Source organism: Mytilus edulis, chromosome 2 (genome assembly GCF_963676685.1).
Source record: "Mytilus edulis chromosome 2, xbMytEdul2.2, whole genome shotgun sequence".
NCBI lineage: Eukaryota > Metazoa > Mollusca > Bivalvia > Mytilida > Mytilidae > Mytilus > Mytilus edulis.
Window position 1 is genome coordinate 91,157,803 of NC_092345.1, and position 55,946 is coordinate 91,213,748.

General features: G+C 31.3%; 1 protein-coding gene across 1 annotated transcript; it reads right to left on the reverse strand.

Annotated features, from left to right (window-relative positions):
• Positions 1 to 6,063: 6,063 nt before the first annotated feature.
• LOC139513402 (calcitonin receptor-like) lies at positions 6,064 to 42,009 on the reverse strand. Its single transcript, XM_071301828.1, has 13 exons — positions 41,815 to 42,009; positions 28,969 to 29,082; positions 26,203 to 26,291; positions 24,161 to 24,264; positions 22,788 to 22,914; positions 18,775 to 18,928; positions 16,341 to 16,407; positions 14,334 to 14,397; positions 13,668 to 13,747; positions 13,159 to 13,294; positions 10,438 to 10,479; positions 8,097 to 8,219; positions 6,064 to 6,678 (listed from the first exon to the last, which is right to left on the reverse strand). The coding sequence occupies exons 1-13, from the start codon at positions 41,903 to 41,905 to the stop codon at positions 6,631 to 6,633; spliced, it is 1,239 nt and encodes a 412-aa protein (XP_071157929.1). The 5' UTR covers positions 41,906 to 42,009; the 3' UTR covers positions 6,064 to 6,630.
• Positions 42,010 to 55,946: the final 13,937 nt, after the last annotated feature.

Below are 55,946 nucleotides of genomic sequence, written 5' to 3' on the forward strand. Positions count from 1 at the left end.
CCTTTATCAGGTACCCTTGAGACATAGAGATTTGACAGTCTGATATAAAAACCTTCGATATGTACCAATTGAGACCGAGAGTTTGAAAAATCAAACATAAAAACCTTTGTCAGATACCCATTTGACCGCGAATTGGTGGAGTCCAACATAAAATCTTTATCAGGTACCCTTGAGACATACAGATTTGAGAGTCTGATATAAAAACCTTTGTTATGTACCAATTGAGACCGAGAGTTTGAAGAATCAAACATAAAAACCTTTGTCAGATACCCATTTGACCGCGAATTGGTGGAGTCCAACATAAAATCTTTATCAGGAACCCTTGAGACATACAGATTTGAGAGTCTGATATAAAAACCTTCGTTATGTACCAATTGAGACCGAGAGTTTGAAGAATCAAACATAAAAACCTTTGTCAGATACCCATTTGACCGCGAATTGGTGGAGTCCAACATAAAAACTTTATCAGGTACCCTTGAGACATACAGATTTGAGAGTCTGATATAAAAACCTTCGTTATGTACCAATTGAGACCGAGAGTTTGAAGAATCAAACATAAAAACCTTTGTCAGATACCCATTTGACCGCGAATTGGTGGAGTCCAACATAAAATCTTTATCAGGTACCCTTGAGACATACAGATTTGAGAGTCTGATATAAAAACCTTCGTTACGTACCAATTGAGACCGAGAGTTTGAAGAATCAAACATAAAAACCTTTGTCAGATACCCATTTGACCGCGAATTGGTGGAGTCCAACATAAAAACCTTTATCAGTTACCCTTGAGACATAGGGTTTTGAGAGTCTGATATAAAAACCTTCGTAATGTACCAATTGAGACCGAGAGTTTGAAGAATCAAACATAAAAACCTTTGTCAGATACCCATTTGACCGCGAATTGGTGGAGTCCAACATAAAATCTTTATCAGGTACCCTTGTGACCGAAATTTTGGTGAGTCAAACATAAAAACTTTTATCAGTTACCCTTGAGACATAGGGTTTTGAGAGTCTGATATAAAAACCTTCGTAATGTACCAATTGAGACCGAGAGTTTGAAGAATCAAACATGAAAACCTTTGTCAGATACCCATTTGACCGAGAATTGGTGGAGTCCAACATAAAAACCATTATCAGGTACCCTTGCTACCTAGGGTTTGGTGAGTCCTATATAAAAACCTTTATTAGATACCCATGTGACTGAGAGTTTGGTGAGTCCAACATGAAAACCTTATCAGGTTTCCTTGATACCGAGTGTTTGAAGAGTTTAAAATAAAAAAAAACTTCATCAGGTACCCTTTATACCGACAGTTTTGAGAATCCAACATAAAAACCTTTATCAGATATCCTTGAGACCGAGAGTTTATAGAGTGAAAACAATTCTTAATCAGGTACATTTGAGACCGTGAGTTTCGAAGGTCAAACAAAGAAACATTCATCTATTAGCAATCGCCCTTTAATGTCAGACTTATTCGTGTATTGTTATGAATCACTGTTTATGTTCAAATTAAGTAGAGACCCGTCTAAATTCCAATTAATAAATTGATGAATTTAACAAAACTTTATACAATTTTAATGATATTTTTTGTTTATATATTTCACAGAAACTGACCCAAATGATATTACTCTATATAAATCAGATTTGAACAGCAATAACAGTCATTTCCAAGTTTAAGATATTAGATTTGGTTTGGAAGTCTAACTATTCATGAACTATTGATAGAAAAGTTATTTCATACGATTATAGCACATCTCAATTTTAAGGTGCTGTTCTTTACCGAGCTAGTAGATTTAGATACTATATGTGTAAACTTATATATTCTTAAAGTAAACTTATTCTACAAGATTAATAATTCAACAATGTAATAAGATCATTGAATAATGCTTTGGTATAAATATTGCTTTTGTTATAAAATTTACTTAATCAAACTAAATGTTCTTGGTATACACATATGAAAATCAACATTCCCATTTTCTGTCAAATCCTATATTTTTGCATTACACAAGATCATGTTTACTAATTACTATCATACAGGTTTTCCCTAAACCTATTTGATGTAGGAAGTGTACTAATTGATAATAAAGTTAAAATATTAACTGCGAGTATTAGCAGATCTGTACTTTGTGTCTTTCGTTGGTTCTTTATAGTTTGTTTATGATTTATATTGATCAGGTGAGTCAAACCTTTACAACTATTTTTTTTTATAGTTTTTCCTTATGTTTAACTGATATACAACTGTCCAAGATAAGGGGAGGGTTCGACTCCCGCAAACACGTTCAAAAACGACACATTCTGTTTATACCATTACCATTTCAAGTGCTTGTAATTCATTAGTTTTCGGTGTTACTGTTCATCATGATTGTTTTTCGTTTATCTTTATGTGCTGTAATCCTGACATTACGGGCCATATTACAGCTTGCTACGTGAATTGATTATGCTTATTGTTGAGAGCCTTACCCCGGCCTATAATTCCTAACTTCTATGTCATTTTGGCTGTGCTGGTGAGGTGTCTCATCGGCAATTATACCACATCTTTTTATATTAAAAGCGTGAGACAAAAAATATGAAAAGCTTTGAAAGTATTAAAACCAAACAACCAAAAAAGAACTCTATAACCTGCTAAAAATCAATTCTCCAAGAGGGAATTTTCAATGTAACCAAATGATGTCTAAAACTAGGATAATATTGCCGCTTACAGACACGTTAAGAAGATCTTTGTCTTAAAAGAAGCCAGGGATTTTCATCAGGCTGATGTAAGGCATCTTCTATGTGTTATATAAGGCAATTTATAATATTAAGCCTTACCATTCTTCTATTTAATTGATAACATTTCGCATCTTTTATAATTGCTGCAATGAACTTTGATGATTATATAAATATTGGCATTATTATTTTCCAGATATGTCTTCGCGTATGCCATAGGAAATCATTACACTCGTTGTAGTTTAGATATAACGTTCAATCCGAACTAATGTTCATAAAATCTTATACAAATTTCCTTTTTATTTGCGTAGAGGCTTATCTTCCAACTTTTATTGGCTTGTTTCTTTTTGTTAAGTTCCATTATTACAGCCTTTTTTTGGTATATTTTGTTAACATTAGGATCACCGTAGATTCACACGATTCGAAATGTTCTTACAAAGTCTTTGCATTTACCTGAATACATGAAATCATTTAATCTACATGTATCTGTCATACAACTTTAAATGTATCTGTTTATTTTTTAAATACGACTAGGAGGCATTCTCACACTAGTAATGAACACAAAATCTGAAAATATGTGTCTTTGGTAAGTTGTGAATACGGATATTATGAATTAAATGACACATTTTGTATGATTTTTGTCGTATTTTTCATTGACAGAATATCTTATTGGTTGAAATAGTGAAATAGCAGTTGACGTAAAAACCTTTATAGTTTCAGATGCATGATTTTTCGTATAAATTGTAAATGGATTTTAACTAACTGTCATTCTCAGATCTGTACTTTTTGATGTTCGAATGTACAAGTACCCGTTTACGTCCACTCTGTGTTTTTGTTAGATATGTTTTTATTTGCATCCATCTTATGCTTATGAGTAAACCTTTTTCAACTGATTTTTGTAGTTTGTCCTTAAATTTGAATGTTTCAACATTGTCTCAGGTTAAGGGAATGGTTGTACGTTTTGTATATGCCTGGTCCAAGTCAGGAACCTGTATTTCAGTGTTGCCTTTAGTTTTCTCGTCACCTTTGCAATTTTGGGGCCTTTTATAACTGAATATGTGGTATGTTGTTCATTGTTGAAGACCGTACGGTGACCAAAAGTTGTTAATTTCTGTGTCATTTTGTCTCTTGTAGAGAGTTTTTACATTAGCAATCTTACCACATCTTCTTTTTTTTTATATTTACGTCAAAACATTAGGTTGTCCGATTAAATTTCAATTTTTGCAAAAACTTTTGCATTTTAAAAAATAAACTGATATTGTATCGACATTACCATCTAGAAATAAACCAATCCGCTATCGGTTTGTAATTTATATTCTTTGATAGTTCATATTGGATAAGTAAATTGAACAGGTGATCTAGTCTCAAGTCAGAGCTATATATTCTAAGATTGTTCTCAGACTACAACCCAATAATTTATAAGGTTCCTTCTCTGTGTCTATTGAAATATTGTTTAGCAACTTGTTTTATTCGGTTGTCATCAAATTATTTCTCTTTAAGCTGATTGATTGTCCATTCACGTCTCATCATTGTAGTAATTTTGTATCTTACAACTGAATTTGTAATCCGGAAATTGGTTCCTGTCCATCCCGTCCTATTTACCGATCTTTTTTCTTATTCATTCAAATCTTACATCATTAGAGCAGTGGTCATGACAACTAAATTGTTAAAGAGAAGAAGTAAAGGATGCGACTTCACGATAGTGGAAGTCTTGTAGACGCCTGTAGAATTTTTATGTTTCTTCGATGTAAAAGAAAATACTTACTAATAATGAGAAAATAGATTTTCCCGCTTGAGGAAAAGCAATGGGAAGAAAAATTAAGTGCATCATGATAAAACTGTTAACAAATGAAAAAATATCAATCATAACCATAGTAAGTGCAAACACATTCTTACCGATAAATGATATTGATAACAAATATAACTATTAATACAATACATATTTTGAGCTCTTTTTCAGATGGAAAAGAGCATACATATATTATATAAAAGGGAAATTCTATTGTGTATCATGTTTATTTGACAATCTTTTCATCAATGCATATATTTGACTAACAATTTTATATCGTTTAAATATGTATTTATAAAATAAAGGCAATAGTAGTATAAAGTAAAATCACAAAAATACTACATGTTCTCTAAGGAAAATTCAAAACGGAAAGTCCCTAATCAAATGGCAAAATCAAATGATAATACACATCAAACGAATGGACAACAACTGTCATATTCCTGACTTGGTACAGGCATTTTCATATGTAGAAAATGGTGGATTGAACCTGTTTTAATAGTTTTACGGCTTGGCTTTCAAGCTTCGTAAGCTTGATCATTCCTGTAAACAGTTAGCCCAGAAAAACACTAAAGTTGTAATGTGTTATTTGCATTTCAATTAAAATATTTAAGACATAATATGTTAAATCATTAGAAAGAAAGGCAGAAATATAGTAGTGCAAGATATAACTGTTAGTAATTATATTTTCTGGTTTTTTTTTCATTGGCTGTACATTTTATGAAGCTCTATTTACCACGTCATGTTGATTAGTCTTGATAGTCCAAAGGTTTTAAGAATTGAACGATATTTCAGGAAATAATTTTCATTGTTATCAAATCTTTGTATCAATGATAAATTTTTCATGATACTTTATTCTAGTATTCATCGTTGCATGTTGTTTGTGATAAACAATTATTGTGCTATGTCGTTTGCACGACTGCCTTCATTATAATTGCAAGTCCAAGGTACCAATTATATTATGCCCATATCCATGTGTTCATTTTCATGTTTATATCCATAGCAAATTTTATGAAATCGAGGTACACACGGTCATCATGAGTCAGGATAATTTTAAAATAACATCTAATAAAAGTCCTGAACTATTTCGGTATTTCAAAGTGTTTAACAATTTTAATTAAACTTGCATGAGCTGAACCCAAAACGGAAATGTAAAATTGCTTGAATTTGATGGAATATCATTAATTAGTCAGCAGCACATATAAACTTTGACACACTTTGTTTTTTTACATCCAACTTGATTTGCTACAGTAAGTTGTTTTCAATATTATGCAAATAATTGTTTTATTTTTCAGTGTAAATCGTTTATTCCAAACGGTAATGGTAAGAACATGTGTATCCACGAAGATAACATTGTTCATACACAATGAAAATATTGTTCTATGCTTCAGTTGTTTCGAACTGTATCAATCTATGTTGCTCCAAGCAATTTTACCCACATCCTCCTACAATATTTTTTTAAAAATTAAAATATAAAGCACATGACGTCAGTAAAGTATTTGACAATATTTCGTAGTGAACAACTTTCAAATGTTCATGTGTAAGGCGATATATTCTAAAGTAAACGACAAAAATAATAACGTAAGTCTTTTATTCACCATGTAACATCTATTTATGATTGCATTGACGTAACCTAGACGGTATCCTTCTTGTCAATTCTAAATAAAACAAACCAATGAAATTGACGTTAGTTTTTAGCAGAAGTTTTTATAACAATTTCTCTGCTAGTTATCCTGCACACCAGTTAAGAAAAACGCCGAACACGTATATAAAAACTTGTCAATATAATTTGATACGCTTGTTTCGTCTACATAAGACTCATTAGTAGTGTTCAATTCATAAAAATTAGATGATATTAAGCCAGTGATTATCAGGTGGTGAACGTTGGAATTTTAGTGAATTAAGGAAATACGACAAAGGCAAAAACTGATATCAGGTAACTTAAATAGAAATACAGCTTCTGCAATTCCCAGATACATTCCTTCTTATATAACCTGTAAATGTAAATTATATCATTTCAGAAGAATCTAAGAACTCATTACTAATTTGAGTGACCAAAGAAACATGTCGTCTGCCGAGGAACTGTCCAAAAAAAACCACAGAATTTAATACCGTTGCAAAGAAAATACCATCTGATCAGTTTCTACTGATTTGCCTCGGTGAGCGCCATCAATTCAGGACTTTCTTCTCTCTGAAAAGATAGAAGATTATGTTAACTTATACAATCAAATTGGTAATGTAGTGTTCATAATGATTTAAAAACGTAAACAAATAATTTTCGTAAGCACAACCCATTTTTATTCATAAGGTTATAACGTACTATCCACGAACTGCTAGCTTGACTTATTATTCTGTTGAATGGCAAAATTATTATATAATAACATTTAATTACATGATGGTCCTCTCGTGCATTTAGTTTGATTATAAGACTTGATGCTTCCTGTATCCAACATTTAGTGATACATTGGGATTTGTTAAAAGGAGATGCAATCAACAGATTCCACAAATACAATTTATCCAAAATTAAAATAAAAAATGCTATAATTTTCGGTCAAACAAATGCTTATGTCAAATTAGATATAATGAATTAATATTTTAAAAGCTTCGTTTTTGAGTGTTTGTACTTTATATGTTTACATCCATCTTGCTTGAACTTTAATTTCATGTAGCCAATATATCATCTGAAAAATATATCTCAAAAACATGATTCTGTATGATAAACTTTATCGTTCCAAATGTTTTTGTGAATCATATATTTATCCTTAATCTAAAGTTATATCCGTTTATGTGTAAATACTACTGATCAATGAAAAAGACACCAGAATAGTCGTCCGATCTGAAATATAACCGATTTAGTCCGATTCCCCATGAATGAAAAAATGCCGACTAAACATCTCACGTCTCATATTTCACCGAGTCTTGGTTCGCATAGAGGATAATGCGTGCGTAGCAGGAGACGCATATCCCTACGTCACACCCTGTCTGACCCTGTCTGGGTTTTTGTGATTACATCAGGTTTATCTTGGGTCTCATTATATAATAGATCAATGTGTTTACTGCGGTTAATATCTGTCGCCTCTTGTTTGATAGTTTTTGTGGTTACATCAGGTTTATCTTGGGTCTCATTATATAATAGATCAATGTGTTTACTCCGCTTAATATCTGTCGCCTCTTGTTTGATTGTTTTTGTGGTTACATCAGGTTTATCTTGGGTCTCATTATATAATACTATTTTAGTAGATCAATTTGTTTAATCCGGTTAATATCTGTCGCCTCTTGTTTGATAGTTTTTATGATTACATCAGGTTTATCTTTGGTCTCATTATATAATAGATCAATTTGTTTAATCCGGTTAATATCTGTCGCCTCTTGTTTGATAGTTTTTGTGATTACATCAGGTTTATCTGGGTCTCCTTATATAATAGATCAAGGTGTTTCCTCCGGTTAATATCTGTTGCCTCTTCTTTGATATCGAAAATGCCTAAATACTAGATCAATCCATTTGAATTGTCAATAGATATTGAGCATCAGCTCAAAGTTCAGGACCACTTAATCATTATTATCATACCAAATATTAGTGCGTTCTTCGCGTCAATATGAATTACGTACCACTGATTCCAAGCACATTTGTTCTGTATCATTGGATTTCATCGACGGAAATCTTTGTTCTGCACTTCCAGTGCAATGCATAAGTCTGTATTGTTTCCATTTTCGACTCAACAGCGAAACTACCTGTTTTAAATAAAGAAAAACAACAATTACGTCTTTAGAAATGCGGACAAGCAACAATACAATTTCATTAACCTTAATCATTTCATTAATCATTAACCTTTAATTACAAATAATTTCAAATAAATGTATATAATGAATCTTAATTGAAGGCATAACGTTCTTAATGTATCAACATTCAGGTAGCTTGACATTATGTTTTTTCCATTCTTATGATATGTAAATAATGAAGGTTTATTTGGTCACATTTTAATTCCAACTTCCAGGCAATTGTTTTTCGTTTTTAAAGTTTATTCGATCTTGTCTTTAATTTGCATTTGATAGTCTACATTGTTTACTTTAAATTTCTTAAAATATCATCCCTTGTTACTAAAAAATTAATAAATTACAAACGCATCAAGTTATAAAACAAAATATTAAGCACCTTATATATTTTTTTTTTAAATATTTTTATACCAAATTACAGCAAGGAGCTTCGAGGTATTTGTAAACATTTACATTAAAAAACAGAAAACAGTCGAGGACGATTTGTTCATATACATGAGGATCTTTTATTGCATAAGCACAAATTCCGCCGAAAGATCAATGATTGAACTTTTTTAAGCACAAGGTCATTTTTTTACCTGTAACATTTTTGTGTGGGTGTCAATATCCTAGAAATAAGCAATAGTATAATCGAATAAATAAGGTCAGGTACACCAGTTTATCAGGTTGACTGTTTTGTTTTGAAAACGTATAACGCAAAATTAATTAATACAGAATCTCGCTTCAGATTATACATGATTTTCATATATTTATTCTACGTGTTGATATAATAACATTAAAAATGAACAGTACTAAGAAATTAATATATTGGTCAAGTAATGGGTCATAAAAGCAGAAACTCATCATAGATATCAGGGTTGTGTTTGATTATTACCGAATGTCTCGGTATTTTGCGCATCCAACATTCATTTATTCATTTTTTATGTTTTTGTTATAGTTTGCGTTGAATAATCTGTTATGTCTTATCGTTGTACTCCAAATAACTATAAAATTGCCTTTCCATAACATCATTGTCATGAACATTCTTTCGACGAATATAGTGAAAATAATTGTATAAAGTTCGAGTTTGCATGTTAGTTACGTAAGCGCGTCACTGTTTTTATATTCTGTGGTGTTTGTCATTGATAGAATATGTTCGTCGTTGTTCTGCAGTTTGCTTAAAGTGACGATTATTGTATTATTTGTTTATGCGTTTTGCTGTGATGAATGTTATTGGGTGTGTGTGTGCTGTATTTCTATCACGTTGTGTTGTCATTTCAACGAAAAATTTTAACATTGTCATAAAGCGGCAGATTTAGCAATCCATTAGAACAGGTTCAATCTACCATTTTTCTTCTTTCGTCCTGTACAAAGTCAGGAATATGGAAGTTGCTATCAACTAGTTCGTTTCTATGTATAGTGGCGTTTGTTTGTATATTCACTGCCTGTTGTTCCTTTACTGTTCGTTTATAGTTGATGCGTTTCCTCGGTTTTAGTATGTAACCCGCATTTGTTTTCTCTCAATGGATTTATGATTTTTGAACACCATTGTACAAAGTTGCATTTATTTGAAAAACATTTTTTTCTTCTAGGAGCCCTTTACTTGTGGATCTGTTTTACGTTTAACTTAAAAGCATTTCGTTTTTGTGGTTTTTATCTAAAGTAGCTAGTCTTCAACTTCCGCATTTTTAGTATGTCATTAAAAAGTATCTAATTAAAATGTTATTACTGTTTTTAACCTTTCGAAAATAACATCTTGAGGTCCACCAGAAATATATGTAAGTTGATAAAAGGCTTTAAAGTACATCAAATGATGTTTTAAAGCTAGTAAATACATTTGTGTTTGAAATGCAATTGTTATGTAAGAATCTTAATGATGTTATGCGGATATATCTGTCGGTTTTCAAGAATTTAATTGACAACGTGTCACCATTACGCCCGCTTCCATTTTAACGATTGAGCACAATTAGGTGGCATAATGGAAAGATTATTTTAACGATGAAGATCATGACTGTTTGATTATATTTGAGTACTAGTATTTACTCGAAAAATGCAAAGGGTCGACGTTCCTTACCAAAATGTATATTCTGATAGAGGCATATTTTGGTGCAAACGTTTTGCTTAGACAACTGACCAAATTGTTATCAATGTACTTCTAATACCTTAAATCGGCAGATATGAAAAACCTTATACATACCTCACCATTGCAGAAGCAATATATTATGGAAACAAAGGCCCCCTAAAAAATAATATTTTAAGAGTGTAAATATATACCTTAGTACAATGTATTTTAAATGATGGAAACGATTGCCACAATGATGTACAATTTAAGAAGATATGTAATGGGGCAATACACATTCATAATTACAAGAATAACGTCCGGTAAATGATTGACCCATAAAAGGCTAAACAAAATCTCCCAAACACTACACTGGAAATTAAACAATGTAAAATGCAAACGCCACCAAAGTTAACAGAGAGCACATGTGTTTCGGCAGAAATAAACATATGGATCATGACAGCATGCAGGAAGATACTTAGATGCCAATGACCAATTATAGGATACAGGCTATATATAAAAAAGAAGATGTGGTATGATTGCCAATGAGACAACTATCCACAAAAGACCAAAATGACACAGACATTAACAACTATAGGTCACCGTACGGCCTTCAATAATGAGCAAAGCCCATACCGCATAGTCAGCTATGATAGGCCCCGATAAGACAATGTAAAACAATTCAAACGAGAAAACAAACGGCCTTATTTATATGCTTATTTGATAAAATTTAAATATATGCTTATTTAAATACGCTACAAAACAGAATAAATTTAAGGTAAGCACCGTTTTTTTTTCTTCTAAAGCTCGTTTTATATTAAATAACTAGTAATATGTTCGTGTTGATTTACAACTAAAGGAAATAGTTTTTTGAATGAGACAAACATTTTGTCAGCCAGTTTGATATCAAAACGTTTACATTTACCCATATTGACTATAAAATAACATTAAAATTAATTGTAAAAGACTGAAAGTCCATTATGCGGGGGAATAGTTTTTGAAAACTGAAAATGAGATGCTAATGATGATAATGAAAAAACACCATACACGGTACCGTGCTTCTATGCTTTATATTTTCACCCTTCTATCTTGATGCAAAACTGATAGCATTATTTCATAAAAATTCGATCCTAATCAAAAGTACCAGGATTATAATTTAGTACGCCAGACGCGTGTTCTGTCTATATAAGACTTATCAGTGACGCTCATATCAAAATAGTTATAAAGCCAAACAAGTACAAAGTTGAAGAGCATTGATGATCCAAAATTTCAAAAAGTTTTGCCAAATACGGCTAAGGTAATCTATTCCTGGGACATGAAAATCCTTAGATTTCCTAAACTAGATTGCCGTACTGGCAAAACAAGAAAGTATAAACATTTAATTCTTACAGTAGTACAAACCGATGTTCAAATCGATTAGGAAGAGACAAGTCATGGTAAACTATAAACAAACTGAGGGAATACAAAGGTAGCCAGACTTGGTGCGTCCACAAAATAAGCGACTCCGGTATGAATGGCTCACCTGCCTTGCGAATAATTCACACTAAGTCAAAATGTCAGAATCGGGAATTATAAAACAATTGATAAAATTACAAACATACGACTATTTTGGTATCTAAGGATCTAATACAGCGAAAACCTGTGACTAGTTAGTTGATACACCGACAAATCGTATCAAGTCAACCAATTCGTGATGACAATCGTTGAGTGTATCTACTGTCAACTTTAGCCATCCTCCTTTTTAACAAACCTCCTGCTTGTACGGAAATGTTAAAAGCCATACAAGGTATACTTTTATGAATCAGCTTCCAAACGACAACAAACCCAAGATGCGCCAAGAAGTATACAAAATTAGACTCGTCATCAATAGCTACATGTTTATACTCTTTTGGTAACTTTTATATTCGAACGGCTATAGTGAGTCCTCCGCAGACGAAACGAGCGTCTGGCGTTACAAATTGGACGCCTTGTATCTTTGCTAAAGTTTAATAGATAGCTTCCCATATATGCTTTAAAAATAAGCATTAAAGTGTCATATTGGTTTTATGTTTGTATACATTTCTCTTAATTATTTTCATATAATTCTTATATGATTTGCATATCTATGAATACTTGAATTGGATTGGTCAATTAGAATTTTTCTCTAAGTTTACACTTCGATAAACCATGTTTACGAAACTACTTTTGTAATCTATTCATGCGCGATACACAAGCTTGCAGTGATCCCGGGATTTTCAGCAAATTGAGATTTAAAAACAATTGCATAGCAGTTGTGACTATTCTAGTGCATATATAACAAAAACAAAGAAATAAATGTAAAGCACTAAAGCTTCAAAAATGTCCAAAAATAAATTTAATAAAATTCCGCGAAATTTCATAAAGAATTTGGCGAATTTACGTCATGGCAAAACACGACGTCATACGAATGGAAATTTTCAAGGGAAAGATTATTTCGTTACGTGTACGCTACAAATTCGGATAACATTTAATTAAAATGAAGTTTTTGAGGTAGGTGCTATTTCATTTAAGATTCCGTTGTATTTATCGGACATTTATGGTTTTTAGAAGGTCAAGATGGCGGCGTACTCCTTAGTTACGACTTGCCATTGTGTTTTTGATGGTAAATATATATAGTAGCCATCAACAACAAAATATTTATTAAATATCACAAATGTTTGGCTGAAGAATTATAAGGATTAAACACATTTTTTCTAGAGGTTATTGATGTGTAAACCGGGGCTCGTACTCACAAACCGAAGGACTTTTATTCAGTTTGTGAGTTAATCGCCCCGGTTTACACATCAATAACTTCTAGAAAAAATGTGTTTAATCCTATAGTATTCTTAAGATAATTCTAACCTGGCATGACGTTAAAATAGCAGAACAGTAACTATAGACATCTTCAAAGGGTGATCCATGCTCAGGTCTCATCGGCAAAAGTAAGTATTGAAATCCTAATAATGGAATCAGAACTAACGTGGCTCTGGCTGCTTTCCTAGATAAAAATAGGTATCATATAGGTGAACATTTACAATGGTATGCTTACATTTGAAGTATCTTAATCTTACAATGAATGTGTATGTAAATGTTTAGTTTGTAAAAAGAAACAATCCTTCAACGGAAATATAATGAATGTAGTGCGAATTTAAATGAGTTCTTTTCTTTATTTTATATTTATGATTATATTCCTCTATATTTATACTTTAAATAAATATAGAAACATATATTTTAATACGTCGAATGAAGGATGAATTTTATTTACTTATATGAAACGATTTAAAAAGAATAAATATTTGAACGTTTCGATTACTGCCTATTGAAGTTCCAAAGTCAAATATTATATTGCATCCATGTTATTATTTACTTACTTATTTTGCGCTGCTTCTGGTAGATCTTTTAATTTTGTCATCAGTAATCGAACAATATTGATAAGAAATATGATATTAACCTACAAAAATAAAATGTATGTAAATACAAAAAATATATAAGATTCTTACAATACACTATGTACACGTGTAATCGTCACCTGTATTTGACATCTATTCAAAAAGCTGACTCGTTTGCCTTAATTTCCAAATTGGCAATTAAGAATATTTCATACCACATGTAATTATGATAGTTATAGTCTCTGAAAAACCAAGGAACAAAATGGTGTCCTTTTCTTATTTATCCTATTTCGTGGGAGAGTGGCAAAATAATTTTATTGAGACCGAAGGATCATGCATGTTCCTAGAATTGGTTTTTTTTCCTACGTCTGAATATTGGAATAAGTGCACGCTCTTATATAGTATATGTTTATTTAACACAAAAATTGGTGATTCTATCTATATCCTAGAAAACAAATAGGAAAATTTTATCCACATTACCATTGAAAATAGAATAATTAATAATAAATTACCACTGCAGTTCGTGTCTACGCCAATGTTATTACTTGTCTTATAAATGAAAACAACAAATGGAAGTTTATAACGACCTTGACTGGCTATATTAATGAAAACAATGTTTTTAGTTATGTGTTCATGTTAAGTACTTACAGCCAGAGAAATAACTATTGGTCCATACATAATCCATTGAAGACTACTTTCATTCATCCAACAACTACAACATATTCTTTTTTTTTATTAAATGTGAGTATTTTTTTCCTATTTACAGCGATAATATAATTATTATATAACTTTTAAAGGATAATATGCAATAAATTTAGCATGAAATCAACTTTTAACTTCGTGGATAGGGATTTAAAAATCCACACGGAGATGTTTTGTTGCAAATAATTTCAATAATGATGATTGATGTATGAACACAGACTGACTAGATCTCAATTCACTGCAAGATAGTTCTCTAAACAGTACTGAATTTATAGTAGAGGATAAGACAGCAAAATGTCTAAAAAATATTTTTGATTATTTTATTGTTAAATCTATTAAGATAAGAATAATCATTTCAAGTCAAAATTTTAATACTGGTATCTCGTTTAAATACCGGTAGTATTGGAAACAAAATTTCAAGAACAATTTGATAATTACAAATGTTGTAATATCCGTGGACAAAACCACCAGCAGTTTAATCGACGCAGTGGTTGTAGAAATTCATTAGATAAACTTGGTTTACAATTTGGTAGCGCAAGACGCACGTTTCGTTATCAAGAGATTTATCAGTGATGCTTACATTAAACCATATGGAAAGACAAATTAAAAAAGCATTTATAAAGGGGGCAATTACCTTTATGGATTTACATTTGTTAGAGTGCCCAATATTTGAAAGCCAAGAATGTATGATAAACGAAACAATTGAAAAAATTTATGATAACAACAAAAACTCAAATAATAGTATATACCTGGTCAACTTTGCCTGAGGGAATTAAACCTTAGTGTTTTGATAATTTCAAAATAATAAACGGTTTGTCATTAAACATATAAGGATCGAAGAATGGAATACTGAGCTGATGATACTCTCGAAGACTAGTTATGGCGTCTATTTTACTTTGTTTTAATTAATCCATGTCAAGCATAGTCCAATCAAGCATACGCTCAATGTGTATATACAAACTTCAAATACGACAATTATCGGATGGTTTTATTTTCTTTGTTTGGTGTCACCATCTTGTTTTTGTTTTGCTAACATATCTTTTTATGTGCTTGGTTTTTTTTATCAAATTCATTAAAATACCTAAAGCTGTTTTCAAAGATGATGTTTTTTTCAGAATGTGTGATGCACAAATATGCAACAAATCATAAATAATCATCTGATCAGGTCTTATCAATTTCCTCAGCAGCTTACTTATGATTTAATACTTAACAGACTGTCGTGATAGAATATAATATTTCATTTTAATAAGCGTATCTGCTTCTTCGAGTTATGATAACGGTTTCCGTTTTAATTGTGGATCATTATTTATTGAATTTAGATTTTTTGTTTTTCAATTATCAATTGAGGAGTAAACAGGAATCACATATTGTAGAATATAATGGCAATTATTAACTCAGAACATTTCCAATTATCTTCAGTATCGTTAGCGTTACAGAAGACTTTTAAGAGATATAAATAACAGCGTAAAATGATTTCAATTTGATATATAGACAAAAGAAATAGTAATGAAGTCGTAAGAATAGAACATGCAATAATCGATTCATCTGAATTGTTCTGAACATGAGAGTTTATTTTCTGTTTTATATTGTGTATGAGGGAATTTCCCACAGGATTCTTCTTTATATCAGGGAAAAGATGACGTTTTTAAATTATCCCTTTTTTTCATCCACAATATTGACATGTTTGCCTATTTCTAAAATGAAATGTTTATTTGTGTACTTTTGAGAGAAAAAAAATTGTATATTCTGTGTTCCTAAATACGCCTTTCCAAAAATCAGCATTATAGCATAAAGAAAATTATGGAGATAATAAAAAAGCTATCAAATTAAATGTAGTTACAGACAATAACAAAAGGGTTACGAGTAAATTTGTTGAAACCAGTTGACATTCGGCATCCTTAGTTTGTTCAAATGCAGTTGTTGTGTGTAAAACGAAAACAAACTTTGACTTACACTGTATTGTCTACTGTTGATATGGCTCTAAGGACTGCATATATGATGGTTGGGAAAACTGGGACCACTAAAAAGAAAACATCAAGTAATTGAAAACAGGAAAATGAAGTATTCGGAGCTATACAATTTTTAAGTATGAACATATTTATTACAGTCATAAATACTTGATTGATTGATAGATTGGTTGGTTGGTGTAGTTTTAACGCTAGAGTCTTTGACTTTGTCGAAGAGAGAACACGTTTTTTCCATAATAAAAGTCATGCAAAAGACAAATTTAATAGATCAGATCGATGTTTAAAACATACTTACTATCCATGAATAACAGAAAGAAGGGGAAATCCGATAGCTATGACATGCATCAGTATCCAATGTCAGGATTTAGCATTCACGAACATGTTCCTTTATTTGCCTTTCTACAGTCAGGAGCCAATCAAATTGTTGAATTTGGTTCATGTTTGTCACAATTGTATTTTTGTATAATGAATAGTTCTAATTAGACCACTTATTTCTTGTTTAAATTGTTATACAATTTTTATGTATGGACCTTTTATAGCTGACTATATGGTATGAGTTTTTCTCATTGTTGAAGCTCGTATACAGAACCATAATTACTTATATATAATGTCATTTAAACTCTAGATGATAGTTGTCTTAATGTTAAACAGAAAGTGAGGAAAGAACAAAATCACCTTATATTAGTATTAAATTATCTATTAAAATATAAGAAGATGTGGTACAAGTGCCAATGAGACAACTCTCCATCCAAGTCACAATTTGTAAATGAAAACCCATTATAGGTCAAAGTACGGACTTCAACACGGAGCCTTGGATACCTAGCATTTCAATAACTCCTTCTTTCAATGCTGACAAATTTCAATATTTATAAGAACTTTTACCGAACATAAAATTATTGAAGAGAGTGTTAAGGTAGACCGAGTGTCTTTTTCTGAGCATCACTCTTATTATTGTTGCAGAAATCCTCTTTTGGTTTAAATATATGTTTATTAAGTATAATTAAATATACAACAAAAACATCTACAACATGAAACTTTAAGATTAAACAATCAAAACATTAAGTGCCATTACTTGTACTTAAGACTTACAATTACTTCATTTAATGTTTAAGGTGAGTTTGTTATCATTAATGTTATTTAAAACAAAACAAATGTCTTATACATTTTTTGATTTGAGCGTCACTGATGAGTCTTTTTTAGACGAAACGCGCGTCTGGCGTAAGTGTAAAATTTTATTCCTGGGGCGTGTTTATCGAAGCTTTCTTTGGATAAGGACGTGTCCTACGACCAACTTATGACAAATCTTAGTCCGAAGTGGGTTTATCAAACATGTCGGAACTTAGGAAAATCCTAGGAATTGTCCTAACTTTAGCATACCAATTTAGGTGTCTTAAGATGGTCTTAGGATAGTCCTTACTTTAGGATATATATAAAATATGTTTTTTTATAGACAAATAAGGCATGTAAAGGTTCTATTCCATTTTTATGGCCGAGTCTGGTGGGTGCTAGAATAAAAAAAATTGCCATGCTTTCTTCATTATTAGTTTATTCTGACAATGTTTACATAAATTGTCATCCACCGATTTTTTTGGCAAAGTTGCTCATCCTGGTTTTTTTTATTTCAAACTCCTGTCCTGCTTTTTTCAAATTTCATCTTACATTGTTTGTCATATGTTTTGTTTCATAGAGTTAAAATGTACAATTCTAATATGAAAACTATTTATTACCTTTTATTTTAAACTAATAATTATTAAATAATCATATATCTTATTTTTTTAAACCATAGTTATTGGTTAAATTTGATAAAATATTTTAAATTATAATTTTCAATTTGCTAATTTCTTTTACGCCAATACTTAGGACAGCGGTTAGGACATCCTATCTGAGATGATCCAAAGATAGCTTCGATGTGAATGCTGAGACGTGTCGTAAGTCGGTCCTAACTTTATCCTAACTTCTGTCCTAAGAAATTCTTAGGACCGATCTTAGGACATTTTCAATAAACAGGCCCCTGGTATATATGATGAGTTTATTTACATATTTTGACAAAAAAGAACTATATGTACGTGACATCTAAACCTTAAATTCAACTTTTTAATACGATCGACACTTCTAATCAATCAAAATTATTATTAACATTTGAGAAATTTAGTTAAATACAGATTGTTTTATATTATTACTTTGAGAATTTTTACAAAACAAACCAACGGTTTTGTTTGAAATCTATAAAGTACAAAGAATGTTGAGATAATTCGTCGTTGAAACTGACTGACATTTCAGATAAAAGAAACTGAAGAAAAAAATATAAATTGAAAACTGAATGCAGCACAGGTGGAGAATGATACTTTTGAAAGGACATAAGCAGTCCGTCAGGGATTTAAATATGCGCGATATTATCAATTGGTTATTTTTATACTCACCCCATCCTATTATCACACAAATTATTATGAGGACTCGTTGCCCTTGGTATGCCTTCTGTAGTAAAGTATGTAGATATAATCCTTCGCAAAACATCCAAGCAAAATTACAAACCATAGAGAAATGAGCCAACACATGTAATACCTGGCACCATACCTTAAAATGATAATATTTAAAGCTATTTCCAATAAGGACTAACAGGCAAGATAGATATTCTAAATTGAGTGGTCTGTTCGAAGTACACAATAAGCAAGAAAGTACAAAGAAATTCATGAACTTATGTTAAAAGCGTAGAATACAAATATTAATTTTAAAATTTATAATTGGAACAATTCAATTCAATGTTCATTGTAAAGCCATCGATTGTATCATTATCAAGGAATAGTCAGTTTTTAGTACAGATTAAATTAATTTAAATTTAAATTTAAATTTTACATTTTGAATTTATAAATGAAGTACTTATGAGGAAATTTGGACCGTTAATTTATGAATCAAGGTGCTTTGTAGACGATTTTCTCGGATTTTTTTAACATAACATGCTCACTGTCTAGCATACTTAATAATTGGCATTAAGTTTTGAAAGCTTCCTGACTTTCTAACATCGAACTTCATGTACACAAATACAACTAGAAAATGCTGTGTCTAAATTGTTTCAGTATGTGCAAGATTCAAACCTTTTATGCTGATATATCCAAAGCAAACTATCAAAACTCGGCGGAAGAAAACAAAATCGGACGCAACACATGTATAAAATGTATTTTCAGTTTTTATAACGCTGCTTAGTATCAATAAACGTGAAATTAAACGTACAAAGGAAGTCTTGAATAAATCTGTGAAATTGATGGGTTTTGTTGATTTCTGTAAAACATCCTATATCGGCTTCTTAAATATTCTTAAATTTTGTGGTACGCGTTTAGCAATATCATTGCATATAATGTCTCGTTTATTCCAAAATCCCCAAAAAATATTTGATTATTTCTTTGATATCTTCTGCTTTTTTTAAAATCAAGTTTGAAGTTTAAATTATCTGTAAAAAGTAAAATTAAAAAAAATACAAAACTCCAAGGAAAATTCAAAGAAAGTCCCTTATCAAATGGCAAAACCAAAAGCCTAAGCAATCCAACGAATGAAAACAACTATAATATTCCTGACTTGGTACAGGCATTTTCTTAAGTAGAAAATTGTGGACTAACCCCGGGTTTACAGTAAGCCAAACCACTCACTTGTTTGACAGTCACATAAAATTCCATTTCGTTTGAATTTGACTTTTCTGTAACTAATTGAGTCTTAATAGTATCTAATAAAAGAAGTTCACCGAGGCTGACATAGTAGCAATGACAACTAGATTTGTAATTGCTAGCAATAACGGAGGCACCTTTCCCCTATTGCTGGCGTTATGGCAGCCATTTTCAAAGTTCTAAAGTCAAAGAGTGCATCTACACATGCAAACGATCATTTCTGTAAAGTTTCATTCAGATGGAGCATCTTGAAATGTTGGACATTGTTGCTGTATCCACAGTACCGGCGGCCATTTTGACAATTCCAAAGTCAAATGTCATATCTGCATATACCAGTTAAATATTTGTGTGAGCTTTCATTAATTATGCCCAACCTACGATAGAAGAGGGCATTATATTTTCTGGTCTGTGCATCCGTTCGTTCGTCTGTGCGTCCGTTCGTCCCGTTTCAGGTTAAAGTTTTTGGTCAAGGTAGTTTGTGATGAAGTTGAAGTCCAATCAACTTCACACTTAGTACACATGTTATGATATGATCTTTCTAATTTTTATGCCAAATAAATTTTTTGACCCCAATTTCACGGTCCACTGAACATAGAAAATGATAGTGCAAGTTTCAGGTTAAAGTTTTTGGTCAATGTAGTTTTTGATGAACTTGAAACTTATTACACATTTTACCTTCGATATGATCTTTCTTTTAAAATGCCAAATTAGATTCTTATCCCAATTTCACGGTCCACTGAACATAGAACATGATAGTGCGAGTGGGGCATCTGTGTACTGTGGACACATTCTTGTTTAAGAGCGTTTTGATGTTTTTAACATTTTTGCTGTTTCCATGGTAACGGCGGAATCTCGAAAGTGCCAACCCCAAATTGCAATTCTTCACATGGTGGTGAACATTATTGTATAGTTCCATTAGCTTTGATTCATTCAATTTGTTATACGTAGGAGACAAAAAAAGTGTGGAAGAAAAGGAAACAAAAAGAATAAAAAGAAACGTAGAATAACAATACGTCACTCCGTTGAGGGTGTCATAATTCAATTGAGAACTGTAGCTTTCGTTGAGATTCATCTCCTTGGTGAATTATTTCACGAAAAGTATTATTAAATTTAAAAAATCATGACAAATTTGACTTCTACATCTGTTAAACTTCATACTAATACGTTTGTTCTCCGACTGCAGATCAAAATATTAACAAGATGTTTGTCTGAACTCGTCAGAACCATTATAACCTGATATGAAAGCATCTTTCTACTGACGTTATTGCAAACAATTAATTTGTCAGACGCAGTCACTTGGTAACATAAACTCAAATGACCTTCTATAATCGGTCTGATCCAATGTATCCCCAAGGACACATATCGAGAAAAATGTCACGAGCTGCATTGGTATGTTGAGTTTTGAACTTATTTGTGTTACAGAGACCACATATGAATGCTGAATTTCAATAATTAAAGAAACAAATCATGTTTCATACACTAAATTAACCTCTTAAATATGAAATATTAATGAACACGTCAACGCTCAAACAAATGTCCAATGTTATTAAAGGTAATTAGTCAACTCTATTATATAAGCGTAAAAAATATATATTATATACAGGTAACAACTAAATGCTATTGTATAAAGGTAACAACTAAAATGCTAGTAGTATCTATACTATCTATGCCTATAAAGAAAACAGCATAAACGCAAATATCCATTTGCCCACAGCCCGCCGTATTTGATGAACGCCGGATGTAATATCATAATAACAAATACAATTTTTTTTTATGACCCTGCCCGCGAACCAAGATGGCAGACATGGCTATAAATAGTACACAGGGTAAAATGCAGTTTTTGATTTATATCTCTGAAACTGAAGCATTTAGAGCAAATCTGATTGGTGGCAAAAATGTTCAACAGATTTAGATATATGTGCCCTGAAATTTTCAGACAAATCCGACAACCAGTTGTTGGGTTGCTGCCCCTGAGTTAGTAATTTTATGAAAATTTTGCAGTTTTTTTGCTATTATTTTAGATATTATTATAGTATCTAATGATATCTTATACTATAAATTATGCTTTAAACCTTAATTTACATGATTTCCAAAGCATCAGTAAATACAGGTGAGCGACACAGACTCTTTAGAGCCTCTTGTTCATAAAGAAAAATGACAAACATGTCGTTTTTCAATGCTTCTATACAAAATAAATGAGCCTTATCTCTTAAATCTTTCCTAACGGGTAGTCGAAGCCGTCCAGAAAAAAACTCTATTGATTAGTGGAAACCTGTATCCGACGACAATGCACAAGCCTATCTCAGGAACAAGGTAGTCGTGCCTCCCCTTCTATACCGAGAGAGATGACATATAACAAAAATTCTTGAAATGAATACTTCAATAGTGTATTAATAAATTTAATTTCAACATGATTTGTCTCTTCAATTATTGAAATTCAGCATTCATATGTTTTCTCTGTAACACAAACAAGTTCAAACCCAACATATCAATGCAGCTCGTGACATTTTTCTCGATATGTGTCCTTGGGGATACATTGGATCAGACCGATTATAGAAGAGCATTTGGTTTTATGTTACCAAGCACTGTGTTTTATATGAGTCTGACAAATTAATTTTATAAAAAGTTTGATTCGTGCACGTACGAATAGCGGCTATTAAATGACAAACAAATCAAAAATACCTACATACCGGGTCTAAATCAACCCCTCTGATTGGACCATACGTATATTACCCATAACGTCAATGCAATATGTTTGTATAAAGGTAACAACTTACGTAATTATGTTCCAGGAGATCTGAATTGAGGACTACTAACGAATTATATAATATCCATGTTAGTCCAGTTAATATATAGGACAGGAAAAGGTTCTTATGTATGAAAATCCTTCCACACTTAAGTTGCCTAAAGACATAATTATATTTTAATAACATTGAAGCGAATTTTATAAAAATGTGTAACCTAAACAAATAATTGAAAAAAAGAATTTGTATTGTATACACTTTACTCCTATGAACTACACAGTAGACATGAAAAGTAAATCATCTGAATTGAGTTAACATAAATGAACACCAAGTGGTACATTAATTAAATACCGACTGCATCTATGATCGAACGACATGTAGTAACATGTAATAAGGTCCATTTTGTTAAAATATCGGATAAGCAGTTGATTACATAATCTCAGCAGACAGTTTTGATTGGCCGTTCATGTCGATATAACGATACCTCCATCATCATAATTTTCTATCGTTTTGTTTTAAACAAGTATCACGATAATTTGGACAAGTATAATGATACTTGTCGAAAGCATTATGATATAATTAAACTGACAAAAGCATCGCAATTGAACCCAAAGCATCATGATGGAAGTTAAAAGCATCATGATAGAAGTCAAAAGCATAATATCGGATGTTATAAACTTCGCGATGGAGGTCAAAAGCATCATGATGGAGATTAAAAGCATCACCATTAAAGCTAAAAGCACTATGATGGAAGTTGAAAGTATAATGATACAAATCAAAATCGTAAGTGCGCGATGTCTTCTTGTAGCTTACCAATGAAAGCGAATATCATAATCTACAAGTTGATTGTGTAAAAACATGATTTGGAACCAGATGTTCTAACATGATGCTTTTGAATTCCATTATGATTTTTTTTACTTTCATAATGAATCTTTTGACTTCCATCGCGATGATTTTAATTTGAAGCATGATGCTTTTGACATCCATCGTCATGCTGTTGACCTATATCTCGATCCTCTTAGTTTCCAACACGATGCTGAAGTGAGTAAAAAATGCATCGTGATGCTTTGAGCAAGTATCATGATACAAATCTAAAGTATAACAAGAGGATTTTCACAAGTATCTTAATAGTGGTTAAATATATCGTGACACTTGAACAGTTGGAACCATCTCGATTGAAGACTAAAATAGTGAAAGAAGTGTCGTTATTCTGATACGAACGGCCACTTATTTACAGTGCTTCGTTAATGATGTAATTTATAACTTATACTTTAAGATTGACATTTTACAAATATTTGATTTTGAGCGTTCATAATTTAAGGTTAACCAAGAAATGCGCTTCGGACTTCTAAATAAAATAGTGTTTATTTGGTTAACTTACGATTTTGGCATGCAAAGAATATTACCTAAATCTGAAGAATATCGTTAGCGCAACACTAAGCAGAATGATGGATACTACATTTCCTGCAATGAAAACATACACTGGAAGATGGTCGCCTTTCCCTGCATCCTAAAGAAAATTAACAATTTAAATCATACTTCAGGTCCTTGAATGTAATACAGCTTAATGTATGTATAACTTCCAGTAAAGATCTGCATGAATCAATTTCAATAGAAAGTTATCAAAGAAAACAGGCTTCATGTTTGTTCAGACAGACGAGCATTACGTCTACATATGTAATCGTACGGTATTCAACACTGAGCAAAACCCATACCGCATAGTTAGCTATAGTTTGATATTAAGTATTATAACTAACTGCCAAATGCAAAACAAATTCAATATACAACTACATAAAACAATCTATAAATTACAGCCACTTGACTTTGGACCGGTACAGAATGACTGTAACGGAGTTAAACATAATTTCGGGAGCTACTTCTCCCCTCGTCTTACATCGGACAGTGGTGTAATAGCAAAACGTTAAAACAAAATATAAAAATCAGTTGAAAATGGTCTCTCTTGTACACTATCATAACAGCCTTGAGTATTTTTTCAAGAGACACAATGGCTAGTCCATGTTTTTTAAGAGCCGTTAATTTCTGTCAACAAATTTAAAGCATTGACATATTATCAGAATCACATCTTAGAAATTTTGCTAACAGGGTAACGTTATGTGTGAATAAAAAAAACTGGCATCCCAAACATTTTAATAACTATCTATTGTCAACCCAAAAATTCGTTTAACAGATCTTGTTTCTAGATATAATAAATGGGAACCTAGAAATTCCACCATCGCACAATTCATTCACAAGGACTTTCTGCTATAAATGAATCCTAGGAGTTAAGCAAATCTATCACAAGACTTACAACTGACAGCCCAGAAATTCTATCACCGAGTGTTACTGCATGTTTACTAAGGCTTATATATTATAGCAACCTATTTATATTAAGGTTTCCTGTAGATATTTCAAAAACTGAGTTTTTATTAAAATGTTCGTTTTTCATTGATTGTTTGAATTGAGTAGCCTTGAAATAAACCCGTTCGGGAAATGATATGATTTGTTTTGACGAAAAGCAATAAAGCATAAATAGGCAATGCTATCTTTTTATTTAATTCTCTAGATTTTCTTTTTACTGGATCGGAACAATCAACATTTAAAGTGTTTTTCATTAATCGTGTTTATAAGCCTTGAAATGTAATACTGCTTTTAATCTTGATTGTTCAATTCTAATAAGTGGAAAATTGAGGTGGAAAAAGCATCATTCCGATGAGGAAAACATCTGGGTATATTTTTTAAATAAAAATTTTGAAGTAGGTTTTGAAAGTAGGTAGTCGGCTGTTGTCTGCTCTATGGTCGGGTTGTTGTCGCTTTGACACATTCTCCATTTCCATTCTCAATTTTATTAGAAGTAGGATTTAAATGCTCTACTGTGATTGGAAAAAATAACTAGATTATTTGACTACTGACTCGTGTTTAAACAGTGTCCTCATATGATTTATTTTATCTCTTGTTCGCGTTAAGACACTAGGGAGATGTACTAGTTATAATCAAACAAAAGCAGACGACAAAACAACCAATAGTCTATAAACCTCATTTTCAACATTTTACAACATCAATATTTAACTTCTGGAGGGAAGGATTTTTTCAAATGCGCATTAAATTAATTTAGAATATCATGTTATTCATACCAACAAGTTTAAACTATAACATATTTTGTTTGCTTGTAATTTGCTGTTATTTTATCTAGGTTTACAACATGTGAATTAACGCATTGCATTTACTTTTGTCTTTTTGTTTTGATACTTTTCAATGATTTATGTATTCGGCTTTACAAACTTTTGGTATAGAGCGTACCTACGAAAAACATGTCATTAGTACTAAATAATTACCAAACCGAGATGGGATATAAATAATTGTTTACAAATAGATTTTAAAAGTACCGTACGTCACAGTCGGCAGCTCTATCTGTATACTTTGAACGTAATTACGCATTACATGTATTTACCCAGAACTGGCAATGAGTATAATCTCCTCTTATAGATCCATTAATTGTATTCCATGTGCCGTGCTCTGTACAGTTCAAATAGGCTGATCCTACAATTATAATCTTACATGAAACACATTGAAACTACTATGTTAAGATAAAATTAACTATCGAAATTACAAACTTTTTCTAAAGAAAAACTTTAAGAAAGCAAACAAGAAAATGCTGCAAAAAGACTATTCAAAAGTGCCTTCAAAAATTGGGAGAGAAAAATAAACTGTAGAATCTTTTAAAAGATATTGTCTTATTTTAGGTGGGTATTTTATATTTGCTTTATTTTTGGCGATGGATTGCTGTCTAATTGACATGTATTCCGATTTATTCATGTGCATTTTTTTTTTTCAGTTAAATTTCCTAGTGATAGTCGTTTACCTTTCATAGAAACGATGAGGCACACACTTCTGAAAGGTGAAATCTGCGGTCAAGTAATAACATTTATACGTAGATGTTTCAATCAGGACTCCATCATTGAGATTGACACGCACTAATATGACAGTCAAAGAGTAATTTAACTTATTAGTAATTTGGGATGGCTAACATTTGTATAGAACATAGATATAATTGGCTTTGAGACAGCAGTTACTACCCATTATTGAAAAAAAATATTTTTATTTCTGAGGGTGTCCCGTTTGGTCTATTGTTTATGACTTATTAATAAAGTTATAATAACAATGTTGGTGTTCAATCACTGTGCTTGGTAGATTTGTGATAAAACATTATTTCCCTAATTCACAGTTGCAATTCTGTACAGTTTGTTACCAACTTGAAAGGATCTTTGGTTATAAAAAGGAAAAACATATTGTTGTCAATGAGACATAGACTTTAACAACTGTAGGTCATTTTAACGACTGAAAAAAATGCTTTCCCTTTATGGTCTTTAGTTAAGTTATCATTTGTTATTTCTTTGATTATTAGAAAGAGGAGGGTCGAAATAGATATATATATGTCCCTGTCACATATTCATAGGCCTCTATCATTTCATAAGAGTCTACAGAGGTGGTCTAATTTCAAATCTTAATGTTATGGTCAACTGATAAATCTTGTGGCAGATTTAGCAGTCCTGAGCATAACGTTTTAGACTCAATTATGTAGTATAGACTCCTGTAGAAGACTGTATGATGCACTTTGGGTAACTAAAAGTTGTTTGTGTCGTTATAGCGCAGTTTCACAAGTGAAAAGTAAAAACACAAAAATACTGAACTCCGAGGAAAATTCAAAAAGGAAAATCAAAAATCAAAATACCGCACATCTTCCTTTGTTATATAACAATCACATGAAGTTTTTAAAATTTGACGTTTATTAACGTCCAAATTAAACACAACTTCAATGATTATAAGTGCTCTCCATGACTTACAATAACTTACAATAATGTGCTTAAAAAAACAAAATACGGAAAGTTTCATTTACTGATTTTACTAGACGATTCAATTACTGTCTGAGTACCATTTAAGAAACGAAAGAGTACATATATGTACATGTACTATAAGGAAATCAGTAACCTAAAGCATCTATAGATTTGTAGCTCTAATAATGAAACGACATAACATGGTTTCATTTTGTCTGTCGCATGACATATAAGCTAACATTATATCTTTAATGAGTGGTTAGAAAAACAAATGCTGAGGCATGATCCATATTCAAAGCCTTTAAAAATATGTTAATCAAGTAAAGAGATATTGCTCAGTAAAACGAAAAAAATCCTGTTTTTAACATTGGGCTAATGTATAATTCTCATCATTGATTAATGAATTTTATATTGATATTCATAAGTCAAGGATAATTCTTTATTTGAAGTATAGATTATTGGTACTAACGTTTTTCATCATCTAAATAACGTGGTATAGTATTATTTTATTTATCTTCATGAATATTACTTTTACTGTATGGCGGTATCCATATGACGTGACTCTGTACTTTTACATCCAGTCATTGTGTTATTGTTCTATGATAATTTTTATATCCTTGGCTTTCATTTTTGCTTATATGTTTTGTCTCTATTCTTTATAGGTTGCACTTTGTAAATACAACTATTTCTCAAAACACACCTCTTTTGGGGAGAAATTGAATATTCATAGAAAATTAATTTTGTTTACATACTGGTTCCCAGTTATGCTCTTTGTGTTCCATATCGCAGAGACAGAACTTGGGAATGTTACCAGTCAATAAACACGTGCATATTGTTTACATTGAAATCTGTGGTAACCTTTCATTCGAGGTCGGGGTAGTTAAGAAAATTAGTGTAAGTTTAAACTTTGAGAAGTTCAGGGCATATAAACGTTGAGAATTCTAGGATAAGAATCTATAGTGTTTATTTGTTGCAATGGCGTGGCTCTGTACTTATGTATCCCGTCATTGTTCATTGATAATTTTTGGATTGTTATCTTTCTTTATTACTTATATGCTCTGTCTTCTTTGCATTTTAGTGTTTCTTTGTTACATATGTCGTGGCTCGTACTTATATATCCCGTCATTCATACTATTATGTCTTTGTTTTGTTCACTTATCGTTGTCCATATTACGGATTTTTTTGCGACGGTCATACAAGTGAGAGGTTTAGCTATAATATAAGAAAATGCCTGTACCAAGTCAGATATATGACATTTGTTATCTATTCGTTTGATATGTTTGATTATTGACCTTCCTATTTGAATTTCCCTCTGAGTTCTGTATTTTTGTGATATTGTTTATTTTATCACAACAAACTTTTTTCATATCTGCATTACTTACCGTAGGAAGAAGTTTTCATTAATTCTGGACATGGTATTTTAGCTGATTGACCAGCACGTGTTATATTCCAACATCCACCTAATGTATCTGATGTAGCATTGCAATACAGATTACCTGAAAAATGAAGTATATGTATGACATTCTATATTACAATTTGAGGTTAATTTTTTAAGAATTGAATGCTTCTTTTTCTAACTTCATTGGGGTGTAAAAGCGTTGAACGAAGTACATTTTGTATGAAGCGCAGAAGCGCTTCATTCTAAAAATGTACACACGGTCAACGCTTTTATAACCCTATGAAGTTACAAGAAGCAAGCAATACTCTTTTTGTATAGATTAGACCGTTGGTTTTCCCGTTTGAATGGTTTTACATTACTAATTTTGGGGGCCCTTTATAGCTGGCTGTTCGGTGTGAGCCAAGGCTCCGTGTTGAAGGCCATACCTTGACCTATAATGGTTTACTTTTATAAATTGTTATTTGGATGGAGAGCTGTCTCATTGGCACTCATACCACACCTTCATATATCTTATAATTACATTTTTTAGCTAGGATCATGAAAACACGATTTGTATCAAGTTTTTATTTAATTTACCTGTGCTCTTTATTGTGGGACCTTTATCGTGTCATCATGAATGATAAATTGTATTGTGTTACAGTAATGAAGTTGCTTAAGAAGAACGCGAGATTGCAGTGTAGCCAATCAGAATAACGTATTACAATGAAACATACATCTAATGTAATTATAACTTTTTTTAACCCCTAACTATATGGGTTTGTTTCTACCTCATAATCAGTTCTTTATGGTCTATATATAACACCATCTTTATTATATACGCATTAAGTTTATTAACTTGTCAACCCATAGGAGACATTAAGACAGAAAACAATAGAATAGACAGACGTTAGTAGGATAACGTAAATCGTACAAGTAACGAATATTAATTAATTATTTTGTTATGTTTTTGTCTGATTTAATAAGATATGGTAATCACATAGAATATAATCAGTTATCCTCGGAATATGGAATAGGACAAATACATTTCACTACAAATCGTCTTTCTGATCTAGGTCTCATATATTATACATGATGACGCATTGAAAACATTGAAATTTCTTCACATTTTGTATACGAGACAAACGAAGCAATATGTATGCTAAATTAAATAGTCTATTACCAGCAACACTTATATCCTAACTTAAATACGTTTTTTGTCAAAACACAAAATAATCAATTATGGTTTCTTTAAAAACAAATTACAGCTTCTTTTAAAACAATCAGTAAAAAAAATAAGGAGATGTGGTATCATTGCAACTGGGATAGCTATCCACCAAAGTTCGAATGAATTGGATGTAAGCAATTAAAGCACATGTACCCTTAGCAACGAATAGAGCAAAAACGTGTAATCAATTAATATAAAAAGCTCTAACATAAAAAAAAAAATAAAAAAAAATTCAATTGAGAAAACTAACAGCCTAATTTATAACATTTTGTTTTTCGAAAAACAAATATGACGGACATGAACAACCGACAACCACATAACTACTCGTATAGGCTAGAGAATGATACGAGGTCAAACTAATTTGCTGACGCCAAACCATCACCCTTTCCTAGAAGAGTGGTGTAACCGTACATTATAAGTACAAACTATAAAGCCAGTAGAAAGAGCTCAACTCATCCAATCGAGAAAAAAAAACAAATGAAAGCAGACCGTATGTGGCAGGGTATATATATACATGTACATCCCACAACAACAAAAAAGTAGAGATCTGAGAGTACTAGCAGTTACTGACAGATAGTTCAAAGCCAATTAATATCAGGTTTTGGAGAAAAAGATGTATATTTAAACTAATATCATTTCCATGAAAACTGTTTACTTCCGAACTTTAAACAATGTTATTAGTTTAGAGAAGAAGAAAAAACATGTAAACTAGTCTATTAGATCATATCCAAACATAGTAACTGTTAATTTCTGAACAAATACTTGATCGTCAAATATCTTTAAGTTGCTATTTACACCATTTCGAATGCAAATCTATAAGGTTCTACTATGTTAAATATTACTTTGAGTGAACGTCATGCATTTTACGCAGCTTCGTCGTTCATTTCTTGGTGATTCCGTTGATTATGAGATAATAATGGTATTTGATACGATTGTATGCGTTTTGTTTCTGTTATAATAGACAGCGTACTCGAGTAGAACTTGCCATGCAACATTGACGAACCAAATATGAAATGAGGTAATTTCGATGTTATAAGAATTATCGCTGTCATGTTCAGTCTAGTGTATTGTCACTTCCCTAATTTATAGTTTTATTAAATGATATTTGCGCTTTTCAGAAAAATAAAATGTTAAAATAGTTTTAATTAAATTGAACACAGATTTTAGTTAGACGTAACATGCAAAATTGCATTAACCGTTGCTGGCATGCTTTCATATCCGTTCATTTACGGATAGTATGCGGTGAAGAACACAATAGAATTGTAATAGACTCATTTGTCGGGAAAAGGCATATTTATAAAAGGAAAATTCTGCTTTATTATCAGTATGTCACTTTTGATATAGCAGACTCGGGATGGCATTCTATGGAAAAGTAATGTCGAGATAATGAAAATGACATTTCAATCTTCCTTCTAGTTCCACAATGGTCCAAAAACATAGTTAGACATTTTTTCCTATTTATTTACACTCGGTTTCATAAATCTCACGTTGTTATTCAATTTCCTATCTTGACAACCCAGAAATACTGTCAATACAAACGCATTATTTCACAATGATAAAGTGCAGTGTGCATTAAGAATATGGAAATTGGAGTCTGAAAACAGAGATAAAGCATTTGCTTCAATAATATTTAAGAAGAATACAAAGGCAGATGAATATGTTCCAATAATATTTTTAGATTTAAACACACATCGTGAATATTTATAACTAATAAGTAGAAGTCGAGATAAAAGCTATCTCGCCATCTTTTCAATTTCTAGGTTAATTTAGGTCATTGGTATCATTGCCTCAAGAAATAGCCATTGTCCAACGTGGCTTGTTTTAACAATCATTTGATATGATATACAAAATTGCATAGATATAGATTTGCTTGAAATTAAAACATTAAATCAAAAGACCAGTTGGTGTCATTGATCTTGTTTTCTTGCTTCAAGTGAAAAATGGGGGGGGGGGGATTCATTATCATTCTTTCAATTAATTAATTATATGGCTAAAGAATCGAGCATAAAAAAACCAAATATCAATTTTCAACAGCCTGAATAAAATAACAACTGATTTGTCTTTATCAAAACAAATAGTAATGCACATAAACTGCCAAACTGTCTCACAATTTGCAAACCCAATTTTAGTCGAATTAGATAGTTTACTTTTTAAAAAGCTTCTAAATCTGAATTCATTTACAAAGCAATGCTGTTAACACTATCTGTTGGCTAGGTATGAAGAATTTATATGTCGACGCTACCAAAAACTGATCTTTAGCGATGTTTGCTGTCCTTTACAATTATACTCATAAATTGCTTTGCACTTTACATCATCAGTCTTTAAGTTTTTGTCCCAACGTGTTTTACTCACTTGAGTTGAAATAACTTAGGACTTATGAATGAATATTCCATTCTTAAACAATGAGCACACTAAGTTACTATATGAATAACACAAACCTGAGAGGGTGATAGAGCAGAGTGTTACTCGAGAAACTATTGTCAGCCGAGGCAAAGACACTGTTTGTTCGACGTGTTACAATCTGTTCTTAAGACTAGCAAGTTATGAGACTAAAATAAAACCGTATTTATTGATAATATCGCATAGTCTATACACCGACATATGTTTACCCTGGGCGAAACTAAATGCAGGTCTTTTTTGTTCGCTTGATTTAAATGTAGTCAACAAACAAAACGAAGCATATTGAGATAAATATCCTTTATTCGGTTTCGACGCTTAAAAAAGATTGGAATTTCATTTAAATATCAGCCTTTATTGTTGTTTTGTCTAAAGAACAAAGTAAGACCAAAAATAAAGCAGACAATTATCCTAATACGTCATATCAGACACCAAACAATACAATTGAAAATGAAAACGGGGAACGTGTTAAAGAGACAAAGAGCAGAAAACTGCTCAAGGCTTCCAATGGGTCTTCAATACAGCAAGAAAATCCACCACCAGGAGGCGGACTTTACCTAGCCCCTAAGCAAAACGAATTTGTAGATTCTAAAAAATTAACCCTCATTTGTTATATTTGAATTTATTAATGTTCAGCAAACAAGAATTTCGAATAAAACAGCCTTATTATTTTTATAAGCTGTTAGTGGCTTTGAACTAGCTGTCAGAAACTGCGAGTACTCTCAGATCTGTACTTCGTGGTTCCTTTTTTTTTGTTGGGATTGACAAGTACCCGACCCCGTCCACTCTGTGTAGTATTTCTATTTGTATCCAACTGATGAGTTAAACCTGTTTCAACTCATATTTAATAGTTTGTTCTTATGATGTAATGTTACACCACTGTCTCATGTTAGGGGAGGGTTGGGATCTCGCTAACATGTTCAACCCAACCACATTCTGTATATATGTGCCTGTCCCAGTCAGTAGCCTGTAATTCAGTGGTTGTCGTTTGTTGATGTGTTACATATTTGTTTTTCGTTCATTTTTGTACATACGTTAGTTTTCTCGTTTGAATTGTTTTACATTTGTCATTTCGGGGCTTTGTATAGCTGAATATGTGACATGGGCTTTGTTCATTGTTGAAGGCCGTATGGTAATGTTAATTTATGTGTAATTTGGGCTCTTGTGGAGAGTTGTCTTATTGGCAATCATACCACATCTTATTTTTTTGTATTTAATACTGTGTTGTCTGAAAAATTAAAGTAAGATATAAAGAAAATGCAGTACATCAATGATCAATAACCCTGAAAAATTAACACTCTATCAAATCCAAAAATATCAGTAAGTTAAACACGAGTTAAATTTGAGAAATGCTGTTGCAATCAAATGTATCAATGGTTAACAAGCATGAAATTGTTTTCAATAAATAGAAAAGAATAAATAGCAACAAAATCATGATATTAACCTTTTCTGAATGTAATACGCACTGAGAAGTTACGAAGATATCAATTTATATCTGTCAATTAACGAAGCCAAAGTCATTAACTCTAGTTTTTTTGAAAGAAGTAATGTCTTACGGTAAAATTGTAAACATCATAGAACGGAGACATTGCTATAATACAACACAGATGAAAAAAATTCCCTTGTGGGATTTAAAATGTTTAGTTTGACATATAGTTTTGTGCTCAGCAGTACCTTGTTATTAATCAATTGCTTATGATTGTGTCCATGTATCACGCAGACTTTATATGTAGATAATCTTTTAGACTGGTGGCTATTAAGTGACGGTTATAAAGCAAAAACTCAAGATGAAAAAGTACATATATTCGCTTATGTGTTGACTTTTTAATTGTTTCTGTGCAATGTTGGGGTTTTTTGTTTCGATTTTTCCGCCATGTATCTTATTATGATTAACTATGGCGTGTTGTCGCTAATCTGTTCTCTGATGGGAGGAAAATGTCAATGTTGATTTTCGAACCAACGTTTGTTTACATTTTGTAATGTATGACAGGTAATAGATTAAGATATAGATATCTTAGATAAAATAAAATTGAGAATAGCAATGGGGAATATGTCTAAAACGACTAAAACATTCTTATGACAATTACACAACTAATGTTATAGAATATATCAATTATATTGAACCATTGTTATGACATAGTTTCTATTTTATTAAAGGCTATTTACTCAAATTTATACAGAGTAGATAGAACACGTTATTCTTTTTTTTTACCCTATATGTTTGTATCTAATGAAAGTAGCCAAAGATCTAGTGTGACCCATATGTTCTAATTTTAGACATAGCGGCCATGTTTGTTTAATCAATCTGCACAGAATTCAAGAACTTTATACTAGTAATTGACATCCAACAAATGAAGCCGACAAATTTGGTTTCAATCCATTGAGCAGTTTAAGACAACATTTGTATAAAATAAAATGTTTACAGACGACTGACGCAAACTGATAGTAAAATCTTACAAGGCCATTCTGGTTAGTTTGTTAAAAATGAAATTTTGCAAAACACACAATGTATTTGTTTCAAGGAGAATTTGGAAATAAACATGTGCACACAGAATAAATTAAAATAACGTTTGAACGTATTTAAAGAAGTTCTGTAAGCCATAAAAGGACCAGTCAATATTTTGAGATGGGGATAAAGAATGCTAATTAATGTGGGTTTTTTCTATTTAGAATGGGGTCTTTCAATAAAAAAAAATCAGAATAGAACAAATAAAACTATTAATCGGATTTTAGAGTAGTTCTATTGCTTATAATGGACCATTAGAGTTATCGGAATAAGGAATGCCGAATAAAGCTTTTGAATGTGATGGTATCTAGAACTGAAGATCAATAATATTGCGTCATGATGAACATTATTAATATTCTACACATTCAGGTGCAAATCAGCCACATACGATTTGAAAAGGGCAATAGTTGTTTACAAAATGAAAATATTTTTCAGCGAAAAACGAAATAAGCACGCATAATCTATACACAACCCAACAAATAAATTGGTCGTCCTTTCGAAATTCTGTTCATTTCGTCTATTTCTTGAAAATTAAAAAGACCTGTCTTAAAATAACCTTTTAATTTTACATTGAACTTGCTTTGCCATATAATTCAACTATTTCTGGATTATAATGTAAAAAACAAATCTATGTAATTAAAAAATTCGGTACAATATTGTAAACAATATGTGTTCTTTAAAGGGATTCGTTATTAATTTACAATTGATACAAAAACTTATCTTTTTATATTGATATTTTTGGGGTTTTGTCCCAATGAACCCGAAAATATATGGTTGCTCGGAATTTTTCCACTATAAATGAGTGGTATAAAGGTACCTGTCGACTATAGGAATGGCTGATATTGCCTTATGCGAAGAAAGTCAACCTTATCTGTTCACTAGAGTTTTGAAGAAATCAAAAACGAAAAATGAAAACACTCTCGTTAATTGTTTTTGATATTTCAAAACGAAAAACGAATGGACGCAAATATATACGAACCCCCAGAGTCTGTGTAATAGTCTAATGAAAAGGTGTAAATTAGACACTTTGTGTAAAGTAGACACTTATGTATGAAATGACGGTGGTTGCTACACACCTTTGATATGACCTTGACTTTTTACTGTTGATCTCAAAATAGTGGCTTTAATCATCCAAAACCTTTTCCAAGTATTATGTATGCTTATTTCAATAAGCCTTTTAGACAAAATTCATTTTATATATCAAACGTCATAGCCATCGATTAAATTGAAGTTCATTTACTACTCAATATTTTTTTCACTTCGTATTAGTTTTTGGATTATCTCAATAATGCGGTAGAAAAAATCAGGAATATCAAGTTTTGGTTTCAATGTGGCTCATCATAACATGTGACTCATCATAACACCCTACATCCTATAAGATTTGTTGTAATCTCACGGTGGGTATGGTCTCGGTATGGTTGTCCTGCGAGAGAACGTTCTGTGCTGGTGATTTGGTCCTGTCAGGTGCTGGTGGGTTTGTTTACATTGTATGAGAACGGCAATAAAACAACCATTTTGTTGCTTAATTTTTCTCTGATACGTCATTAGTTCAATGCAAAGAATATTACAACAATTTTTTATTGCAAAAGTCGTGCAAGTTCGCAAAACGAAATTGTCCTGACGATGTGCTGGTGATTAGAAAAACGGTCCTGGTTCTGTGCTCCTATGTCCTGGTTCTGTGCCTTTATATTTTAGTTAAAAGTGGCATATATTCAAGATCATTGATGCTGTACTGTTATTGACTAATTAACTGTTGTCTGCTTTCTTGAAATTGACATTGTTGTGAATCTGTTGACTGTTATTATGAGAGAAAAAATACCCATATTTTTTTTTTTAAATTAATTGTAATCTTATTTATTGGCCTGTTAATGGAACCCTTCTTGCCCCCTTTTAAGATAAGAAAATATGTTTACGATTTTCGGGATTACTATCATTTTGCAAGATCACCAAAAAATAGAACACAGGGGTAAAATGTATATTTTGGCTTATATCTTTAAAACGAAAGCATTTAGAGCAAATCTGACATGGGCTAAAATAGTTGATAAGGTCAAAATTTATCTGCCCTGAAATTTTCGGACTAATTGGACAATCTGTTGTTGGGCTGCTGCCCCTGAATTGGTAATTTTAAGGAAATTTTGCAGTTTTTGGTTATTATCTTGAATACTATTATAGATAGAGATAAACTGTAAACAGCAATAATGTTCAGCAAAATAATACCTACAAATAAGTCAACATGACCAAAATTGTCAGTCAACCCCTTAAGGAGTTATTGCCCTTTATAGTCAATTTTAACAACTTTTTCTTCATTTTTTGTAACTTGTACAAAAATCTTCTTCTCTGAAACTACTGGGCCAAATTTAAACTAACTTGGCCACAATCATAATTGTGGTATATAGTTTAAAAAATGTGTCCGATGACCCCACCTACCAAACAAAATGGCCGTCATGGCTAAAATTAGAACATAAAGGTAAAATGCAGATTTTGCTTTATATCTTTGAAACTAAGACATTAAGGGCAAATCTTTCAAGATTTAAATGTCCATCAGAATAAAATCTATTCCCTCACAAATTTTTTTCAGATGAAGCCTACAACCCGTTGTTTGGTTGCTGCCTAAAATTGGTAATTTTAAGGAAAATTTGCAGTTTTTGGTTATTATCTTAAATAGTATTATAGATAGAGATAAACTGTAAACAACAATAATGTTCAGCAAAGTAAGATCTACAAATAAGTCAACATGACCAAAATTGTCAGAGAACCCCTTAAGGAGTTATTGTCCTTTATAGTCAATATTGAACAACTTTTCGTCATTTTTGTAACTTGTACAAAAATCTTCTTTTCTAAAACTATGGGCCAAATTTAACCAAACTTGGCCACAATCATTACTAGGGTATCTATTTTAAAAAAAGTGTCTAATGGCCCCGCCTACCAACCAAGATGGCCGACATCAGTAAATACAGTAACAGGTGAGCGACACAGGCTCTTGAGAGACTCTAGTTAAAGAAAAATGTATCTTATAGCTATTTAAAATCACTTGCTGTATCTGTAAGATTTTTTCAACATAATTTTTTTGTCTGAACGGTTGTCAGGTATTTTTTTTCGAAAGTTCGATAGAACACTAAAAAAAAATTCATTTTTTTCTGAAAGGGTAGACTAGAATATGTTGGAGAATGAAGACGAGATAATCTAGAGGACACTAACAAAACTTAAATTTCTTAGCTTTTTCATTTCAAAATTCCAAGATAAATAAATATTTTTGATAAAGAATTACGGGGGAGGAAGTGAACAATGTGTCCTACTTTTCTATATTTAAATATTTTTATGAATGAAAATCAAATGTGTCTTATTTCTAATTGAAAATGAGTAAATGAAAAAAATACCCAACTAAAATACACTTTTAATTTAATATTGGTAATATCACTAAGCTTTTAAGTTTTGTGTGTCAAACACACCTTCTCTGTAGTAATGATTCCTTACTAAGATATTTCATTTCATCCATTTTTTCTGCATTTTTTTATATTGTGAATTCTTAGTATTATTATATTAAAATGTAGCCTTAATTTATATTTAAAAAACTGAATCTAAAGCCAGATATATCAAACATTTTTGTTTCCATCTATCCGTTTTCAGGACTTTAACAATCAACGTAAACACGCCTTGAAAGTAAAATGCGTACTCGGCTGTCTGTAATCGACCCTTCTAAAAAAACAAGCCGGGGATTGGGGGGGGGGGGGGGGGGGGGGGGGGGGGCTTCAGAGATGCAAATTAAGTGCTCAGATCAATATTTTATCTTTTCGTGTATGGTTTATGACCCCTTCTGTGGCCTGTTAATTACGAAATGTGCAAACTGTAATAGTATCAAAACAGCACAGACGATGAATAACAAAGATATATTTTTGTACATATATCAAGGGGAAAATTCTTGCAAAGCATTATTATTTACAGTTCATTATTGTATTTAGTAAAAAAAAAAAAGAGAATTTGGTGAAAATAAAATCACTATTTTTGTAGAACATTCACAGACTTTTGTACAGAGATTTTTGTTATGTTTAGCATGGGATCAACACTAGGGTACATTATCCTTAAAAACCTATTTAAAAGTATTTGAAACTACCGTTTGCTTTGTTAATTGTGCCTTCAATTTCAAAAATTAAAATATCTCGTAGCTTCATACTACCAACTGAGTATAAAACAAGTATATAAGTTTAAAAAAGAAATTCTTAGATTAAACACCTACATTTAACTTTAAAAGGTCATAACAATTTAAAACAAGCACAAGATTCACTGCACACTTATAAAGTTCTGCTTCTTCAAACATTAAAATGTGAACTTAAGTTTTGAGACATTTTTTAATCGACACGATTGGAATTTTTGTATATGAGAACATGGTTTATCTATTAGTTGAAAATGCGGCTTTGAACTAGCTTTCAGTACCTGCGAGCATTCGTTGTTCAATAATTTGTGTCTTTGTGTTATTATTTTATGTGATAAATTGTTATGTTGGTACACCACTGTTACAATGAAGGAGGAAATGAGGAGGGTTAGTTGGGTGGAAGTAGGGGAGAGGTATGTGGAGCGCAAACAAACATGTCTATGCGGCATGGGCTTTGATCATTGTTGAAGCATCAATTTAAGGGGCATTTAATATCTTAATAAAACTATTCTTATTTTAGATACAATATAATGTTATCTGATATTGGACGAAAGATGTTGCCCTTTTATGTAATTATGTAATACAAGTTACGATCATTCGAAAACACATATTAAACAGCTAAATGGATGCACAAAAGCTAAAATAGGAGTCATAGATTCTATTGACAACAATTATCTGCCCAATTTTATTGATTTTGTAACATTTGTTTCAAATATGACCAACTTTTTATCCAAAATCACCAGCACCGTATCAGGACCCACCAGCACAGTATCAGGACATGAATAAATTAAGAAAATGCTAAATTTTAATAAATTGCAATGTTTTTTCACAAAATAGTTTTGCCGTGTGGATTGCGGTATAGAAAGCGGACTCTATGAGCATTTTTGTTTTATTTTTTCAGTTCTAGATTTTCTGAAAATGAGCCCTGTTGTGTTACGCTTACTGAAACAGTTTAGAGGGTCAACTTTTTTATGGTTTACCTATGAACCCAAAAGAAACAAAATTGAAAAATCTCAACTGTTTCCTTCCATTTTTTATGAGTGAAAACGTCAAAAATCATCATTTTCGTCTTTGTTTACATTTTTTCATTGATCAGCAGCACCCGTCAGGACCGAATCACCAGCACAGAACGTTCTCTCGCAGGACAACCTTACCCACCGTGAATCTATAAATGAAAATATAGACACTTTATATTAATAACCACAATTTGAAATGAGGGGGATGAAAATATGTATATTTTGTCCATGCAACTATGTATAATTAGCCAACACACTCACAATGAAAACTAATTAAGGAATGACTGTAATATTTTTTCTGTGTATGAAGAAATAACATAAAAAATTTGGTGCACACTGAATAACCCGGTAGCGGTTTATTTAACAGTGTGCACCACATTTTTTATGTTATTTCGAATAGACAGAAAAAATATTACAGTCATTTCTTATAATTTAATTCTAAATAACAATGGCTACCGTAGTCAAATAACCTTTAAAAAAGGTGGGGAACTTTTCTTATTACTTTTTCACATAATTGTATGAAAAACGAATCGAACAAATATCAAACATTCGGTATATGTTTAAATTATGAAATAAATCACTTATTTACTTCGTTTAAAAAATATTCTTACACATTATTAAATGCCAATCCGTGTCAAAAATTGCATATTTAATCAAGCTTTTTAGAATTGAATTGTTTATCGCCAAAAAGAAGAGAAAATATTTCAGAAGAAGCGAAAATATGGTTCTTAAGAACACCACACGCTCATTTGCACAATATATGTCCTGAGAAAACTTTTTAATAAAATTGAGAATGGAAATGGCGAATATGTCAAACAGGCAAAAACCCGACAAAAGATCAGACAACAACCGAAAGCCACCAATGGGTCTTCAACGCAGCAAGAAAGGCCCAAGCACAGAGGTTGGCCTCAGCTAGCCCCTAAATAAAAATGTGTACCAGTTCAGAGAAAACGGACGTCTTCTCAAATCCAAAACATATAATTGAACTAAAATATAAAAAAAAAAACCCATACAATACTAACTAAGGCCAGAGGCTCATGACTTGGGACGGGGTTAAACGTGTTTTGTGAGATCTCAACCCGCTTCCTATACCTCTAACCAATGTAGAATAAAAACAAAACAGCAATGGGAACAGTAAAACTCAGTTCAAAAGAATACCGAGTTCCAATGTAACAATAAGTAAGAAAAGAAACAAAATGACAATGATACATAAAATAAGCAAGCATGTATTTCTGAAAGGCTAAAATAATGACAATTTGTACTGTTTCAAGTTGGTATAACCAAAACTTGATTTTTTACTACTTTAAACACATTATGTCCCTCCTGTTAGTTTCTAAGGATAAAAATCAAGGTATTACTAAACCCACTAAACGTTTTAGATATATGATACAATTGTATCTTCCCCTTACTATTCGCTATTACTAAAATCTGTGTGAACTTTGAGGATTTCAGTCTTTACCTGGTAGTATATAAGAGCAAATTGATGTAAATCTTAAATTACTTAGTTTCTTCCAAGACAAAGCAGTAGTTGATTAATTTAAAGAAAACATTCTTACCATCTAATGGTGGCTTATATTTCCGTATGTTAGTATTACATTTTTGTTGTAAATCCCTTATCCTCAGAAAAGTCTCACTTAATAAGTCCATTATCACCTCTCCAGTCACTCAATGAAGTTTCATAAAATCATCAGAATATAGTTATGTTTTATTGATTCGTCACATTAGCTGCCACAACGTAAAATGAACAACACTCCAAAACCATCAACATACGAATGTAAAGATCTGATTAAAAAGCTATAAGATTCCCGTATTAGTGAAATGTCTTCCCGTAATTGGTTAGTGGATAATTTGTGACTTATCCAGGCAACGACTATCTCAATCCACTGGGCACTTTTCACCATAAAAGATACATAATTTTAATTAAACTAATTTTTAAACACAGCTCCTGTCGGTCGAAATATGTAAAATCAATTATGGTATATACAATTTGTCAGTTTTAAAAGCAACAAACTACAATTTTATACAAAGAATTGCATGCGACTGTCATACAAGTAGGAGGTTTAGCTAGTGATAAAACCGGATTAAAAACCAACAATTTTCTACATAAGGAAATGTCTGCACCAAGTCAGGAAAATGACAGTTGTTTTCCATTCGTTGGATTGTTTGGGCTTTTTTTGTCATTTGATAAGGGACTTTCCATTTGAAATTTCCTTTCGAGTTTGGTATATTTCTTATTTTACTTTTTACAGATAATTTTAACTTCAAACTTATTTTTTTAAAAAGCAGAAGATTCCAAAGAAACAATCTAAATTCCTTGACGATTGTTAATAAAAAAAAGATAAAACTTCTCTTTTCATCAAGTGTTGCATACAAATGACCATAATTTTCTTTTTGCGCTTTCATAGAAGATACAAGAAGCACGTCGACAATTTGATCCTGGAAAATTTTGACTGTCATTTAAAAGACAACAAATGTATGATTTAACTTTAAACCATGGAGATGAAGTATGATAACAATTGATAAAAATATTTATCAATGATTAATGATTATTTTGAGTTTATTTTTGATACTTTAATACATTGCTTAACATATAGTGTTACTCGTGTAGTCAAAACAAGGGGATGTTTTAAAAATGAACAATTGATACAAATATTTATCAAAGACCTATGACTTACTTTGATTTGATTTTTGATGTTTTAATACACAACTAACATATATTGCTACCCAAACATTAACAATCGTGCTCCTACATCATGTTTATACTTATACTTGGGATTGCTCAAGGTCAGTATTTGTCTCATACTGCACTTGACGTCTATAAACGTAATCCTTTGGAAGTGTATTGATAGTCAATAAACACCAAAGAACATGGTTTATTTATTAGTTGAATACAGACTTGAAGTGGAATGCATTTATTGTGGGTATCTAAGAATGTTAATTGTGTCTTTGGGTTTTCTCATTTTTTGTTGTTGCTGGGTATTACCAATCTGATGAGTCATTTTAAACTTATATAACAGTGTTTTGATCCTTATGATATTATATTACAACACTGCCCAATGTTATGGAAGTGATCGCTCAAAATCATGTCAAACCTAGAAAATGTGCATGTTCCAAGACAGAATATGTAATGCAGTGGATTTCATTAGTCGCTATATTTGTTTATAGTTCATTGTTGTTGTTTTAATTTGTTTTAAATTTTGTCATAATCTATTGGTTGCTATGTGATATGGATAATCGCCATTGTTGACGATCGGAAACAATAAATCACAAAAATACTAAACTCCCAGGACAATTCAAAAAGGAAAATCCCCAATCAAAAAAATGTCAAACATACTGTCACATTCCTGACTTGTTACAGGCAATTTCTTATGTAGAAAGAGAGGGTTTAAGGGTGAACTGTTATTGTTTATATCTTTGAAGTGGAATGCATTTATTGTGTGTATCTAAAAATGTTAATTGTGTCTTTTGGGTTTTCTCATCTCGTTTAAGGGTGAACTGTTATTGTTCATATCTTTGTGCTTTCTTGTGGAAAGTTAACAATCATTTGACATCAGTCTATTATATATATAAGTATTAAATAAAGGCAACAGTAGTATACCGCTGTTCAAAATTCATAAATCGATAGAGAAAAAACAAATCCGGGTTACAAACTAAAACTGAGGGAAACGTATCAAATATAAGAGAACTACGACACAACAGAGACACAACAACGAAATGTAAAACACACAGAAACGAACTATAATATAACAATGGCCATTTTCCTGACTTGGTACAGGGCATTTTGTGAAAAAAATGGTGGGTTGAACCTGGTTTTGTGGCATGCAAAACCTCCCGCTTTAATGGTAGTGTTAATTATAACATTAAAATGACAACATTACACGACAAGGCTACAATTAATAAATGGGAGAAAATATAGGACAGAGATACAATGGAATAATAGCCATCAAAAGGTAACAGGTTAAAAACAAATTATACGCCAGACGCTCGCTACGTCCACACAAAACTATGCTGAGATGAAAAACCTATGTTTTAGTACCGTACTTTACGCCATTAAAATATAATAAGTGTTCATTGGAATGCATACATATATATATTTTCAATCTCATATTTTTCGAGTAATATAAAATTCATACTTTAGATTATGAAAAAAGATATCCACAAATTTTGAACAGATTTGTGAATGATTTGATGTTATATTTGTTATTCTCATCGGATTTTGTCTAATGTTTAGTCCGTTTCTGTGTATGTTATATTTTAATGTTGTGTCGTTGTTCTCCTCTTATATTTAATGCGTTTCCCTCAGTTTTGGTTTGTTACCCCGGTTTTGTTTTTTGTCCATGGATTTTTGAACAGCGGTATACTACTGTTGTCTTTATTTATCTTATGAAACAATGGTTGGTGCACTTTTTTGCATACAATTGCTTGACTTTTTGTTCCAAATTACGTTTTCCTGTTGTCCTGAAGTTACAGAAGTTTGTCTTCTCTAAAATAAAATAATATAATGTGATTTGATTCAAGATATAACTTCTGTCAGAGAAAATACTGGACAACGGTGACGAACGGTTAAAATTGGACAAGGAAAACCAATGTTGGATTTCACTTAAAAACAAAGAGATGGGGTATGATAACAATTGATACAAATATTTGTCAAAGACCAAGGACTATTTTGGAGTTTATTTTTGATACTAAAATACATTGCTAAACATATATTGTTACCCATGTATTAACAATCATGCTCTCGTTTCCTGTCGATACTCATATTTGGGATATCACAATATCATTATTTTATTTTACTGCATATTACGTCTTTACACTAAACCCTTTGGGAATTTACAGGATGTCAACTGGGATCATGGTGTATTTATTAGTTGAAATAGAGCTTAGGATTGGAATGTTTTAAATAACAAAAATATATACTTTATAAATATTTTGATATGAACGTCACTGTTGAGTCTTATGTAGACGAAACGCGCGTCTGGTGTACTAAATTATAATCCTGGTACCTTTGATAACTATTATTGCATATCAAGAATTTTAGACTCGGGCATCATTTGGTGTAGTTAATGCTTTTACATGGATTCAATATACATTCTTGGTTCTTACTTCTACTTTTACATTGATTCAATATACATTTTTGGTTCTTACTTCTACTTTTACATGGATTCAATATACATTCTTGGTTCTTACTTCTACTTTTACATGGATTCAATATACATTCTTGGTTCTTACTTCTACTTTTACATGAATTCAATATACATTCTTGGTTCTTACTTCTACTTTTACATGGATTCAATATACATTCTTGGTTCTTACTTCTACTTTTACATGGATTCAATATACATTCTTGGTTCTTACTTCTACTTTTACATGGATTCAATATACATTCTTGGTTCTTACTTCTACTTTTACATGGATTCAATATACATTCTTGGTTCTTACTTCTACTTTTACATGGATTCAATATACATTTTTATTTCTTACTTCTACTTTTACATGGATTCAATATACATTCTTGGTTCTTACTTCTACTTTTACATGGATTCAATATGCATTCTTGGTTCTTACTTCTACTTTTACATGGATTCAATATACATTCTTAGTTCTTACTTCTACTTTAACATGGATTCAATATACATTTTTGGTTCTTACTTCTACTTTTAAATGGATTCAATATACATTCTTAGTTCTTACTTCTACTTTTACATGGATTCAATATACATTCTTAGTTCTTACTTCTACTTTTACATGGATTCAATATACATTCTTGGTTCTTACTTCTACTTTTACATGGATTCAATATACATTCTTGGTTCTTACTTCTACTTTTACATGGATTCAATATACATTCTTGGTTCTTACTTCTACTTTTACATGGATTCAATATACATTCTTGGTTCTTACTTCTACTTTTACATGGATTCAATATACATTCTTGGTTCTTACTTCTACTTTTACATGGATTCAATATACATTCTTGGTTCTTACTTCTACTTTTACATGGATTCAATATACATTATTGGTTCTTACTTCTACTTTTACATGGATTCAATATACATTCTTGGCTCTTACTTCTACTTTTACATGGATTCAATATACATTCTTGGCTCTTACTTCTACTTTTACATGGATTCAATATACATTCTTGGTTCTTACTTCTACTTTTACATGGATTCAATATACATTCTTGGTTCTTACTTCTACTTTTACATGGATTCAATATACATTCTTAGTTCTTACTTCTACTTTTACATGGATTCAATATACATTCTTGGTTCTTACTTCTACTTTTACATGGATTCAATATACATTCTTGGTTCTAAATTCTACTTTTACATGGATTCAATATACATTCTTAGTTCTTACTTCTACTTTTACATGGATTCAATATACATTCTTGGTTCTTACTTCTACTTTTACATGGATTCAATATACATTCTTGGTTCTTACTTCTACTTTTACATGGATTCAATATACATTCTTAGTTCTTACTTCTACTTTTACATGGATTCAATATACATTCTTGGTTCTTACTTCTACTTTTAAATGAATGTACCTGAATATGTCTTGATCAATGACAAGTTTATATATACAGACAGTAAACATCTTGCAATTTTACTTGTTCTTTTCTAGTTTGCAAAGGGGAAATAGATAAATTAGAACAAACAAATGACAGAAAAATAGATTTTCCCGTACTGGAGACCTTGTAGCACCTACCATTTTTGTTTGGATAGAGCTTTGTATCATTTCAGGACTGTGCCCTATAGCTGTTTACGTATACGTCATTTGGTTGCAGATGCAGTTGACGCATCGGCAATCATATGACATCTGTTTATTGTTTATTACAAAGCATATTGTAAATTATTTAAATAACTATCATTTTGCATAGATTTTCTAGAAAAGTATGCACCAACATAGACAGATACAAAACGTTCGTTAATGTATCGGAATTTTGTTCCTTTTTTGTTCTCAATTCTTGCAGATGTTTACCGTTTAATATAAAAAGTCACCATTCATTTTTCATAGCAGCCGATAAATGATAAAATCAGAAATGACGTAGCAGAATGTTTTTGCTCGACTTCTTTAGTTTACATTGGTCGAAATTATATACAATTGATATTTATTGGAAAATGTGACAAATAATCTAGCAAACGACATCTTAACTAACGAGATTGACATGCTAGGGAAACCTCATTACAAACTAATCTCTCGGACTATCAAATTACGCACGAATCTCATTTACCAGTCCCATTAATATTCAATGTAATTATCTACCGTAAAAGTCAATCTGAAATATGTCAGTATCAGAAAAATATACATAATGTCAAACTTTCAACTCTGTTATTTCAAGTATGTTTATTTTACTTTCCTGTCGAATATGCCTTTTTAAAGGTGCATTTTAGATTAATCATAAAATCAAAAGAGACAATTTTTGTTCTACTATTTTTAATACGAAAACAAAAAAATGGACTCGCGTATTTAAATTCTTACTAACTTTCTGATGCATGTGATAACATTTCATTCCTTTGCAGTAGCTTAGAATTTTAAAACACCCCAATATGTCAATTTAAATTAAAGACATGATTCGCTTTCGTTATAATTGTTAGTGTTGTAGTTTTGGTTATTTTCGTTATAATTAGTGTATACTGCTAAATAATAAATACTGTAAAAGCAGAAATTTTCGTGGAGGCTTTTATTTCTTTTATTTCGTGGAAAGAATATATAGAGAGACAAAACCACGAACTTTTAACCCCACGACAATAAATGTTTCTACAGTAGTCTCCAAACAGTCAAAAATATTACATGTCTTGAATCGTTCGGGATCATTCCTTATGAACATTGCTATAAAAGGGACGAAAGATAACAGAGGGACAGTCATACATATAGATCAAAAATAAACTGTACACGCCATGGCTAAAAAATAAAAAGACAAACAGACAAATAATAGTACACAAGACACAACATTGAAAACTAAGGCTAAGCAACATGAACCCCCAAAAGGCTATCAAAAATTAAATATCGTTAAGACATCCTATCCTTCTTAACGATATGTATAAATAATATAGCCTTAGTAATAAAAAGAGATAATGTAGAAAGCAATGGTCGAACGATAACTTATAGCTTCTCTCTGATTATGTATTTAATATTGAGTGAAATGTTTAAATATCAAAATATAATGAAAAGATTATTTTTATAAAGTTCTATAAAGATCAAATATGTCAAGTAGAATTTGTTTCAACAGGATGTGGATTATTCCTGTGGGAGTTTAAAGAAATTTAAAACGAAAATTTGTAATGAAAACGAATACCTAGGGGATATTTTAATGGATATAAAATTAATCGATTTATTATTTTCATAATGTAAATGTAACTTTTTTCTATTTTTGTTAGAATTTGTAAATATTGATAAATATTATATTCACAGTTTCATTGATATTGAAACCACACACGACGATCTGCTTAACTAGTTCCATTGTGTTAAGTTAAGATTTTTATTTCCAATTGACATTCTTCTTTTTCTACAATGTTTCTGTTTCAATCCGGACATTTAGTCCCTTTATTTAGTTCTCAATATATTCATATTAAATATATATCTATAGATGTGATGGATGTTATGAATTGTTTTGTTCGAAATTAATGTTCTAAATTAATCGCTCCATTAGAATAAGTGGCATTACCAATAATTAATCCAATTATCAAATATTAAATTTAAGTAATGTTCTTTTGATAAATTCATGATATTTTCATGGTTAGTCTATACATAAAGCATTGACCTCTCTGTATTGATAAGCGGTATACTTGTCCATATATAACTCCATCTTATTATAAGAGAAAACGTATTTAGACACTTTCTGTTATCTAATACTTTCTATTATTATTATTTACTTGTTTGGTCTGACATTGATTTAAAGCAGCAAAGGAGATTCATTATAAGTAACACGTGATTTTCCATTTATAAATGTACCATGAACCAGGCTTTTTCATGGATTTAAGTTTTAATATATATAAACAAATTGATTCTACAACACCAGCCCTTTCAATGCAACGTTTATACATCAACAAACATCAAAATTTGAAATGTTGATAAATAATAAATGTACGGGTTTCATCGAATTTTCATTTTATGGTGACATGGGATATATGTCATGTTACATCAAACCGTTGTCTTATGTATGTTTCAACACAAGTAGAAATTGGGATTACTATGTGTTCAAATCCAGTACAAATCAATATCGGATCTTGGATAGTACTAGATGTATGTTTATAAAGATACTATATTTAATTTAAATAGATTAATGAAAAAGAAACTCAATTTTAAGATACTATTTCTAAGGTTCATTACTATTTGGTCGTTTTACGAAACCGTCTTTAATTATGAAAATTTTATTTTTAAACACATACGAAATACGATATGTTTGAAAGAGCCAACGAAGATAAAAGTGTATGCATAGTTCTTAAACTACATCTGATCGAGAACAAATTGCACTTTGCTTGTAAAATAAAAAGGCAGGTTTGAAAACCTTTCTAAATTGTAGCTTTAGATTTGTTTTAGTAAACACATACTCACCAAGCTGAGAAGTTTATAATTAAAGTAAGGCCAAATAAACTCATAAATTTATGGACTGCAAAAGGAATTGAGTTCACAAAATTTTACGGTCATTAGAATTGTATATATCACCGAAACGTATTTTTTATATAGTATAAAACTTAGTTAAAATTAAAGTAAAGACATTGAAAGAGTGATAACATATAAACACTTCCCAGCTTGTAGAAAAAAAAATCAATACTGTTTCTGAAATTATGCTCAATCGATAAAAATGATAATTGCGTGTGAACAAACCAGATCCCTTTAATGAAACCAAACTATTTAGTTTTGTAAACAGTTATCAAAGGTACCAGGATTATAATTTAATACGCCAGATGCGCATTTCGTCTACATAAGACTCATCGGTGACGCTCAGATCAAAATGGTTATAAGGTCAAACAAGTACAAAGTTGAAGAGCAATGAGGACCCAAAATTCCAAAAAGTTGTGCCAAATACGGCTACGGTAATCTATTCCTGGGGATAAGAAAATTCTTAGTTTTTCGAAAAATGCAAACTTTTGTAACAGGAAAATTTGTAAAAATGACCATATAATTGATATTGAGGTCAATGCATGCATAATTATACAGTCTTCCTCAAACAGAAGAAGCAGGATTACAAAGGATTGGATTAATAAATGAAAGCAGCACACTTTATATTGATAAGTGTTTATTTTTTTTTTGTTATTCATTGGAAATTGATGATCATTAAAAATGTGGAGTAATCAAAAGACTTCTAAGGCATGATGGAAAAGGGTAATGATATTGTAGTATAATTACATTACATTTATGTTTCATTATAATAAGTTATTTTGAGTGGCTAAAAGCAAGCTCACATCATTCTGAAATCAACCTTCATTTTCAAATAAAATGTAACATTCATGATGACACGAGCTTTCACAAAAAAAGTGCACAGGTAAATAAAGGGAAAAATTGTTAGAAATCGTATTTTCATGATCCTATCTATAAGTATTGAATACTTCCTTTTGTAAATTTATAGCATTTTAAAAGCGCTAACCGTGTGTTCATTTATACAAAATGTATTTCGGTCAGCGCTTTTATACCCCGAATACATTTACAAAAAGAAACATTCAAATATTTAATGAAGTTTACGTATACTTTATAACAATGTGTCAGGTAACAATTGTACATATTACCCTACAATGTTTATCATTAGTGAATTTGGAGTAGGATCCTCGGTACCTAGTGGTTTAATAAGTCGAAGTTCTACTACAATGCATAAAAAAACAATTATTCAAGTACATATATATGTATAAACAAATTTTTTTTTTTTTAAATATAAAAAAATCTATGTTCTATAGAATCAAAATCTAGACCGTAAAAAATACAACTCAATATATGAAAAGTTAAAATTATTCATAAAAAATAATGTTAAAGTATAGACAAATTTTGAAAAATATTAAAAGAAAATCAACAGAAGAGCTTCAATTTAGGAATTGGACTAATAGCTCTATGTCTTAAAACTAAAAAGAGTAAAGGAAATAAAAATGCAATAAAATAATAAGTAAGTATGAGAAATGACTAAAAATAAAAAGAGTATATTAAATAAAAATGCAATAAAAAATAAGTAAGTATGAGAATTGATGATTATTATCAGTAGAACTTGTTGACTAGATCTTAGAAATATTCAAAGAGCACAGTAATAAGGGTGCTTAGTGAAATACAATGCGTAGCAAAGGAAGTATACTACATCGATGTAGCCTCGGTATTTGCTTTCCCAAATTAGCGAGAGCCAAGAAATCAAGTTTAAATATAATAAACTTATCCAGGGTTTCTTTCTTTTTTCAGATTTAAACAAAACATTTTTATTGTGTTGCTGTTTTAACAAATCAAAACAGTGTAGTTTTTATATGGATATACTGTAAACAAAATCTATCTTCAAAGAGTATAAGAAGTCAAAAAACTAATTTAAAGAATTTGTGGAACATTTATATTCGTTTTGTAAAATCAATGTGCTTACTTGAAAATTTTCGAAAACTCTATTGTGGCCAAATAATAAACTATGCCATCACCCGTATGTCAATGTAGGATAAATTTACAGTAACCTTTTCATGGTATACCTACTAACATGTTACACTGTCAGTAAAAATGTGCTTTGTAAATACATAAAACCGGCTGAAATGAAATGTTTTGCCAAAGTTTGTTTTGCAATTTTTTTTACGACACAGTGTAAAAAACACTTCAAATTTAAGGTTTTTCTTATTTTGTAGAACACATACATGCATTGTTTTCAACGAACTCTCCTATGCAAAGTTGTTGCATCTTATTATCATTATTTTTATTCCTGAAATACTTTTAATCCAATATATCAACTCATTTAAGTAATATTATCGAGCTGGCCTCGGACGCTTAATGTCGTTGGTCCGAAACCTCCTAGATTCAACGAAACATATCAAAACTGGTATATTTTTTTCGCCATGCACGCGACGATGCGAACAACTACAACAAGGCTCGAAAATAGAAGATCATGTCGGAGAAGGTTGTAGTGTCTTCATATGCACTTAATAGTTTGTGGGCAATCGTTAAAAAAACATGACAGACTGGAACTATGCGAGTTTTTATGGCATTCAAACATTTTATCCTCCTGCATGGTTAACAAATAAATGTTCTTTTTATTTTACAGGTAAAATTCCTTTAGCCAAAATTATTCAAAATATATGCATTGAGTTAAAGCAAAATAAGGGGACATAGTTGGTCACTGATGTCGAAATCTAGTAAATTCGTTTTAATTACGCAAAGCAATTTAAATCAATTACGGTATTACAAGACCGAGAACAGGGACATCGACATAGTCAACTTCACTTGCTATGCATACGTCTACTCCATGCGAATTCAGTCAAAACGTTTTAATCGACAGAACCACAACAATACATAGAAACGGACTATAACTGATTATAACTGCCATATTCCTAACTTTGTATTAAGGCATAGTATTAGGTCATGGTTTAAAATATTTATTGCGTCTTTTCTTAAAATCTGTAAAGAGAAGTACTGATTGAAAGTTGACATTGTGTTTTTGTTGTTTCGTTGTTAAAGTTAATTCTTAAAGGTTGTTTCCTTCGCTTTTGGTTTGTGAACCGGATTTGTTTTCGCTGAATCGATTTATATCTATTGAATAGCGGTATACTATTGTTGCCTTTATTTGGTACAGACATCGACTAAATATGCAATCAGTACATCTCTTAACTGACTGAAAGAAAAGACGTCATAAATTACCAAGTCAGGAATATGACAGTTGCTTTCCATTTGTTTGATGTGTTGGAGATTTTGATATTGGCATTTGATAAAGGACTTTTCGTTTTTAATTTTCCTCGAAGTTTTGTATTTTTGCTATATTACTTTTTACTAAAAGTTCAAAGCAAATTTCAAGTCATGCACAAAATTTATTCTCACAGACCAAACTTTCTATTAGCACATCTCTTAACAGATTTAAAAAAATACGTCAAAAGTAATTTTTTAAATGACCTGGTGCAATGCCAAAATATAAGTACCGACATAAGAGTTAGAACACTAATGTCAATAAAGGTTTAAGTTATGTTATATACATTTACTATCAACTATATAATCAAATGTTAGTCATTGGTCTTTGGTTAATTATAGTTGTCTCAATGGTTATCATATACTTTAAATCTTCTTGTATTAAACATTAATCATGTCTCGGCGCTTCTTGTCTAGCGTAAATGGCTGACGAAAACTGTTCAGGCATTCTGCTCTAAGTGTATAGAAATGTGTTTCTTCTTCTCTATTGTTTTAAGTGTTGAAATGACAGACGTAGTGTAAAATTTGGCAAATATTTAACATCATTTATTTTTTTTTAAATCCATCACTTTTTACCAATGCCTTGAACATTTGAATTTATGTAATACTAAGGCGCTTTTCTACCTCAGTTATAGATTACTCTAGCTGTATTTTGCAGAAATTTTAAGAATTTTGGTCCCCAATGCGGCTCAACATTGTTCTTTTGTTTTGTGTCTTTTTAATTTTTTGGATTCCAGCGTCACCGATGAGTTTTTTGTAGACGAAACGCGCGTCTGGCATAAATACAAACTTTAATTCTGCTTTCTATGATAAGTTTATTTAATAATATACAGCAAATACTACCCCGAAAATGATTCCTCGTTTTCTATTTTATGTAATTTATTATTACAAAACGGATATAGTTAGCATTCCATAGAACATTTAGAAGAATTTTCATAAATCCAAAAAATTGATATAAGAGAGACGAGAGATACCAATGGGACATTCAACCTCATAAGTCGAAAATTTACTTACAACGCAATGGCTATACTAGAAAAGGACCAAAAGACAAACTACAGTATATAAACACATAAAAGAAAACGTAAAACTGAGCAACACGAACCCCCAGAAACTAGGGGTGGCCCCAGGTGCACCGGAAGGGTAGGCAGATCTTACCCTACATGTGGCGGACATCGTATTGCTTATGAAAGTACAAACCCAGGAATACGTGTAATTCAGCAGGTCATATATTTTGAGGAGGAGGACAGGATTGTGAATACGTTGGTGGGAACATATCAGTTTTTATATGTGAAACAGATATCCAATAACGTTCAATCAACTCGTTATGATGTCCGTAAGGTTTTCAAGGGGATGATTGCAAATTCACAACTTGGAACTCTTAGTTAGATAGCTTTCCTGTGAGTAGCAACCCACTATTGAGAAACTCATCCTTGAGAAACGCAAGCCTTGGAATAGTGTATCAACTGGTAGATCTATGCCCCTTATACTGGTGCTACATTGAAATGGTAAGGTCACAATAGGAAAATGAAATTCTCTCTTTTGGCATGAAATTATAATCTCAATCGACCCCAAAATCAATTGCTAGATTCAAGTCAAGATAAGAGACAGATTAGCTGTATCGGGTTTATTCTTTATTTCAAGTTCGATTAGAAAGATGCCCTAGGCATTGTCATCCAATTTTGAATTATTTAGAGAGTGGTCTTTGCATCGGAACTAAACACATTTTTTTTTTAAACAGTTATTGGCATGACACGGTTTATGTTCTTCTCATATATCTTATGATAGTATGATACTAAACACCTAACGGGAGGGATTGTGCCTGATATTCATATGATGAAGACATAATCTTTCAATCAGTTTAATTGAGGTCTGGAGCTGGCATGTCAGTTAACTGCTAGTAGTATGTTGTTATTTATGTATAATTGTCATTTTATTTATTTTCTTTTGTTACATTATTTGACATCGAACTCGGACTTCTCTTAAACTGAATTTTAATGTGCGTATTGTTATGCGTTTACTTTTCTACATTGGCTAGAGGTATAGGGGGAGGTTTGAGATCTCATAAACATGTTTAACCCCGCCGCAATTTTGCGCCTGTCCCAAGTCAGGAGCCTCTGGCCTTTGTTCGTCTTGTATGATTTTTAATTTTAGTTTCTTGTTATAATTCGGAGTTTAGTATGACGTTCATTATCACTGTACTAGTATACATATGTTTAGGGGCCAGCTGAAGGACACCTACGGGTGCGGGAATTCTCGCTACATTGAAGACCCATTGGTGGCCTTCGGCTGTTGTCTGCTCTATGGTCGGGTTGTTGTCGCTTTGACACAATCCCCATTTCCTTTCTCAGTTTTATCACCTGTTTAGTTCAAACATTTTTATTAGCTTACAAAAGGTTGTGGGACGGGGTAGCTAGATATACAACCAGGTTTTGGTCCATTATTGTCGTCTGAAAATTGTATGAGTTGTTTTTCCATTCGTCCGTTTGTTGTTAGTGTAACGTTTGATTTTGTTACGGTTTTTTTTTCGGTTCTGTATTTTGGTTAATACTTTTTACACCTTATTGGTTATTGAACATTATGTTTGTATGCATGCGAAACGTACAAATAAAATGATTGCAAACGTTATCCTTCGTTGTCAGTGTTTTTCATTATTTAAAATTAAAGACAACAGAATTGGTCGTCGATTTATTTTCAGTTAAATTGTAAGTTGGTATCTTATTATTTTTTGTTGGTTGGATAGTTGATATCTCAAAACAACAACTTTTAAAACATGATGAATGAAGTATAATTTTAGAAGTTTGTTTAACCACGAATAAATTTTTACCGACAG

Bases quoted from the DNA above. Each gene is read 5' to 3' on its own strand.
- LOC139513402 (XM_071301828.1), bottom strand. From the start codon at position 41,905: ATGGACTTATTAAGTGAGACTTTTCTGAGGATAAGGGATTTACAACAA. The intron at 8,220-10,437 runs GTATGTATAAGG...TATTTAAAACAG, and splicing joins ATTGCTTCTGCAATGGTGAG to GTAGTTTCGCTGTTGAGTCG. The intron at 6,679-8,096 runs GTACGTAATTCA...CTATCTTTTCAG, and splicing joins AAATGTGCTTGGAATCAGTG to AGAGAAGAAAGTCCTGAATT.